This window comes from Magnolia sinica, chromosome 8, assembly GCF_029962835.1.
Source record: "Magnolia sinica isolate HGM2019 chromosome 8, MsV1, whole genome shotgun sequence".
NCBI lineage: Eukaryota > Viridiplantae > Streptophyta > Magnoliopsida > Magnoliales > Magnoliaceae > Magnolia > Magnolia sinica.
The window spans coordinates 82,112,616-82,184,704 of NC_080580.1; the positions used below are offsets into that span (position 1 = coordinate 82,112,616).

The 72,089-nt window shown below is 38.0% G+C and overlaps 2 long non-coding RNA genes across 5 annotated transcripts; both read right to left on the reverse strand.

The window, feature by feature from the left end:
* Positions 1 to 12,554: 12,554 nt before the first annotated feature.
* LOC131254091 (uncharacterized) lies at positions 12,555 to 13,488 on the reverse strand. Its single transcript, XR_009175493.1, has 3 exons — positions 13,211 to 13,488; positions 13,052 to 13,105; positions 12,555 to 12,840 (listed from the first exon to the last, which is right to left on the reverse strand). It is a non-coding gene; the product is annotated as an uncharacterized LOC131254091 (long non-coding RNA).
* A 2,447-nt stretch (positions 13,489 to 15,935) lies between these two features.
* LOC131253523 (uncharacterized) lies at positions 15,936 to 28,113 on the reverse strand. 4 transcript variants are annotated; one of them, XR_009175243.1, is made up of 6 exons: positions 27,594 to 28,113; positions 18,304 to 18,604; positions 17,846 to 17,948; positions 16,847 to 16,966; positions 16,606 to 16,704; positions 15,936 to 16,035 (listed from the first exon to the last, which is right to left on the reverse strand). It is a non-coding gene; the product is annotated as an uncharacterized LOC131253523 (long non-coding RNA). The 4 variants fall into 4 exon arrangements; XR_009175244.1 differs by lacking the exon at positions 17,846 to 17,948 and having other exon boundaries at positions 18,304 to 18,390; positions 18,548 to 18,604; positions 27,594 to 27,938; XR_009175242.1 differs by lacking the exons at positions 17,846 to 17,948; positions 27,594 to 28,113 and having other exon boundaries at positions 18,304 to 18,390; positions 18,548 to 18,862.
* Between the last annotated feature and the right edge of the window lie 43,976 nt (positions 28,114 to 72,089).

Consider the following 72,089-nt stretch of genomic DNA (forward strand, 5'->3'; position numbering starts at 1 on the left):
CACCTACATCCGCCGAGAGCACCACAGCAGCCTCCGCCACGGCGACCTCGGCGGCGACCTCGGCGGCGACCTCGGCGGCGACCCCATCGGCGGCCGCGGCCACCTCGGCCGAGACCTCGGCGCGCGAGCGGCGGTATAGGCCGCCGCGAGGCGGCAGCGGCACCGGGGACCTCGAGAGGACGAGGCACCTCCCGGCCCGGCAAGCTAGGTTCTACGCGGCTCAGCAGACCGCAATCATCCGGAGGAGTCGTCGAGGTATACTTCCCGTCTCTTCATGCATCGCCCGATTATTTGATTATGGCGCTTCTCACTCATTCATGTCAGAGGGTTTCTGCCGATCGACTGGCCGACAGAGTCTACTAGTGAAGGATTGATCGTATCGACGCCCTTGGGGAGGACCACGGTATTGCCGTTTCTGTCCATCTTGCCGGTTCTTGTCGGTGATATCTTTTTACTGGCCGATTTATTTCCGATGTCAGATTTTGGCGTTATCTTGGGCATGGATTGGCTTGCCGAGTACCACGCTATCTTGGATTGTTCTGCGAGGACAGTCACATTATGCATACCAGGCTTGCCGCAGTTCCAATTCATCGCCGAGCCCAGAGGAGAGTCGTTATCTTGTTTGATGTCCTGCGATCGAGGAGCCTATTGCTTTGTGTATTGATCGGTTGCCGGTGGTCGATTTTCCTGACGTGTTTCGGGAGATTCCGGGATTGCCTCCTCACCGTCATATCGAGTTCCGATCGACCTTGTGCACGGTACCGCGCCTATCTCGAAGGCCCCGTCGTATGGCACCGATGGAGTTGCGTGAGCTGCGGCGGCTAGTGGGACGAGTTGCGTGAGTTGGGATTTATTCGTCCGAGCGATTCACCTTGGGAGCGCCGGTACTCTTCGTCGAGGAAGAAGGATGGCTCGTTGAGGCTCTGCGTAGATTACCGCGAGCTCAACCGGGTCACGAATAAGAACAAGTACCCGCTCCCAAGGATAGGCGATTTATTTGATCAGTTCGGTGCAGTTCTTTTCGAAGATTGACTGCGTTCCAGTTATCAGATTCGAGTCGAGAGGAGGACATCCCGAAGCCAGCTTCAGGAAGCGTTATGGTCATTTTGAGTTTGAGGTCATGTAGTTTCAGGTGACCAATGCACCCGCGGTCTTCATGCGATTGATGAGCGAGGTCTTTCGTCCATATCTCGATCAAGTTTGTTGTGGTCTTCATTGATGACATTCGATATATTCGAGGACCCGTGAGGACCATATGCGGCATCTAGAGATCGCCTTGCGGACCCTCCGTGCCCACCGGCTATATGCGAAGCTGGAGAAGTGTGAGTTCTGGCGGGAGGAGGTGAGATTCCTCGGTCACGTGGTGACGAGGGAGGGTGTCGCGATGGACCCCTCGAAGGTTGAGGCGATGCGTCGGTGGGGTCAGCCCACGACTGCGTCCAGATCCGCAATTTCCTTGGTTTAGCGGGATATTATCGGCGTTTCATTGAGGGCTTCTCCGGTATTGCCCCTTTGACTATGTTGACTCGGAAGGGCGCGAGTTTATTTGGAGTGATGCCTGTGAGCGAGCATTTATGGAGTGAAAGGACGTCCGACGTCCGCTCCTGTCCTCACTCTTCCCTCGGGAGTGATGGATTCGTGGTATTTACCGATGCTTCGCGTATTGGATTGGGTGCTGTTCTGATGCAGCATGGTAGACCTGTAGCATTTGCGTCTCGTCAGCTCAAGGTCCATGAGTGAACTACCCCACGCACGATTTGGAGTTGGCAGCAGGTCTTCGCACCGAAGGTGTGGAGACACTATCTCTATGGGGTTAGGTTCGAGCTCTTCTCGACCACAAGAGCTTGAAGTACCTATTTTCTCAATCTGAGCTGAACATGAGACAGAGACGCTGGATGGAGCTTCGAAGGATTATGATTTTGACCTCCGGTACCACCCGAGGCAAGGCGAATGTGGTGGCGGATGCCCTTAGCCGTCAACCACGAGGCCCAGTGGCACATATGATGATTCGAGTGGAAGATGCTCGAGGATATAGCGAGTACGACTTTGATTTTGGTCTGCGGTCTTTTATCGTTCATTATTGAGACAGTCGATTCAACCCTCTCTTGTCGCAAGGGTGATCGAGGCTCGGCGACAGATGAGTCGTTACGAGACTACGAGCGAGATGCGGCATCGAGAGTCGAGACAGTTAGCGAGATGGAGTGCGATGGTGGACTTCGCTTTAGAGGCCGATTGTGTGTCCCGGATATTCTTGAGTTGCGCAGAGATCTTATGATCGAGGCACATCGATCGCGGTTTTCCATCCATCCTGGCTCGACGAAGATGTACCGTGATATGAGGAGGCGATATTATTGGGCGGGGATGAAGCGCCCGGATCGCAGGTTTGTGGCCGAGTGTGACACTTGCCAGTGTCAAGGCCGATCATCGAGACCCCCTGGTCTATTGCGGCCATTGAGCGTTCCGATGTGGAAGTAGGAGCACGTATCCACAGATTTTATTATGGGTTTGCCGAGGACTCGGTGCGGTCATGACACCATCTCTGGGTTGTCGTCGATCGTCTGACGAAGTCGGCACATTTTCTTGCGATTCGTGCGACTTGGCCTTTGGGACCGGCTTGCGAGGTTATTCCTTGAGGAGATTGTGAGGCGCACGGCGTACCGGTCTCGATCGTTTCGACCGAGATCCGAGATTCACGTCTCGATTTGGAGGAGCTTTGAGAGCTATGGGCGATTTGCGGCTCGATCGCGTATCATCCGCATGACCGATGGCCGGGAAAGGGTCAACCGGATCCTTGAGGATATGCTTCGAACTGCGTGATTGACTTCGGTGGTAGTGGGATGAGCATCTACGATTGGTGAGTTCGCATACAACAACGGTATCGGGCGACCATTGGCATGGCTCCTTTTGAGGCATTATATGGCGGACCGTGCAAGATCTCGAGTTGTTGGACCGAGGTTGGAGAGCGGCGTCTCCTAGGTCCCGAGCTTGTGCGGGAGACATCGAGAGGTTATTGATACCATCGGGCGGAGGATGCGCACGGCTCGAGCCGGCGAGAAGAGTGTTCTTGATCGCGGCGTCGTCCCTTGGAGTTTGATGTAGGGGACCATGTGTATCTCAAGGTCTCGCCCATGAAGGGCATAGTTAGATTTGGAGCTAAGGGCAAGCTTGTCCCGAGATTCATAGGACCTTTCGAGATCACGAGCGCATTGGCGCTGTGGCATATCGGCTTGCCTTACCATCTCGGTTGTCCTGGCGTCCACAACGTTTTCATGTCTCTATGTTGAGGAAGTGTGGGTCGAACATCATTCTATTATCGACTGGCGGCCGTTGGAGATTCGTGAGGACGCTTCTTACATCGAGCAGCCAGTACGTATCCTTGATCGGAAGGAGCAAGTCCTCCGAACCAAGGTCATTCCCTTGGTGAAGGTTCAGTGGGGCCACCATTCTGTGGATGAGGCATCTTGGGAGCGCGAGGCTGAGATTCGAGAGCGCTATCCTCATCTCTTTGATGATTGATTGTATGTTGTATGTTGTATGTTGTCTCTGATATTTATGGCAATGCCTTGCTTCCTCTTCTATTTTGATTTATGTTTTCTTGTGATAATTGTTTAAATTTCGAGGACGAAATTTTTATTTGGAGGAGAGAGCTGTAAGACCCGTGTCCTAATCCGTACAGTTTCGTTGGCTTCTACGGTCCTTCTGGTCAAGTTTCGGCAACCTTCGCACCATATCCGGCATTTGCGAGCGTTCTTAAGCCAGGTCCCGCACACCGACGTCGGCTCGATCCGAAACCTATGTCTTGGCGACCGCGTCGTCGCCGCGACTTGCGCACCGAACTGATACCCAGGCAAGAAGATGCCGATCTGCGTTTATTCCGAAGAAACACCGCGCGTTGCGGATTTCGCGGGAATCTCTACAATTAGTCCCATCAATCAACTATTAATGCAAGCCTTACCTTAAGTACAACAACCCATTTCCTCTTTTTCCAAAAGTCCACCATCTTTCCACCTCACCATTCCTCTTTTTCTCATTTTCAACCTCAACCATCCCTCTTCTCCACCAATTTCAAACTAAACCATACCCCTCATCACTCCTTTCTTACAACCATCACTCCACCCATCCCTCCACCCATTATTTCTATCTCTCCCTCTCATTCTCTAGCAACTTTTCCAAATCCCATGAGAAATTTCACTCATCCAACATCAACTTCAAGTGTGGCCCACCCTCTCATTTCTAATCTCAACCATTCATCTTTCATCAACCTCCATTAAAAGTGAAGGTAAGGAGCTAAGGAGTCCAAGGGAGCTAGGAGAAGGAAGATAAGGTGGGTGATTTTCCATTAATTTAAATTTTAGGGCCCACTTGTTGGTGGGACCCATTTGGATGTATGTGATTTAATCAAGAGGGCCCATAGTGGCGGGGTTCCTCTATCTCACCGTGTATCTCTCTCTTTATCTCTCTCTCATTCTTTCCTTGTAATGTTGTGGATCCCACCGATATGTGTTACATCTCCCCCGTCCATCTACATCAGACGGTGTGGCCCACTCTATTATAGGTGATGATCCACACCCCCTACTGTTGGGATGGGTCCAATGCATCTTTTATATATATATATATATATATATATATATATATATATATATATATATTATATATATGTATGTTATATATTATATAATATATGTATATAATATATAATATAATATGTACTTATATATATATACAATATAAGATAAATATTAAATGTATATGTATATATATATATATTGGTGGGCCACATTCACGTGGGACCCACCACATTTCGGTGAATATTTACAAACCGTCCAGCGTCCCTGGACGCTGGACGTTGCAACAATGGGCTTTAAAAAAAAAAAAAAAAAAGGGAAAGGGAGTGGTGGGCCACTCATGCATGCCCCACCTTGATGTATATGTAAGATCCAAACCGTCCATATTGTTCCTCAACTCATTTTAGGCGTTGAGCCGAAAAATGAAGTTGATCCCATTTTCTGGCGGGCGATACAGAAACAGTGTTCCTACCCTTGATTTGCTCCCTGACGCTCTGTACATCTGGAAAAGCTCAATATTGGACTCTATGGGTTGGTATCAAGCCACAAGAGACCAATGGATGAAGTGGATCTTATTGAAGTGGGCCCCGTCTATGAAAATCCGGAGAAAATCCGTTTTGTTTTAAAAAAAAAAAAACTATCGGCGGCTCACGCCAGCAGCCCGACGCGCGGCTGCTGGCTGGGCCTCGACGGGCGGACGAGGCGGGGCCTCACGGCCCAATTGCGGGCCCCACCTTGATGCATTTCGTTGATCGACAGTGCATTTGATGGTTCCCATGGACTAGCCATCCACCCCAAAATCAGCCATAAACAAAACTCAGCGGGCCATACCATCAAAAATCATATGAAGACATTCCTAAACATATAAAAACACTTGGTGGGGCCTACCTGAAATTTGGATGAATCTGAAACTTGGTCTGAACGGTCAGTTAGGTGGGACCCACATAATGGATGGGCTGGATTGTGAATCACATCTCGGTGGGCCCCAAAACAAAAAAAAAATTTAAAAAAAAAAAAATAAAAATAAAAATTTAAGCAGCAGCAGCGCTGCTGCAGTGACGGGCGGGCGGCCAAGAGGCAGGGACCCACGGCTCCATCCGTGGGCCCCACCATGATGTATATTTTGTATCCACACCGCCCATTTGGTGGGCCACTATTTGACATGGACCCCCCTCAAAAATCAGGCCAATCCAGCGCTCGGGCGGCCCACATCACAAGAAACAGTGTGAATTGAACTCTACCATTGAAACCCCTCCACAGAAGTTCCAGATCAAGCTGAAAATTGTTGTTCCCCTCCTCCCTGGCCCGTGTGACCTTATGAATAAGTTGGATTTCAAATGAACATTTCAGTGGGCCTTACCCAAGGTTCAAGTGACCTTATGAATAGGTTGGATTTCAAATAAATATTATGGTGGGCCCTAGGTCCATGTGATGGAGCCATATTGATGTATTTCTGGCCGTTGGGGAGGCCCACCTTGATATATATATAAGGCCCATGAGGTTAGGCCCATTCGACGTATTGGTGGCCCGTTGTCGAGGCCCACTCTGATATATATAAGGGCCATGTTACGAGACCCATTGTGATGTTTTCAAAGGCTCATGGAGTATGACCCATTGCAATGTACATAAGGCCCACTAATGCGGCCCACTTGATTTATATAAGGCCCATATGAGATGGCCCATTTGATGTATCTGGAGAACTATGGGTCGAGGCCCAATGAGATGTATATTAGTCCATTGCAATGTGTGATTTCCTATGGTTGTGTAATGGTACTTTATGGCGGGCTATGCCTTGGGAACAATGTTGGTTTGACGTCCACATTGTAAGGACAATGTTGGTTAAATGTCCGCATTGTCATACTCCTTAAGGCCACTGATAGGTCCATACTTATACTCTGCAGCCGTCTAGGCCCATTTCTGTGATACGCAGAGCCCATCCCTATATGCATGTTTAGTATAGATCCATGGTTCATGATCATTCGCATCATATGTATGCAGACGTGAGGAGTGACCGATCATAGCATATGCCTTTGGGCAGACTGTTTATGGGCTCCCTGATAGGCGGAGTTGCCCCATATAAGTGCATGGTACATACAGACTGTTGCATGACTGATAATGTGACTCATGCACTTGCATTTGTGTGATTATAGTTACTATATGCCCTAGCGACATAAGGGCCATAGCCTCCATAGATACACATCGTGGATGGCAGGATTGGAGACTGGAAATATTTGATTCTAGCATACGGGCACCATAGATGTCCCTGGGTGAAAATCCCTAAACCCGATGGTACCGGAGGATGACTCCAATGTCGAGACCGAGTGGATATATGAGCGCACGAGGGCCGAATACCGGAGGCCGCGTCTCCCACCGTGTCGTGGTCGGTTGGAAAGGAGTGTGGCCTTACTCGCCCGAGGGTAGGGGGCAATACTAGGTTGAGTTTGACCAACTCGCGAATGGGTCCGCTATCGACGTCTCCGGATAGGTATTGGCGGACTATTGGTCGGCGGATAGTGAGGTTTCTTACGCTCATTTGGGTGTGCGGCTAGGAGAGCGGCAGTGCCATTTGGAGTGTATTGAACCCGGTGATTATCCAAGAATGAGAACTGTCTTGATACATGTTGAGGATTGGCATGCTTGAGTTGCATCTTGCATCGCATGGCCGTGTTATGGCCGATAGCATTCATATCTTGCACCGCATAGCCTTGGTACGGCTGATTGCATTCATGTGCTCATCACCATGATTCCGCATTACTCTGACCTTGCATTTTGAGCACGCTTATATTGCGCACATACTTACACCACCCTCTAAGCTTTCTATAAGCTTATGCACGATTGATGCGTGCAGGTGACGCCAGGACGCAGTCGCAGCCTTAGTCTCGCCATAGTTGGACCGTGCAGACGAGCTTTGGAGTTTTGTTTCTTTTGTTACATTGTATTTTCTCTTTCTATCGCATTGTACTTAAAATTTTTTTATCATAGTGGATTTTGTGGTGGTGTTCTTGTGGTTATTGTTTATGGGTTATGCTTTTGTTATGCTCATTATGAATCAGACTGATGACTTGAAATCCTCCTTGTAGTATCCCAGGATCGGAACCTGGTGAATGGGTGCCGGGATCCGAAAATGGGGTTCTACGGAGGCTGTCGGCGCCGGATTCGGCGATCGGGAATTTTGTGAGCCCAGTTTCCGATTTTAACACATGACCTAAAACCTTAACCTATGACCTAAACCTAAACCTAAACCTAAACCTTAACCTAAACCTATAACCTTAACCTAAAACCTAAAACCTAAACCTAAACCTAAAACCTAAATGTATTCTCAAATTCCTAAACCTAAACCTACACCTAATCCTAATCTCAACTCCCTAACCTAAACCTAAACCTAAACTTGAAAACCCAAACATAAACCCGATCCCGAACCCGAACCCGATTTCCTAAACCTAAACCTTAACCTATAGCCTAAACCTTAACCTATAACCTATAACCTAAACCTATAACTTATAACCTAAACCTATAACCTATAACCTAAACTCAATTCCCTAAACCTTAACCTATAACCTAACCTAAACCTAAACCTATAACCTAAATCTAAACCTAAACCTAAACGAAAAACCTAAACCTAAATCTAAAACGTAAAACCTAAACCTAAACCTAAAACGTAAATGTATTCTCAAATCCCTAAACCTACAACTAGAGTCACAAACACCAACAGGGAGAATCTTTCGACGATTTCACAATCCACCTGGTGAGTACCCAAGTTTGTATTTGGGTCATGTTATTTACAACATTTGAATTTCTTCTAGCCATACTTGCAACTTGAATTATTTCATGGGTTTTGGGATCTGAAATTTAGCAAATGTCTAACCATTTTTAAAAGAACACTACCACAGAAAATTTCTATATCAGTAGTGTCTTAATGCTTGGTTTTGCCCCATTTTCATTTACATATCATTCCTGGGGCAACTAATAGAAAATTCGAACGGTTCTATACCGGCAAAGTAAGCATACTTTAAGTTTCTTCCTATCCTATGCAGGGCTTTGACAAATTGAAAGAGACAATTGAGAAGTGGGAGGGCATAACAAAGGCACCGGCACAATTTAATCTAAAGATTTTTGCTGACAAAGACACATATGAAGCCATGAATGAACTTGCAAAGTTGCATAACAAGACTGCTCACCAGCTGGCCATGGAAGTCATCCGCAATTGAAATGAAAGTGTTTCTCTTGCCTTGCTTCAATCTAAGGCAGCTCATATGAGGCCAGAGAATAGTTCTTGGTTCACCATTGTTGAATGGTCTTGTAACTCTTCACCATTAGTAATTGCTTCAATCTGAGGCAGCTCATATGTGATTGTAATTGAATGAATGAATGATTATGCAGGTAATAATTGAATGAATGAATGATTGTAATTAAATGAATGAATGATTATGCAGGTGGTAATTGAATGAATGAATGATTGTAATTGAATGAATGAATGATTATGAAGGTGGTAATTGAATAAATGAATGATTATGCTGGTGGTAATTGAATGAATGAATGAATGATTATAAATTTTTTTTTAATATAGACTATAGCTACAGATATTAACCGTAGCTATTATAAAATTCGGGATGTTGCTACGGATCCAACACTACTTTTAGCTACCAATAATATCCGTAGCAGTAGGTTTTTTTGGCTACAGAAAAATTTGCTACGGATTATATCCGTAGCTATTTTAACCTATTGCTATGGATTAGATCCGTAACCATAGGTTTTAGACCTATTGTTTCAGGACCTACGACGACGGTCGTGCCACGGACATGCTACGGATTTAATCCGTAGCTATAGGTCTATGGCTACAAATTAAATCCGTAGCCTTTGCCCATTTTTCTGGTAGTGGTTATAAGGTTATAAGTATAGGTTTAAGTTATGGGGTTAAGGTTTAGGTTTAGGTTATAAGTATATGTTTTGGGATTTGAGAATAGGTTTAGGTTAAGGTTATAAGTATAGGTTTATGTTATAGGTTAAGGTTTAAGTTTAGGTTATAAGTATAGGTTTTGGGATTTGAGAATAGGTTTAGGTTAAGGTTATAAGTATAGATTTAGGTTATAGGTTTAGGTTTAGGTTTAGGTTATAAGTATATTTTTTGGGATTTGAGAATAGGTTTAGGTTAAGGTTATAGGTTTAGAGATTTGAGAATACATTTAGGTTTTAGGTTTAGGTTTAGGTTAAGGTTATAGGTTTAGGTTTAGGTTATAGGTTATAGCTTTAGGGAATTGAGAATAGGTTAAGATTTAGGTTTAGGAAATCAGATTCGAGTTCGGGATTGGGTTTAGGTTTGGGTTTAGGTTTTAGTTTATAGGTTATAGGTTAAGGTTTAGGTTTAAGTTATACGTTATAGGTTGTAAGTATAGGTTTAGGTTTAGGTTAAGGTTTAGGTTTAGGTTATAAGTATAGGTTTTGGGAATTGAGAATAGGTTTAGGTTAAGGTTAAGGTTATAGATTTAGGTTAAGGTTATAAGTATAGGTTTAGGTTATAGGTTAAGGTTTAGGTTTAGGTTATAAGTATAGGTTTTGAGATTTGAGAATAGGTTTAGGTTAAGGTTATAAGTATAGGTTTAGATTATAAGTATAGGTTTAGGTTATAGGTTAAGGTTTAGGTTTAGGTTATAAGTATAGGTTTTGGGATTTGAGAATAGGTTTAGGTTAAGGTTATAAGTTTAGGTTAAGGTTGTAAGTATAGGTTATAGGTTTAGGTTAAGGTTTAGGTTTAGGTTATAAGTATAGGTTTTGGGATTTGAGAATAGGTTTAGGTTAAGGTTATAAGTTTAGGTTAAGGTTATAAGTATAGGTTTAGGTTATAGGTTAAGGTTTAGGTTTAGGTTATAAGTATATTTTTTGGGATTTGAGAATAGGTTTAGGTTAAGGTTATAGGTTTAGGGATTTGAGAATACATTTAGGTTTTAGGTTTAGGTTTAGGTTATAGGTTTAGGTTATAGGTTATAGCTTTAGGGAATTGAGAATTGGTTAAGGTTTAGGTTTAGGAAATCGGGTTCGGGTTCAGGATCAGGTTTAGGTTTGGGTTTAGGTTTTAGGTTTTAGGTTATAGGTTTAGGTTAGGTTTAGGTTTAGGTTATAGGTTTGGGTTTGGATTTTCAAGTTTAGGTTTAGGTTTAGGTTAGAGAGTTAAGATTAGGATTAGGTGTAGGTTTAGGTTTAGGGAATTGAGAATAGGTTAAGGTTTAGGTTTAGGAAATCGGATTCAGGTTTGGGTTTAGGTTTGGGTTTTCAAGTTTAGGTTTAGGTTGAGGAGTTGAGATTAGGATTAGGTGTAGGTTTAGGTTTAGGGATTTGAGAATACATTTAGGTTTTAGGTTTAGGTTAAGGTTATAGGTTTAGGTTTTAGGTTTAGGTTTAGGTTATAGGTTATAGCTTTAGAAAATTGAGAATAGGTTAAGGTTTAGGTTTAGGAAATCGTATTTGGGTTCGGGATCGGGTTTAGGTTTGGGTTTTACGTTTAGGTTAAGGTTACAGGTTTAGGTTATAGGTTTAAGTTTAGGTTATAAGTGTAGGTTATAAGTTTAGGTTTAGGTTAGGTTATAGGTTAAGGTTTAGGGAATTCGGGTTCATGTTCGGGTTCGGGTTCGGGTTTGAGTTATTTGTTTGGGTTAAGGTATAGGTTTAAGTTAAGTGAATTAAGTTTAGGTTATAGGTTTAGGTTTAGGTTTATGTTATAGATTTAAGTTTAGGCTAAGGGTATAGGGATTCAGATTCGGGTTCGGGATCGGGTTTAGGTTTGGGTTTTCAAGTTTAGGTTTAGGTTTAGGCTAGGGAGTTGAGATTAGGATTAGGTGTAGGTTTAGGTTTAGGGATTTAAGAATACATTTAGGTTTTAGGTTTATGTTTAGGTTTTAGGTTTAGGTTTAGGTTACAGGTTTAGGTTATAAGTGTAGGTTATAGGTTTAGGTTTTCGGGTTCGGGTTTGGGTTATATGTTTGGGTTAAGGTGTAGGTTTAAGTTAAGTGAATTAAGTTTAGGTTATAAGTTTAGGTTTAGGTTTATGTTATAGGGTTAAGTTTAGGCTAAGGGTTTAGGGATTCAGATTCGGGTTCGGGATTGGGTTTAGGTTTGGGTTTTTAATTTTAGGTTTAGGTTTAGGTTAGGGAATTGAGATTAGGATTATGTGTAGGCTTAGGTTTAGGGATTTGAGAATACATTTAGGTTTTAGGTTTAAGTTTAGATTTTAGGTTTAGGTTTAGGTTATATGTTTAGGTTTAGGTTATAAGTGTAGGTTATAGGTTTAGGTTTAGGTTACGCTATGCCAAAATCACGAATTTACAATGGACCAAATCCGTCGTAAAATAAATAAACGATGGATTTCGTCCGTCGCTGTTTACTGGGCTATTTTTTGCGATGGATAAGGTCCGTCGTATGCTAGCGACGGATAAGATCCATCTCAAAAAATAAAAATCCGTTGCAAATATTCGAAAAAACCGTCCGCATTAAAAATATTAGCGACGGGTAAAGTCCATCGCTAATATAAGGAGAGCGACGGACCCAAATTCGTCGTTGATTTTCAACTTGTTTAGCAATTAGCAACGGATTTGGTCCATTGATAAAAAATTTGTAAATTAAAAAAAATATATCGTCAAAATCTGTAAATTAAAAAAAATATCTTCAGATTTTATTTTATTTTTAATCTTACACCTGATAGTTATTCAAAAAATAATTCATACGATTGTTTAATATGAATTCTTCTATTCACAAAATAAATCCTATTCATCAAACTAAATAGTTCAATCATACTGAAAATAACAACTCCCTGCCAAAGCATTATATGATACCTCATGTGAAAAATACATGCACATAAATGGAATCCACTAAATATGATACCTCATATAACAACATATAACCATTGACTTACAAAAGCCTGCAACTCCAGTCCTAATGAAATCTAATATATACTTGCATACTTCTAGGAGACGGGAGCTTTTGATGGGACGTTTCTTTCTTCCTGGTTGAATCCATAGCTTTGTCTACCATGGGAACATATTCATCAAACTCTGAGAACCCTGCCCTTCCAAATTAGAGAAGCATATCAAAAACAACTACTAGACACATTGTCATAGTATTTCTAGAAGACGGAACATTAATTAATTAAATACAAATAGAAGAAAAGCCTCATTGAGAGTACATGAATCTTTGAAGTGGTTATTCTATCGATAAAAGACTTCACTGTCATCCACAACAGCCTAAAACCAGGGCCAACATTGATGATAAACATTCGGCACAATGTCTATACAAGAGCAAGTCCAATGTTATAGGCAAGCACTATCTAGATGCACATTCCATTAACAACTCGAATTCCTATTTAATTTCTTGTCTGAACCAAATAATGATTATAAGTGACATCAGGACTCCATACTCAATTAAGACTACAATTTCTAATACAATTATGCTTTATAAAACAATGTATATGGAAAGATGTTGAGCGAATCAAGACATACAAATTTCTTTTCTTGGCAATATCTGTTGGTGACTTCCTGAAAGTGTGCCAAGGCCTATGTAAATACAATTCTAGAAAATCAATCATGGTGGGTGTACATATCAATTCCCAAACAAGAATTAGGAACAGAGCACAACAGAGGAAATCAAGATTAGAAAACCTGAAGTCTCGTCTGTCTGAGATGTCTGAAACTGGAAGTAACTGAAATTTAGACTCCCAAGCCTTGAAGTAGACTTTGATTCTGCAACTAACATCAATAGAAGATAAAAGAATAAGAGGAAAATTTTGGATGGGATAAAGACAAATAGGAAGAAAAATCAATGAAATCAATGCATACCAGATAAGCTTTTTCTGAAGGATGGTGGGGTAGCTGAAAAAGTCAGGGTTCTCTCAAATTCCATTGTTATTTCTTGCAAGAAAGAAATACTAGATATAATAGGGAAAGCTTGGAAGTGGATAAAGACACAAAAACTTTATCCAAAATCACCCCAAGTTTCTTGGGTGGGGTTATCAAATCCAGAAGTTGCTCAGGCTTTAGATACCATGTGTGTGGGACCCACAATTAAGCGATACAAACTATTGATATGATGGGCTACTCTTTCATCCCCCATCTCCCAAAAAGTCTTCAAGATTGGAAGACCCTATCCACCCAATCTTTGGCTCCTTCTTTTCCATTGAAACTAGTCCTATATTTTTTTTCTTTACCGTCCATCTCTAGGCAATCAACTGATTTTTACTATCTTAAAAGGTGGAAGATTTTTGGGAGCATGGTCCATCCATTGCAGGCTCAACATCTCAATGGCCTAGATCACCAGACAACAGGCCCACACATAAGGAATTGAAATCCTCAGTAAAATTCACATTTCCTGAGGCTCAACATTCCATAATTCCTCACATAAAATGCCATTCTTACATCCCAAGTTAAATCTTAAAAGGATATCGAATTACCTGAGTTCAAAAAGCTATCTACAATTTTCTCCTTTGTTGTTTTCATTTACAATGGGTAGTTATTTTTCTACTGTGTTGTCTTTTTCTCAGTTCGTTTCCTTGAATATGAAGTCTCAGCTAAAAGAAATGGGTTGCAATAAATTGATATTGGGACCATCTTATTATTATTATTATTTTTTAAAGGCAACGAAACTAAAACTGCATTAAAAAGAAAGAAACTGATACAAAGACTAAAAGAAAGAAAACAAAGAAACAGAAAAACAACAAAATCAAAGGGCCCAACTGCTGAGGTAGCAGAAGACACCTAAGGACCTAAGAAGCTAAAATCCGTATGAGTTCAGTGAGTAGTTCTTGTACCATCTGTTTTGACAGAGAAATTCGGATGTCTCTATCTTTCATTGAAATACCTTATCCACCACTAAAAATCAACGCAATTTTTAAATTCTCGAATTAATAAATCATTAGGTAAACTTGCTCGAAAAATTTTCGAATGTTGGGTACTGATTTCCTTGGAAAATCAACATGAATTACGGATCTAGCAGAGGGGCATTTGGAAAATTTAGCACATTTTTGAATTGAAGAGAAAAGGCAGTTTTGCAATCTGCAAGAGTCAGCTTGGTAATTTTTGCGAAATAAGGCATGCAGTAAAAATTAAAAAAAAAAAAATTGGTAAAAGGATTTAAGAGATTTTGTTGGATTTAAAAGGTAAAGAGATGCTTATCACTTACCGGAGGAATCGAATGAATCTTCGTCGGTTTGGCTTATGGTCTTCTCTTTGGATGGAAATATTCATGGAAGAAAAGACTGCAAGCATCATGTATAAAAAAAATAATTAATTAAAAAAAAAAACCCCAGTGCTTCAAAATGAAAATCAAAGAAGCAGATGAGATTCTTCTTCCACCAACCAAGAAATGTTCCAGAAAATTGGATTCTCAGCAATTAGAATCTAAGAAAAACAAAAGCCCTCTGAAATTAGAATCTAACAAACGATAGAGGATATACCTTCCTGAAGGTCATCTCTAAAATCTCTCCTCCTTTCAATGGAGAATGAAAAGTCTAAACTTTAAATACAATTAGACACCCCAAAACTTGAAACCTGTTATTCATGCATAAAAGATTCAGAAGAAGAATTTCCAATGAAGAGATGGGAATTGGAGAACACCCAATTTGAACAAGCTACTTTTAACTGGAAAATATGGGAAAAAAGAAAGGGAATCCTTTCAGTGCCTCAAGATTACAAGCCCTGCAACCACAAGCCATTAAGAGGAAAAAAAAACCATTAAAAAAGACCAAATAAAATTATAAATGCAATAGATTTCACAGACTTCACAGCATAGACAACAACTCAAACCAATTACATAAAGTAGGAAAATGATGTGTGTGTGTGTGTGTGTGTGTGTGGTGTGTGTGTGTGTGTATTCATGAAAGAAAATCTACTTCCACCAATCATAAAATGCTCCAAACTGCTTATTTTGAAATGGATAAACAATTTTGGAAGATGTGGTTGGCTGGTTGCAGTTGGATATTTGGTGCAGATTCTGTTCAGTATTTTATGGTGCAAATGCTTTATATAAATAAACTAGTAAAATGCATGTGTTGCACATGTGAGTATATCTTCATAATTAAATGGACTAATGTTGTTGATTAGCTTAATACCGACATTTAAAAAAAATCAATTCAATGTAAAAATATGTAGAGTACTAATGGGAAGGGGAAGAGCTCGTCCACCGCTCAAGTGGTGTACATGTGCAAAAATTTAGACCTTATAATTGTTGACTGCATTTTGAATAGAGATTGCATTAACACCAATCAAATAAACTTCAGTCATAGAATTTAGACCTTTACCATTTTAACTTGAACCATTCATTGACAATGAGCACTAACTGAAAGAAATGACTAAAATTATTTAAACCAGAAATAGAACATAACGAGCCCATGGGGACATTAAATGGAAAAGGGAAAATCCCATACACGAGCCTAATTTTTCTTCATTTTTCCTCGAGACGTCGCAGCACCGACTCTGCGAAGATTTGTTGCCTGAAAATGTGAAACAATAGTGCTATGATATTGCTAATGTTTTTGTATTAGATTGTCATGTTGCTTGTATGCTAAACTCAAGAGTCAAGACCTTCCTTTTCTTCATAAGTTGTATGATAAGCTTTATATCTATCAGATTTTCCAAGGCCACAGGCATGTATAGGAGAGCCCATCTACAAGATGGGGACACATGTAAAGACTACACATGGCCGTGAACAACCAAGCTGACCATCTGGTGTGCCCCACTGCAAAACCACCATCTCCCAAAAACCAGACCGGTCCACTCATCCAGTAATAGGGTATGAAATGAATAGACAACTGAAAGAACTTGTTTTAGAAGTCCATTTTTTTTGTACACTGGCCCACCTGATGAATTCACTGGCCTCATTATTGGGCCTTGGGAATCCATGACATGGGCCTACCTGAGAGACGGGTCAGATCTTGCAGTGTTCCACCATGGGCAAGGCTATACACCACAAACCTCTATATGCAACTAAAATCAGGCAGGCCATGACTGTCCATGCCAGATCCTCTATAGGTTTTTAAGAGAAAAAGATACATCTAACATACTTCTGTTCGGTGTGCTTTGGACCAGGACGAGAGTATTTCAGATATCCATCCCAAGGAACCTTTTTAAGACCAGCTCGAATAAATATTATGTCCCTGACTCTGCAACAAGAGCCATTTTATCAGACAAAAGGTTATTCCAATTGCAAGAAAGAACCAACATAGACTTTCTTTTAGAGATTAGAACAAAGAGTGACAAATGCCCAGGATCATCTCGTAGGAATTGCAAGGCAGTAAAAAATACCTTTATGAAAATTCTATTGGCGTCTCACCAGGTTTTAGATTTTGAGGTTCCGAGTAGCACACGTCACAAACAACAACCCATGATGTCATAAGATGGAGCAAATGCATTGTAAATGATTGCCTGCAAGCAAATAGCTCAATGAAAGACCATAAGAATGCAAAATATAGATTTAACATGGACAACCTAAATAACTACTTGTTCGGCTAATTTCATTGATCCTTGTGTTTTGAAGATCCATACCTGTTTGGTTTTAAAAATCAGTTAAAGTATAGCCCGCATTGGCCACGCCCATTATGTAATGCAGCATTTAACTAGTCCATTTCAAAAACAATGGGCCCATATCAGTGCCAATACACCCACAAAGTCTCCAATTCATTTTTTTTCCAAGTTTCCTGTTGTTTTTTTATTTTTATTTTTTATTTTTCACTTGCTTCTTCATTTCAACCATGGAGGAAGTTCTAAAACTCTTTTTATATTTATATCTAGGCCTAGTTTGGGGATAAAAACACAAAATTTAAATGAGATTAATGAATCAAAGTAGAATGAACCTTTTTTTGGAAAATTTAATGGGAGAAAAAAAATTGGGTGAAATAAAAAAGTCTATCAGCTAATACAGGGGAACATAACGATTCCTATCCAATAGTCATATTTAAAAATAATAATAAGAAGAAGATAGGAAATACAGCCCCCCATATCCAAGTCAATAATCATGGCTTTCTGGAATACAAGTTCAGCAGTGAATGTGGGCCAGTTTGGATGTTTTGGCTAGAGCTTAAGGCCCATGGGCTAGGCCCACATAAGAGTTTTGAGGCCTGATAATTAATTGGACTAGAACAAAGCTGGGATAATATAGCAACGCCATAAGGTTATGCACTTGGCTATCATCCTGTCCTAGATGGTTTGACAGCAGGATCTGCCATGAAAAACAACAACAATGAGAATGACAACAACAATGATGATGATGAATGATAAGGCATAAGTAGATGCTGAAGCATGCACCTGAAAAGTGCTTTTTCGGCACCAAGGATCTGAAGTGTAGAAGCAGGGAACTTAGCTAGATTTGTAAGACTTCTAGCATGGGAAATCAAACGAGCACCAACAACTTCACCAAGAATGATATCATGTATTTTTAATTTTTTTTAAAAGATAATTAGTTCATGCATTTAGCACAAGATCTATGACAGAGGAATGCTATGAAATTTATGAAAATGCCATCGAAGATTTTTTTAATTTTTAAAAAAAAAAAAAATGAAACTATTGAAACTATAAACGATACATCAACATCACAATCTTGCTGGGTTTTAGAAAGGAAAAGGAAATAAATCTTCGTCTTTCGCAAATAAGGGAAACCATCACATCTGAGGAAATTGATTTCATTTTCTCAGTTATTTATTTCCACCAATCCAAACAGCCCCTAATGGAATGGATGTGATAGAAAGTTCAATCGGAATATGTACCTGGAACTCAATGTGCTTGGGATTTTTTATGTACTTCTCCAAATAAACTCCATTACCAAATGCAGCCGCAGCTCTGCTCTTCACTTGCTGCACAAAAAGAAAGAAAGAAAGAAAGAAAAAAAGGACAATACAGTGTGAATTTTAAAGACAAACATAAACAGAATTGTATGCCAGATCATGTCAATGTATCTTACATTTGTATCAAGCCCAAAGATGAGCAGCCAAGGTAGCTAATAATACAGACCTGAAAACATACAACACTCTTCATACAACGCAAGAATTCCCCTCCTAACTTATAGACCTACAACCAACAATTCCTCCAAATAAGCACTCTTCATCCATTCTGCAACCATCCCAACACAGAATGCAAGTCATCCAAACAGACTACACAACTCTTCCAATCTGCACCCATCACATCACAGTATCCAATTACTCTACACATGCAAACCTGCAACCAACAATTAATCCAAACAGGTACATCATAGAATCATCTATTCACCAACCATCACAGCACAATGAAACTTGTGCTACCCACCAATTAGCTGAGATGGCCCTCAAGACCAAAGGCAAGCAATCAAAGCAGATAGCCAATCAAATAGTCCAAATTGTAAGGTCGCATTTTAGATGCACCGTGAACCAAAAACTACACTTATTTAATTAGTTTATTTTGAGTTAATGCATGCCTCAATTGAAACTGATCGCCAGAAAACAAAGAGTAACTGCACATTTAACTACGTGAAAAATGGAAAAAAAAAGTACAGATTTTGAGACAGTCCAGGACTGTCTCTAAAAGTCCTTGTTTTAAAGACGGTTTAGAGACGGCCGTAAGCCGTCTCTAAAATTTTAAGCGGCTCTTGACCGTCCCTAATATTGTCTTAAAATGTTGAACGTCCACAAATCATTTAAGATGGTCGAAGACCGTCTTATATGCGGTCATCTGAGACGGTCAAAGACCGTCCGCATTAAAGATGGTCCTTGACCGTCTGATATGTGGTCATATGAGATGGTTATTGTCCATCAGAGACGATCCTTGCCGTCTTATAGCCCTGGCAAAGACCGTCTTTATTAGAGACGGTCCTAAACCGTCTCTATTAGAGACTGTTAAAGACCATTTCTATTAGAGATGGTCCTAAACCGTCTATTTAAATTTTCTTTTTCAAAATATCATTTTTCTTAAACATTGTCAAAAATTAAGAAGCTAAAAAAAATTATGAATTTAAAAAAAAAAATAGTTGAGAAGCTTAGAAAAATAATTAACAATGTTTAAGAAAAATTTAAATTTTGAAAAAAAAAGATTTTGATAAAAAAAATGATATTTTGAAAAAGAAAATTTTAAAAATTTAAAAAAAATTGTGAAAAATTTGACAAATTGGAAAAAAATATATTTTAAAAAAAAGAAAACTAGATTTTGTATTTTGACAAGAAAAATTGAAAAGTTATATAACAAAAGTGAGGTTAAAAAAATGATATTTTGAAAAAGAAAATTTAAGAAATTAAACAAAATTGTGAAAAAATTGACAAATTGTAAACAAATATATATTTTGAAAAAGAAAACTAGATTTTGTAAAAAAAAAATGTTAAATTTATTTATAATAAAAATGATATTTAGTTAAAATAGTAAAAAAATATACATTTTGAAAAAAAAAATGTTAAATTTATTTGTGAAAAATAAAATTACTAAATTATTAGGCACGTTCACTAATTGAACCTTTAATCATTTTTGAACAATCTAATCAGTTCAAATTGAAGAGTAAATAACTTTAGATGTTTAAATCAAATTTCACTGAAATTGTTGATCAATCTTGTATGCCCAATATCTTTCTCATATGTAGCCTAATTAAGGCGATTAACTAGTCAAATTGAGAGTATTGATCAGTAAAATAGAGTGAATGGACCAGACATGTAAAATGGACCAAATATTCTGGTTAAAATTGTGACCCAACTTACTGACCTTCTGAGAACCTAAGAATTGATGTTAGTAAGTTTTGTGGGCCCCATCATGATGTGTGTCGAACATCAACACTGTGGATTTGATGTGTCCCCTTTAGGTTATGAGATATCTCAAAAATCATCGATAAACGAAACTCAAGTGGGCCATACCATTTAAAACTATGTGAAGACATCTTAAAAAATATAAAAGTACTTAGTGGGGCCCACATGAGTTTTGGATGCGGTTGAAAGTTGGTCTGACTCCTCATCCAAGTGGAACACACATAATGAGTGGGTTGGATATGCGAATCACATTTAGGCAGGCCCAATATATGATTATGAATGTTTTTAGGAAACCTTTCTCAACTACATTTAAGTGAGTTACTCGTTACCTTTACTAGTGTAAACTCTGTGGGGTTCACCGTTATTTATTTATTTTATCCCCTCCATTCATCCATGTTAACAGATAATTTGAGGTCTAAAGAACAAAAAGGAAGCATATCCAAAGCTCAAGTGGACCACACCACAAGAAATAGTGTGATTGAACCTCTACCATTTAAAATTTCTTAGAGGCCATAGAAGTTTTGGATCAAGCTGATGTTTGTGTTTTCTATTCATTTATATATTTTTGATATTATGAACAACTTTTAACTATTTTTGGACAATCTAATCAGTCCGGACATGAAGAGTAAATAACTTCAAATGTTTAAATCAAAATTCACTCAAATTGTTGATCAATCTTGTTTGCCCAATATCTTTCTCATATGTAGTATGATTGAGGCGAGTAACTAGTCAAATTGAGGGTAATGATTCAGTAAAATAGGGTGAATGGACCAGACATGTAAAATGGGCCCATCATGATGTGTGTCGAGCATTAACACCATGCATTTGATGTCTCCCCTTTAGCTTATGAGATATCTCAAAAATCATCCGTATACGAAACTCAAGTGTTAATTACCTTTTAAAACTATGTGAAGACATCTAAAAAAATATAAACAGTACAATATTGGATGTCATACCATTTTAGGGCCATAAAAGTTTTGGATCAAGCTGATTTTTGTTTTTTCCCTTCATCTAGCCCTGTATGACCTAATCAACATATTGGATGTTAAATAAACAGTACAGTAAGCCTTAAGAGGATTTTAATGATGGATATCCAATTACTATTGATTTCATGTGGTGTGGTGCACCTTAGATTTATGTGGTGGGGTCCACTACAGATTTTTATCTGCCTCATTCTCTGGCTCATGATGTAAAATGATATCTCAAAATGGATAGACGGTGTGGATATAACAAATACATCATAGTGGGGCCCACAAAACTGAACCGATGTGCAAGATAAGACAATAACCATTAAGAAAGCATCTTGGACATCCTTGGGCGATCGGGACCCAAACTGAACCGATGGAAAGAGCACAAAAAATGGTGGATATTCATCAAATTTCACTTCTTTTGGACGGTGCAGTAGGGAGGAACAAACGACAGACTATTCTAAAAGGGAGAGTGGCAAATTTTTAAATAAACAAAATTTCATATGCATGGACGTAAAGGATAACATATTTAAATAAACAAAATTTCATATGCATGGACGTAAAGGATAACATAGGTTTGCTTCAACGGTGGGTAGTGCCTCATCACAAGAGGATAGTGTGGCCCACACAGTTTGGATCTACTTCATACTTTGACCCATGGGCTTACACGTTATTGAGAAAATGATGAATGGAGTAGATCCCCGAGAATATCATCAGAAGTGGGCCCTACCTATTTTTTGAAGAAAGCATCCAAACAGTTCCCTTCTGGCAAAAAAGTCCAGTGAAGGACGTGCTTACTACTGGGTTTTGACACTGGGCCCCACCATCATCACTTTTCATGATTTGGACCGTCCAATGTGTCCCATGGGGCGGCAACAACCTATGCCTAGGTGGCAGAATTGTATAAGATCGCGAAGATTGGTTTTCACCCCCCAAAAGGTTTTTAGTGGTCGACGCTTATTCAACACTATTTCCTATAAATGTGGTCTAGTTGATATTGGGATATACCTCATTTTTTGTCTCATACCATAAAATGAAATGGAAAATTAGATGGATGGCAATGATGAAACACACACATCATGGTGGGGCCCATAGAGTACGACCACGTGACCCGCTCGTGAGACTGTGAGAGAGACTTGAAGTCTCACTCTCGCTCTCGCACCCTCTCTCACTCTCTCGCTCTCTATCCTCTGTCTCTCTCGGTCCTCTCTCCACCGCGCCCTCTCTCTGTCTCTGTCTCTCTCGGTGCTCTCTTTCTCTCTCTCGCATCCTCTCTCTCTCTGTCGCTCTCGGTCCTCTCTTTCTCTCATGCATCCTCTAAAGCTCGGTTGACCGTTATCGGGGCTCCAACTCATACAAGTATCTCTCTCTCTCTCTCTCAATCTCAATACCGATTGAAACGATTTGGGAATTTAGGGATTTGGGGATTTAGGGATTTAGGGTTTAAGGTGGGCCCTACTAAGTTTACTCAGTACAATAAGGGCCTGTTTGGCTAGGCAGATTGGATGGTATTAAAGTGGATTGCACGGATCTGAAGGTAATGCTAGCTACGTTAGTTGATTGGTGCAAGATCTATGGGATTGCTATATCCCGGGGTTTGGCACGCCCGGCCAATCCCCGGATTAAGCCTTCCAATCCCTTTCAATCCCTCGAACCAAACACATCCCATGCAATTTTGCTGATAAACTTTTCCCCTTTAGGATCTTTTAATAAAATAGATTTTGCTGATTAAAAAAAAAAAAGAAAAGTAAAAAAAAAAAGAAAAGAAAGAAAGATTGTATTTTCCTTAACATTCATATTACAGGTAATTTACCATGTTTGGGCTGAAAGGGTTAGTAGCACGGTTCAGATTTTCAGTTTGCTCGACTGGAGGCTGCTAGGGCTGATGGTTTAGTGATCCAAACAGTGGTTGAATTTTCCTGGTTGTGGACAGGAAGGCTGCTAGGCCTTGCTGTGGACTTGGAAGATCCTATCTGTATTTGGCCTTTTCCTGGTTGAATTTGCACAGTTGCTGTATTTTCTTTCTTAACCGTCTGTTGAAGGGTTATCATTCTTACAATCTGTGGGAGTTTAGTGCATAAGACATCCACTATGGGACCCATAATATCGACTGTTTATAAGACTGAAAGGTGGCTACAACCTGCCCCTACTTGTGCAAACCAAAAACGCAAAGGGAACTATACATTTTTTTCAGTCCAAACATTGTATAATAACTCTTCATATTATGAGTCTGGACTTTAGATTGCTACTACGTTTCTAGTTGGGCCTGAAACTTAAAAGGAATGCAACTGTAATTTGAGGGCTAGTTCCTTGCCATGAATGCCTGGTATCATGATTATAATTTGACCATTCCATCTTGATTAGATTGAATGCTCCCAATCAAATTGGCTTGTGTGTCCAGATGCAGCCTAAGGTCAGTATTTGGAATTTGGTCCTTCACTCTCTGTTGAGCTAATAATCATAGTTGAGTTCAATAGTGCAGCTAAATGCAACCTGAGTTGTTTGTCTAACCATGGAATTTCAAGTGCGTTGCTTTGACATTGAAATCTCATATGAAGCAGTATCATTTTTGGTGTCTTCACTTTCCAGCAATATTGTCAAATGACATTAACCTAAACCTAAACCTAAACTTGAAAACCCAAAGCCAAACCCGATCCGGAACCCGAACCCGATTTCCTAAACGTAAACCTTAACCTATTCTCAACTAACTCAACCTATAGCTTATAACCTAAACCTAAACCTTAACCTAAACCGAAACCGAAACCTTAACCTAAACCTAAACTACAACCTATAACCTTAACCTAAACCAAAGCCTATGACCTAAAACCTTAACCTATAACCTATAACCTAAACTTATAACCTATAACCTAACCTTAACCTAAACCTAAAACCTTAACCTAAACCTAAAATATAAACCTTAACCTATAACCTAAAACCTAAACCTAAACCTAAAACCTAAATGTATTCTCAAATCCCTAAACCTAAACCTACACCTAATCCTAATCTTAACTCCCTAACCTAAACCTAAACCTAAACTTGAAAACCCAAAGCTAAACCCGATCCCGAACTCGAACCCGATTTCCTAAACCTAAACCTTAACCTATTCTCAATTCCCTAAACCTATAGCTTATAACCTAAACCTTAACCTATTCTCAATTTCCTAAACCTATAGCTTATAACCTAAACCTTAACCTAAACCTAAACCTAAACCTATAACTTATAACCTAAACTTGAACTTAAAACCTAAATGTATTCTCAAATCCCTAAACCTAAACCTACACCTAATCCTAATCTCAACTCCCTAACCTAAACCTAAACCTAAACTTGAAAACCCAAACCTAAACCCAATCCCGAACCCAATTTCCTAAACCTAAACCTTAACCTATTCGCAATTCCCTAAACCTATAGCTTATAATCTAAACCTAAACCTAAACCTATAGCCTTAACCTAAACCAAAACCTATGACCTAAAACCATAACCTATAACCTATAACCTAACCTTAATCTAAACCTAAAACCTAAACCTTAACCTATAACCTAAAACCTAAATGTATTCTCAAACCCCTAAACCTAAACCTATACCTAATCTTAATCTCAACTCCCTAACCTAAACCTAAACCTAAACTTGAAAACCCAAACATAAACCTGATCCCGAACTCGAACCCGATTTCCTAAACCTAAACCTTAACCTATTCTCAATTCCCTAAACCTTAACCTATAACCTAACCTAAACTTAAACCTATAACTTGCACTTGTAACCTAAACCTAAACCTAAAACCGAAATGTATTCTCAAATTCTTAAACCTAAACCTACACCTAATCATAATCTAAACTCCCTAACCTAAACTTAAACCTAAACTTGAAAACCCAAACCTAAACCCGATCCTGAACCCGAACTCGATTTCCTAAACCTAAACCTTAACCTTAACCTATTCTCAATTCCCTAAAGCTATAACTATATACTACAACCTATAACCTAGCTAAACCTAAACCTTAACCTAAACCTATAACTGAAACCTAAACCTTAGCCTAAACCTAAACCAAAACCTATAACCTAAACCTTAACCTATAACCTATAACCTAAACTTATAACCTATAACCTAACTTTAACCTAAACCTAAAACCTAAACCTAAACCTAAACCTAAACCTAAACCTAAACCTTAAACCTAAATATATTCTAAAATCCCTAAACCTAGACCTACACCTAATCCTAATCTCAACTCCCTAATCTAAACCTAAACCTAAACTTGAAAACCCAAACCTAAACCCGATCCCGAACCCAAACCCGATTGCAATAATAATGTAGCTCAATTACATGGCAACAAACAAGAATGTATCCCTTTTAACACATGCCCCTTTTTACAAAGCTTTAATTTTTGTTGTTATTTCTATTAACTTGAATTGTAGCCCAATCACATGGCAATAAACAAGAATGTATCCCTTTTAACACATGCCCCTTTTTACAAAGCTTTAATTTTTGTTGATGTTTCTATTAACTTAAATTGAAACACTTTTTTGCATTATTTGCTTGCATTAGTTTTATTTTAATGATCATTTTTATTTTAAAAAAGTGCCCAATTTTTTGGAAGAAGTTTCTGCAATTCTTCATGGTTTTGAATTATAATGTTTTAATTTGTTGGTTGAATATTTTTTTATTAGATGAAAGACACAAAGAAAATTGTTGCTGATTTTTTTCCTTTTTTTATTTATGATGTTAAACTTATATGTATTTATGCGTGGATAAATGTAATCTGGATAAGATTGTTTGTGTTTGGATGGATGTAGTTTATGTTTGGATTAATGTAGTTTATATTTGGATGGATTTACGTAGTTTGGGTTTAGATGGATGTGAATGTGAATATGATGAAATATATTATATAACAGGTGTATATCAGGAAGAATACGATGAAATATATTGTAACAGGTGTATATTGATCGTCTCAAATTTGAAAATGTCCTTTGAAGGCTCATAAGAGACGGTTCATAGCAGTCCTTTTTAAGGACGGTCCATGACCGTCCTTTTAAATGCTCATAAGAGACGGTTCATAGCAGTTCTTTTTAAGGACGGTCCATGACCATCCTTTTAAGGCTCATAAGAGACGGTTCATAGTAGTCCTTTTTAAGGAAGGTCAATGGCCGTCCTTTGAAGGCTCATAAGAGACTTTTCGTCAATAAGAATGACAGTTTTCAACCATCCTTAAGTAACATGACGCGTCAAAATTTGACGGCCCATGCGACGGTCCATGACCGTCCTTTTTTCACTGTTTTGGTGTAGTGTTTCCTATTTCCATAGAAAAATCCCTACATTGCCAAAAAACGCATTTGATTGCTCTCTCGCTATTTAAATTGCCCTTATTTTTTTCCAAACATCAAAATTCGAAAAGACAATAAGAAGAGGACAACAAGAAGAGGATAAGTCCTTGGGACAACCAGATCTTCAACATCTTGCATGCATTCATCAGAAACATTTGTATAAAATGTCTTCCTCACATTAGCTTGAGCTCCAAATTGCAATTCTGTTACTTTCAATTTGTACGTGCGCTACTCCCTTGTCAACAGTAGGAAAAAACATTTTTTTTTAACTGAATGTCTGGAATTCAATTTGCTCAGGCATCCAAACAGCCCAATTTCCAGAGCCAAATCACAAATAACAATGTTCAAGATTTCATGGTTGATGACAAGTCAGCCTCTCAAATCTATATTGGTAGAGATGTTTCTCTAACACAATAAATTGCTACTACTGAGAAGAAATAGATAAAGCCCAACATCATGCTTTTCAAAAAATAAAAAATAAAGCTCAAGATTGTCCTATTTTCTCCAAAAACTGAAGGGCCTAGGCACATGGATACCTGATTCAGTTTCTACTGAAGATAGAGCCAACATCTTGACATATTGTAACGCACACTACTACTTTTTCTCTTATGCTTTTCTCGGCTGCAAAAGAGGCAACAGGTAAATAAATACATTGAAATGCTCAAAAAAACTCAATCAGATTTTAAATCATAGTTGATGTCAAAGTGAATCGAACTGCAAATTGGGCAGTAGATCATAGATTTTTCCAGAACTCCTTAGACTAATTACAAAACCAAAAGAAAATCAAGATTGACATGTGGTAATGCACACTACAGCTATTATACAACAGATGCCATGTTCGAGGTACACTTTACAACACAAAGAAGGGTTTCAGATGTGACAAGTTTGGTCAATGGTTCAGTGAATAAGGCCATTACAAATCAAAACAGTACTAGAGATTTCATTGGCCAAAATCTACAGAAATTTGGGGGAAAACAGAAACTAAGTAAGAAAAATCAGGGAAATGTGGATTCAAACCTTATGAATGGACTGAATGCAATCCCTAAGCGTACGGACCAAATCCGAACTCCAGTCGATGCACACCTGCGAAATCCGATCGTCAGAAGCTCGATCAGATCAATGGCTCGCTGTTTCTGGTGAAGGGAGGGAGAGGGAGAGGGAGAGGGAGAGAGGGGAATAGAGAGTGAGAGAGAGAGAGAGAGATCAGGCGATCGGTAGTGAGGGAGTGGGAGACAGATGGGCAGAGGGATCGAGAGGATTGAGAGGGTTTTCATCCTTCTTGACCTTGGCCTTGTAGATGTATGACATCCTCATGCCGCAAGAGAGAAACAGGTGGAAAAAAAACACTAGAAGATGCAGACCATGAATTACCTGGTTGTGCTCATTGAGGCTCTCTTCGTCGAGCTCCGAGTTGAAGAGGAAGAGGGAGAGAGAGAGAGAGAGTGGGAGACTGATCGAGATCGAGAGAGAGATCAAGAGGGAGGGAGAGAGATTGAGGGAGAGAGGGGCTGAAATAGGGACTGGTTAGGGCCGGCGCTCAAACTAGTCCTCAACTCTTAAGAGAGGGACGCGGATTAGCTGCTGACAGGTTAAGTGGGCTCGCTGCTGAAGTGACGTCACCAAGTTATGTGGGCCCCACTATGATGTATGTTTTGTATCCACACCATCCATACATTTTGAGAGGTCATTTTAGGGTATGACACAAAGAATGAGGCAGATCCAAGGCTGGAGTGGACCCCACCACAGAAAATAGTGGAGAGAGTGACACCCATCGTTTAAACCTTAAGGTCCACCATGATGTTTATTTGAGATCCAACCTGTTCATGTGTTAAAGAAGACATGAAAGAAGGGAAAACACAAATTAATATTAGCTTGATCGAAAACTTTCGTAGCCCTTAGAACTTTTTAATGGTGGGCGTCACTCTCTCCCCACTGTTTTCTGTGGTGGGGTCCACTCGAGCTTTGGATCTAACTCATTCTTTGGATTATGCCCTAATATGATCTCTCCAAATGAATGGATGGTGTAGATACAAAACATACATCATGGTGGGGCCCACAGAAGTTGGTGACGTAACTTCAGTGGTGAGTCTCACTACTCAACCTGTCAGTATCTAATCCGCACCATTGAGAGAGGGGGTTGGGTGACCTAATCAAGTTCTGTGGGTCATATCATGAGGTATGTGTTATATCCAAACCATCCATCCATATGGTGAGCTCGTCATAAGGCTTGAGATAAAAAAATAAGACAGATCTAACTATCAACTGGACCACACGATCAAAAACATGTAGGGGATTGAACGTCTACCATTGAACCCTTTTGGGGGTCACAGAAGTTTTGGATCAATATGAAATTTGTTTTTCCTCTTCATCTAGGTCTTTGTGACCTTATGAACAGATTGGATGGAAAATATACCTTATGATGGGCCCTACAAATTTTTTAACGGTGAAAATCATCACCCATGCTGGTATTTGTGGTGTGGTCCAATTAATCTTTGGATATGATTCATTTTTTGGATAATTCTCTAAAATGATCTCGAAAAATAGATGAACGGTGTGGGTTGATCCCAAATTTTCGATAAATTCAAAGCTTAAGTGGACGATGCCACACGAAAGAGTGTGGAATAATGATTTCCACCATTGATACCTTCCTTAGGCCCACAGTAATGTTTATTTGCCATCCAACCTGTTCATAATATCAAAAAGATATGGATGAAAAGAAAACACAAACATCAACTTGATCCAAAACTGCTATGACCTTCAAGAATTTTTCAATGGTAGAGGTTCAATCACACTATTTCCTGTGGTGTGGTCCACTTGAGCTTTTGATATGCTTCCTTTTTGTACTCTAGACCTAAAATTATCTGTTAACATGGATAAAATGAGTGGATAAATTAAATAAATAATGGTGGACCCCACAGAGTTTACTCAGTATGCTAAGGGTATTAAGTTACTCACCTAAATGTAGTGGAGAGGGGTTTCCTTAAAATATTCATAATCATATATTGAGCTTGCCTAAATGTCATTCACATATCCAACCCACTCATTATGTGTGTCCCACTTGGATGAGGGGCCAGACCAAGTTTCAACTGCATCCAAAACTAATGTGGGCCCCACCAAGTGCTTTTATATTTTTTAGGATGTCTTCACATGGTTTTAAATGGTATGGCCCACCTGAGTTTCGTATATGGATGATTTTTGAGATATCTCATAACTTAAAGGGGACACATCAAATGCACGGTGTTGATGTTCGACACACATCATGATGGGGCCTAAAAAACTTACTAACATCAATTCTTAGGTTCTCGTGAGGTCAATAAGTTGGGTCACAATTTTGACCAGAATATTTGGTCCATTTTATATGTCTAGTCCATTCACTCTATTTAACTGATCAATACCCTCAATTTGACTAGTTACTCGCCCCGATCAAGCTACATATGAGAAAGATATTGGGCATACAAGATTGATCAACAATTTGAGTGAAATTTGATTTAAACATCTGAAGTTATTTACTCTCCGGTCTGAACTAATTAGATTGTCCAAAAATGGTTAAAGGTTCAAATTTACTCTCCGGTATAAATTTGATATACCTAATAATTTATTAAAAAATATTTTTTTTTCACAGATAAATTTTAATTTCCATTTTAAAATAACATTTTTTTCCAAAATGTATATTTTTGTACTCTTAATTTTTCTTTGAAAAATTTTAACAAAATATCATTTTTATTATAAAATATTTCAAAAAAATTAAAATACAAATTCTAAATTTTATTTTTAAAATCTCAAAAAAATTCTCAAATTTTATTTAGTTTTTTCCCAAAAATTCCAAAATGCTGATTTTTTTCTTCAAAAGAATCATTTTATTTTCAACATTTCAATTTTCTTTTTTAAAATGATATATTTTTTTTTTCAAAATCTCAGTGTTTTTATAAATAACTTTTTCTTTTAATTTCAAATTTTGAACATTTTCAATTATTTTTCAAAATCATAAATTTTTTCAAGTTCTTTATTTTTCGTTTCAAAATGTTTGTTTTTTGCCGAAGTATCGATTTTTTAATATCGTTTTATTTTAAAATTTTCAATTCTTTCTAACTTCTCCAATTTTTTTTTAAAGCATTTTTTTCGAACTTGTCAATTTTTATTGAACTTGTCAGTTTTATTTTATTTATCAAAATACAAATTCTCATTTTCTTTTTCAAAATATTTTCATTTTTCAACATTGTGAAAATTTTCACATTTTTAAAAATCTTTTTAATTTTCTTTTTCAGGATATTATTTTTTCTCAAAATCAAATTCTTTTTTTTTTTTTTTGAAAATTATCAACTTTATTCAATATTCTTTTTTGTTCCCACAAAATAGATTTTTATTAAATCCCGATTTTTATTTTTTGAAAATCTAATTTTTTTTCTCAAACATTGTTAAAATTTTTAAACTTCTCAATATTTTTTTTCATATGATATTACAAATCATTTAAATATTAGTTTTAAATTAAGAAATAAAAATAAAAATTCCACTCATTTGATATAAAAACAAAATAAATTTTCTTTTTGCATTCAATCAATTGTTAAAAGATAATCTTAGATACAAATATGTATAATTAAACCACTGAAATTCTATTAAAAAATAATTATTAGACTACAAAAAAACTTAAATTTCCTCCATATTCTAAAAAAAAAATGAAAAAAAATTATTGTTTTAAGGCAAAAGTCCTTTTATGACGGACCATGATCCGTCGCAAAAACAACTAAAAAGCATTGCCATTTGGTATTTTGGGTGGGAATTTGCAACTGATCATATTCCGTCGCAAAATCAAATTTAGCGACGGATTTTGGTCCATCGCAAAAGTTCGCGACGTTTGGACTACGGATTTTTGAGAAAGACGGGCTTAGCGACGGACTTTTTCCGTTAGCGACGGATTAAATCTGTCATTAAACCAAGAGATTTGTCCGTCGCAAAAATACGTCGCAAATTCGCTATTTTGGCGTAGTGTTAGGTTATAGGTTAAGGTTTAGGGAATTGAGAATAGGTTAAGGAAATCGGGTTCAGGTTCAGCTTTAGGTTTGGGTTTTCAAGTTTAGGTTTAGGTTAAGGTGTTGAGATTAGGATTAGGTGTAGGTTTAGGTTTAGGGATTTGAGAATACATTTAGGTTTTAGGTTTAGGTTAAGGTTATAGGTTTAGGTTTAGGTTATAGGTTATAGCTTTAGGAAATTGAGAATAGGTTAAGGTTTAGGTTTAGGAAATCGGGTTGGGATTCGAGATCGGGTTTAGGTTTGGGTTTTCAAGTTTAGGTTTAGGTTAAGGAGTTGAGATTAGGATTAGGTGTAGGTTTAGGTTTAAGGATTTGGGTTATATGTTTGGGTTAAGGTGTAGGTTTAAGTGAATTAAGTTTAGGTTATAGGTTTAGGTTTAGGTTCAGGTTCATGTTATAGGATTAAGTTTAGGCTAAGGGTTTAGGGATTCAGATTCGGGTTCGGGATCGGGTTTAGGTTTGGGTTTTCAAGTTTAGGTTTAGGTTTAGGTTTAGGTTATAGGTTTAGGTTATAGGTTTTACCTTTAGGTTAAGGTTACAGGTTTAGGTTTAGGTTTAGGTTATAAGTGTAGGTTATAGGTTTAGGTTTAGGTTAGGTTATAGGTTAAGGTTTAGGGAATTGAGTTTAGGTTATAGGTTATAGGTTAAGGTTTAGGTTATAGGTTAAGGTTTAGGTGTGGGTTTAGGTTATAGGTTTAGGTTATAGGTTATAGGTTTAGGGATTTGAGAATACATTTAGGTTTTAGGTTTAGGTTTACATTTTAGGTTTAGGTTAAGGTTATAGGTTTAGGTTATAGGTTTAGGTTTAGGTTTAGGTTATAGGTTTAGGTTTTAGGTTTAGGTTATAGGTTTAGGTTTAGGTCATAGGTTTAGGTTTAGGTTATAGGTTTAGGTCATATGTTTAGGTATAGGTTATAAGTTATAGGTTTAGGTTTAGGTTATAGGTTTAAGTTTAGGTTTAGGGAATCAGGTTCGGTTTCAGGTTCGGATTGGGTTTAGGTATTCTCTAGTATTATCTACTATTGAACCTAGTATTATCTGCTACATACTAGTAACATACAACCAATATTGGGGCACCATACCATAAGCTACAAGAATTTCATGTCCCCCTAAACAAGGTATCCTCCATTGATAACACACACACACACACACACACACACACACACACACACACACACACACATACACACACACACATATTATAAGTTATTTATTTTCATTTACATTCACAAATACATTCATCATCCATCCAAGAAAATTGAGACAGGTGAAAGATACACATAAAAGAGCGGACATGAAAAAGAAAATAAAATCTACCTGCACGATATAAGAGTGGAGGTAAAAACCATGAGGCATGATATTCGCACCGAGTAGACTCATGAGTGTGTATGCATTCTCCCCCTTCAAACTTGGAAGATTCCAATTCATATTAAGGGGGATTTCTGTTGACTGATAAGCACTCCAAACACGTAAAAAAGCAGTGCAAGGCCTGCTATGCTTGCAAACAGCTTTTCCATCTTGCATTTGTCCTAAAAATCAAGCACCAGTTACAACCATCTTTATATGCATATATAACTAGTTGGCATCAGTGCTAGATAAAAGAGTCAATTTCACCAAGAGGGTGATAAATAGTGGAAATAGCATAGCATCAATTGCAGAGAAAAAGACACATATGAACAGGTCCAGTCCAAAAAGAAGATTGAGCCCATATATTAAGAAACTTCCCCACAAGTTTTGTAACACACACATATATTCATAAAAATAAAAATAAAACCATAAAGACTTCAAAATTCACAATTATTTTTTCTTGAACAACAGTGCCTTTATTTTTCTAACAAGACAACAACCAAGATATATGGTAGACATGCTTAAAAAAATAAGTGTCTTCAAAGTAGGACTAGTCAATGGATCAGCAAGTTCATTGGTTTGGTCAAACCAGACCATACAAGATCACTAAAAAATGAAGTTTGCATGGATCAAAAAGTTATAGAAAGAAAAAAAAATGAGAAAGAAAAAAACAAGCTTACCATCTCTAAAGAGTTACATTCCAACAGAGAAGCACAAGGATAGAAGCAGAATTGCCAAATGAGGTAACCGTACTTGACCTGACCAATTCCAACCAGAGGGTCAGCCCAATCCAACTTACAGAGGACCTATCTGTAATTTTATATTCATGAAGTAGCAGCATACACTAGTAGTTACAAACAAGTCATCATATTTTCATTTTAGGAGGGTCTTAACAATGGATTTGACATTAAGCTTCTTGAGATGTAGCTGAATTTTATTGATTCTCCTCCAAGGTATGGAATATGGAGAATGTGCTCACCTCAAATTTGGTAGATTCGAAGAAGAGGTTTTCTTGCTATGATGCTAACGAGACTGATCCCTGCAATTCACATTTCAAATTCACAAACAAAGGTCATTTAGAAGCTTGTATTTAAAAGGCATTGGAATCCAAATCACATTTATACTGAATTAACAGTTATATGTGGTAACTTGTAATTAGAATGCATTGGAATCCAAACCTTTTATATGGCCAATATTTGGACAATTGGATCATTCTATTGATGTGATTTTAGTGTTGTAGTCGACAATTGGTTTGCTTTAGAGTATAATTAGTGTGTTACAATAACAATGGATTAGTAGCCTAGCAATGCCTTTGTTAAATGTTCAACTCTTTAGCTTTTAAAAAAAGAATAAGCTAAAAATGCATTTAACTCCAATTACTCCTTAATCATAGAAAAAAAATGTAAGATTCCAAAGCACATCAAATTAATACATTATGCCAAACCAACATATATATGGGAAAACATGTGCCCTTCTACATTTAAAAAAAAGAAGAAGCTAAAAATTCATTTAACTCCAATTACTCCTTAATCATAGAAATTACACATGTGTAAGCTACAACAAAACTTGTGTTGGCACTGACTAATATTGGCTTGGACAATTGATCAATCCTACTTGGGTTAGAATACTCTAAAACCAAAATTCTAGTTTTAATGCCTCCAACCAAAAAAAGAACATCTACATGGTCAAACCCACCTTATGGAGGTCAATGTGGGCTAGTCGCATTAAAAGAAGAGAAGCAAAAGCAAGCAGGTGCAATCTAGGCCATCCCTGCACTAGCCACAATGGCATTTCTATTGAATGATTAATAACCAACCAAAGATCAGCCAGCTTACATCCTTCAAGACCAAAATTCTATAAGTGCACCTAAATGAATCATAAGTATAGAAGACCATGGTATATAACAAAATACATTTCATTGACCATGATATAGAAGATCACATGGTATGTAACAAAATATAGAAAAAAAAAAAAAAAGGAAATGCATACAACAGATGCATTGTGCTGTTCTGTTGATTCTGTGAAGAAGCTTACCAGATCTTGGCAATCTCAATTCCTTCTGGGAAAGATCCACCACAACACCAAATTTCAGTATATCAGAAGCACACTTAAAGGGTGAATGCAAATGTGGATGCACATTAAAAAGTGAATTACCTGTTATTTTGAAGGTCCAACACAAAGGCATTGACATTATTACTTCTTAAAGTTTCAATCGCTTCCGTGACAGCTCCTATAAGAAAATTCTCTTTCAGTACATATTACATGGAAAATGGCACATCTAAATCTCATTCAAATCCACCCTATCCTGAATATGCAGGTGGTAATGCAAGTTTTAATAGGTAAAATGAAAACTAAAATGCAGTTAATTGACAATGGACTTTGTTACAACCTAGAAATTAGAAATGAATGAAGTTAGCTTGAACATTTTTCCTTTGCCACGCCTCTACTTGTAATAGATACAAAAATCTATAAACAAAGCAACCCACATTTTGACTACTAATATATTTATTTATGAACCAAATGATACTCAAAGGAGAGCTTGAATTCTCTGAGTGGATACCCAAATCATGTTAGTTTGATATATCCAATTCTAGATTTGTCCTTCCCTGAACTCTTAACCTCACATAGCCTTAACTTCACTAGGTTCAGAGAAACTCTCTCTGACTTCACCGGGTAAAGCATAGTAAGCGAAGGATCAAGGGCAAGCTTTTTATATACCCTCTCAATCACTTTAAGAAGATCTAATATATGGTATTCCAAAGTTTATTAGTGTGCCTGAAATAGCTCATTAAATCAAACCAAACCTATATACAAAATGGAAAAGTTGAACTTCTTTTGGCTAATCCAATGGGATGGTCTTGAGCTTGCAAATCCATCTGCAAGTTCCTGGTATACATAAGAGATATTGGTTTCATTTATTTTTGGCCCTGCTTTAGTTCTTATGGTAGGAACACATTCATTTCCTGCCATGTTTGAAAATTTAAGGTGGTTCTGTTTAGTGCTTAAAGATTCAAATAAAACCGAAAAACTGTGTTGATTCCAAGTTCTACTTTACAACTCAAGCAAGTCATGAAAATTTGTGTAAAAACCATTACTAATAAATTATAAAAGAAATGCCTAGGAACTTGAATTTAAATCTTAAATCTTTAGGTACATATGTTTAACTTGATTTAGTTCTAAGTGCTTACCTGCAGAGGAGAGAGTTATGTTTATGGAGAATAAGTGATGGAAAAAGAAGACTGTGAGTCATCCTCTTAAGTATTTTGAAACCAAAACTTGTGCTTTCAATTTTTAAACTTTGCTACATTCTGGAAACAAAACTACAGAGTTAACCATTGGATTATCATCAATGGAAAAAGTGGTCACATTGATTGGCTTGGGTTCTTTCCAGAAGCCTTGAAATAGTTAATCTTTTGGCACTACGATCTGGCTAAAACTGACTAATTCAGACAAGAACTAAGTAAACATGCCCAGGTTGTAAACATTGGGTTCTTTACAATTACCTGGGAAGGTGGTAAACATCTTTTTCATAAATAAGTATATGATGCATAAGATATTAACTTTATATGCATAAGAATTAGAGCTCAGATGTATTAGCACTGATCAGAGCAAGAAAATATTGACTTTACTTTTCCAACAACACTATGATTTTGGTTAGATTTTAAGCAACAGTGCATATTCAGAATATCACAAGATCTGCATTACATAACGAGCTACAACTAAATCAGGGATATTGTATTAATAACAGGGTAAATAACTAGGATTTCCTTTACATCATTTCTTAAAGGGGATATAATATGGTTCTTCTCTGCTTTGGTTGAATTGTTAATGGAAAAGAAAAATCAAGAATACCATAATTATTATTCGATTCCATAAAAAAGAGTCGGTCGTTCGGAAGTAGAATCCAGGACTGGGGGAAGACCCTCCTACAACTTTCTAAACAAACATATTTAAAAAAATAAAAAAATAAAAATAAAGGAATGGTTACCCAAGCCATGCATCCATGCTTACTGTTTTCTGTTGACCAATATAATATTCCTAACATAGAACCTTTAAAAAGATATAAAAAAAGAGATTGTGATACAAGAATTCCACAGAGAAAATATATAAAAAGATGCCAATAGACTTGATATTTGTTTTGAAATCTCAAGAGTTGTTTTGGCAAAGCGTTGTAAGGTCAGCTTCTTCTTCAAGTTCTGTTAACTCAGTAACCACTTGATGCAATCCCCATTTGTTCTCAGGTATTAATAAGGCCCCATTTGGATAACACCAAATAAGCTATTTTTTCTACTTACAGCAGTAGATAGGCAACTTTTTCTACTTATTGAGAATATTATCTTCTTCTTTCTCTGCTTCTCCTTCTTCTTCTTCTGTCTGATACAGTCCAATAGAAAGATTGAGAGTATTGGAAGTGTCCAAAAAGTATAGGGATATACCTTGCAGTGACTATCGCATCAATCGTGCTCTTCTCCTGCTGGCTGAGTTCTCTATCCTCTGAATCAATGCTTCTCCCGATCTTTATAATTCAAAAAGTATGCATCAAATTGCTGTAAAATGATACGAGGAAATAGAAATAGAGATTAGTCTTTTGACAATGACCTGCCTATCTGCAATAATAACCAACACATAATATTTCCCACCATGTTTCTCAACAATGTCGATTGAGCCTCAATTATCGGTCCAAAATAAGTGGGCCATTCAAGAAGTACAAGAGATTGGGTGACAATTATTTTAAGGAAAAAATCATGTGTAAAGGAAAGAATTAACATTATCCAATTTGTATTACATTAGAAACTTTCAAGCAATTCCCTTCATCAGCTGGGGAAAACTATATATACATGTGTATTGGAAGATATTGACAATTGTAGGTGCTAACTTAGTTGAAATGTGAAAAAATAAATCCCAAACAAATGAATTAATTTCATATATTATTGAATGCTGAGAATTTATCAAAGCCAAACAAAAGGTTTTAAAAAAAAGGGTCAGCATATTAAGAATTTAGTTAAAAACTGTCCAAGAAAATCATCTCACATGCAAATCCATACCTAGTAAAATAACATTAAGTTTCATAAGTGGGAAGTATTTTAGCATTCAATGAGTATATCCATAGGAGCTTTCCAGTTGTGCAATGAACAAAACTCATGGTCCATTGCCAACTCGACAGTAAATGTGGCTATACAGTCAGTGAATCCTGACTGTCCAAATGGTTGGCACTAGTATGGATGGCCCATGGTATAAAGGCCAATCTAACTGAAAAAATAATAGCAAGCAGTTAAAAAACTTCCCCCTTTCTAATACAGACCATTACACATTTACGCCTTCATTTTCCATCCAAAGCCCAACAAATCAACAGACAGGATTTCTCCTAATAACAAGCTACAAAGCATACATCTCCTGCTCTCTTGTAATCCTTGTAACCATCTCTGGTATAGACAAATTTGGGCAGGGTTTATTTAAGTTTCTAAACCATTCTTCATCCATGTAACCATCTCTGGTACACGGATTCCATCCTTCAAAAAAGGAAAAACACTAACCCTAGAAACAAAGGAAGGGAAAAAAAAAATCAAATACCTGTCTGTGGATTCTTTAACTTCTTCAGCAATAGAGAAATGGGGCTGGAAGTAGCGGTAGGGGTAGGCAGATTTGAGGGGGGTTTATCCTCTATGGCAGTGGTAGTGAGATCGAGTTGGGATTACGATTTGGGTAGGTGATTTGAGCAGGGGCTGGGATTTTGACAAGGGCAAGGGCTGTGATTTGGGGAGGAGCTTCACGGCTTCATTGGAGAGAGAGGAAGGAGAATGAGATGGTAGAGATGCATTGGAGAGAGAGGGATGAGAATGAGAGAGATGAAGAAGGTGAAGTAGAGAAAAAGGAGAATCGGGAGCAGAGATCGGGAGAGAGAGGGTTAGGGAACGAAGAGAGAGAGGGAGAGAGAAACTCAACAGAATTGGGGTTTTGGATGGGCGCGGCTCTGTTTTGAGCGCGCGCCCATTCTGGGCGTCGAATTTCAAGACAGCTGTGTGGACGGTCCTATCAGGTGCTCCGTGGGGCCCACCATGATGTATGTGGTTTATCTATTTCGTTCTTTAATTTTAATAATATTTTTTAGTTCATGAACCAAAAACTTAGATATATTGAAGGCCCAAGTGGACCACACCATAGGATGCACATGTGATTTAATCTCCATGTTTCCTACCATGTGGTCCACTTGAGCCTTCGAACTATCTGATTTTTGGTTTCATGCCCTAAAATGATATTTCAAGATAGATGAATGGCTTAGATATAATACATATATTTTGGCGGGCTCTATAAAGCCCCTTACACGGCCATTAATTATAAATGGTGTTGCAAGCTTTTAGCTACGGATTAAATCATTCAACATTGTTTCCTGGAATATGGTCCACTTACGATTTGGATATATCTCATTTTTGGTCTCATACCGTAAGATGATCTTTAAAAATAAATAGACAACATGGATTAAACACATACACCATGGTAGGGCTCACAGAGCACCAACCACCAGCCATTGGATGGTGTCAGGGGGAGTAGTCAATCCGTTCCTCTTATTTGTGGTGTGGTCCATTTAATCTTTGGATATGAAGATATGATTCATTTTTTGGATAATTTTCTAAAATTATCTCAAAAAATGGATGAACGGTGTGGGTTGATCCCAAATTTTCGGTAAATCCAAAACTCAAGTGTACTATGCCACGCGAAACAGTGTGGAATAATGATTTCCACCATTGGTACCTTCCTTGGGCCCACAGTAATGTTTATTTGACATCCAACATGTTCATAATATCAAAAAGATATAAATGAAGAGATATCTCATAAACTAAAGGGGACACATGAAATCCACGGTGTTGATGTTCGACACACATCATGATGGGGCCCACAAAACTTACTAGCATCAATTCTTAGGTTCTCACGAGGTCAGTAAGTTGGGTCACAATTTTGACCAGAATATTAGGCCCATTTTACATGTCTGGTCCATTCACTCTGTTTTATTGATCATTACCCTCAATTTGACTAGTTACTCGCCCCGATCATGCCACACATGAGAAAGATAATGGGCAAACAAGATTGATCAACAATTTGAGTGAATTTTGATTTAAACATCTAAAGTTATTTACTATTCAATCTGGACTGATCAGATTGTCCAAAAACGGTTAAAGGTTGTTCATAATATCAAAAATATATGAATGAATAGAAAACAAAAACATCAGCTTGATCCAAAATTTCTATGGCCTCCAAGAAATTTTAAATGGTAGAGGTTCAATCACACTATTTCTTATGGTGTGGTCCACTTGAACTTTGGATATGCTTCCCTTTTTTTCTTTAGACCTCAAATTATCTGTTAACATGGATGAATGGAGTGGATAAAATAAATAAATAACGGTGGACCCCACAGAGTTTACTCTAGAAAGGGCAACGAGTAACTCACCTAAACATAGTGGAGAAGGGCTTCCTTAAAACATTCATAATCATATATTGGGCCTGCCTAAATGTGATTCACATATCCAACCCACTCATTATGTGTGTCCCACTTGGATGAGGGGTCAGACCAAGTTTCAACCGCATCCAAAATCATGTGGGCCCCACCAAGTGCTTTTATATTTTTTAGGATGTCTTCACATAGTTTTAGGTGGTATGGCCCACTTGAGTTTCATATACAGATGATTGTTGAGAAATCTCATAACCTAAAGGGACACATCAAATCCACGGTGTTGATGTTCGACACACATCATGATAAGGCCCACAAAACTTACTAACATCAATTTTTATGTTCTCATGAGGTTAGTAAGTTGGGTCAAAATTTTGACCAGAATATTTGGCCCATTTTACATATTTGGTCCATTCACTCTATTTAACTGATTAATACTCTCAATTTGACTAGTTACTCGCCTCAATCAGGCTACATATGAGAAAGATATTAGGCATAAAAGATTGATCAACAATTTCAGTGAAATTTGATTTAAACATCTGAAGTTATTTACTCTTCAATATGAACTTATTAGATTATCCAAAAACGATTAAAGGTTCAATTAGTGGATGTGCCTAATAATTTAGTAATTTTATTTTTCACAGATAAATTTCAATTTCCATTTAAAAATAACATTTTTTTTCAAAATGTATATTTTTTTTACTATTTTAACAAAATATCATTTTTATTATTAAATATTTCAAAAAAAAATAAATACAAACATGTGATATTCTTTTCAATATTCTTTTTCATGTGATATTATAAATATTCTTATAAAATATGAGAAAAAAAAATTTCTCATATTTTAATTTTTTTTTCTCGAAATTTTCAAATTGCCGATTTTTTTCTTCAAAAGCATCATTTTGTTCTCAAAATTTTTCTCAAACATTGTTAAAATTTCTAAACTTCTTAATATTATTTTTCATGTGATATTACAAATCATTTAAATATTACCTTTTAATTACATATATATATAAAATTTTCACTCATATGATATAAAAACTATATATATATATATATATATATATATATATATATATATATATGGTAAAAGGTACTATGCGCTCGACCTCATGATAAGCTCTCATGAGGTCGAGCTGTGTGGGCCCCACCATGATGCCTGTCGACCATCAACACCGTGCATTTGATGGGTCCCCTCTAAATTATGGGATATCCCAAAAATCAACCATATACGGAACTCAGGTGGGCCATACCATCTAAAATCATGTGAAGACACTATTAAAACATATAAAAGCACTTGGTGGGGCCCACCTGAGTTTTGAATGCTGCTGAAACTTGGTCTGAACCCTCATCCAAGTGGGACACACATAATGGATGGGCTGGATTTGCAAACCACATCTCGGTGGGCCCAAAAAATGATTATGAATGTTTTAATGGTGCACGGCCCCTCCCCACTTTTGTATGTGGTGTGGTCCACACAAGTCACGGATTGACTTGATTTTTGAGACCTAGGCCCACGATGGAATGGTGCATCTGACTGATGGGGTAGATGTTCGAAACGCATCATGGTGGGGCTCACACAGCTCGACCTCATGGGACGGACTTGTGAGGTCGAGCGCATAGTACCATTTCCCTATATATATATATATATATATACACACACACACACACACACACACACACACACACACACACACACACACACACACACACACATTTTTACGGACAAAAATAAACAAAAAAGTGGCTTTTAGCAAAAGGGTGTTTTGATTTTTTGAAAAAAATAAAAAGTAGAGAAGTTTCCTTTTAGCGACGAAATAAATTTCGTAGCTAAAGGTGGCTTTTAATGACAAAAATATTCGTTGCTAAAGGGTGTTTTGATTTTTTGAAAAAAATGAAAAGTCGAGAAGTTTCCTTTTAGTGATGAAAATTTTCATCGCTACAGGTGGCTTTTAGCTACGAAATTTATTTCGTCGCTAAAAGGAAACTTCTCAACTTTTTATTTTTTTCAAAAAATCAAAACACCCTTTAGCGACGAATATTTTCGTCGCTAAAAGCCACTTTTAGCTACGAAATTTATTTCGTCGCTAAAAGGAAACTTCTTGACTTTTTATTTTTTTCAAAAAATTAAAACACGCCTTAGCGACAAATATTTTCGTCGCTAAAAGCCACCTTTAGCTACGAAATTTATTTCGTCACTAAAAGGAAACTTCTCGACTTTTTTCTTTTTTTCAAAAAATCAAAATACCCTTTAGCGACGAATATTTTCGTTGCTAAAATCCACCTTTAGCTACGAAATTAATTTCATCGCTAAAAGGAAACTTCTTGACTTTTTTATTTTTTAAAAAAATCAAAACACCCTTTAGTGAAGAATATTTTCATCGCTAAAAGCCACGTTTAGCTACGAAATTTATTTCGTCACTAAAAGGAAACTTCTCGACTTTTTGTTTTTTTCAAAAAATCAAAACACCCTTTAACGAAGAATATTTTCGTTGCTAAAAGCCACCTTTAGCTACGAAATTTATTTCGTTGCTAAAAGGAAACTTCTTGACTTTTCTGTTTTTTTCAAAAAATGAAAACACCCTTTAACGACGAATATTTTCGTCGCTAAAAGCCACCTTTAGCTACGAAATTTATTTCGTCGCTAAAAGGAAACTTCTCGACTTTTTTGTTTTTTACAAAAGGTCAAAACACCCTTTAGCGACGAAAATTTTCATCACTAAAAGCAACCTTTAGCTACGAAATTTATTTCATCGCTAAAAGGAAACTTCTCGACTTTTTGTTTTTTTCAAAAAATAAAACACCCTTTAGCGACAAAAATTTTCGTCGCTAAAGGTGGCTTTTAGCTATGAAATTTATTTCGTTGCTAAAAGGAAACTTCTCAACTTTTTTGTCTTTTCAAAAATTCAAAATACCCTTTAGCGACGAATATTTTTGTCGCTAAAAGCCACCTTTAGCTACGAAAATAATTTCGTCGCTAAAAGGAAACCTCTCGACTTTTTATTTTTTTTTCAAAAAATAAACATCCTTTAGCGACGAAAATTTTTGTCTCTAAAAGCCACCTTTAGCTACGAAATTTATTTTGTTGCTAAAAAGAAACTTCTCGACTTTTTGCTTTTACAAAAAATAAAATACCCTTTAGCGACGAAAATTTTCGTCGCTAAAGGTGGCTTTTAGCTATGAAATTTATTTCGTCGCTAAAAGGAAACTCCTCGACTTTTTTGTCTTTTCAAAAATTCAAAACACCCTTTAGCGACGAATATTTTCGTCGCTAAAAGCCACATTTAGCAACGAAAATAATTTCGTCGCTAAAAGGAAACCTCTGGACCTTTTTTTTTCAAAAAATAAAACACCCTTTAACAATGAAAATTTTCGTTGATAAAGGTGGCTTTTAGCTACAAAATTTATTTCGTCGCTAAAAGGAAACTTCTCGACTTTTTTTCTTTTCAAAAATTCAAAACACCCTTTAGCGACGAATATTTTCATCGCTAAAAGCCACCTTTAGCTTCGAAATTTATTTCGTCGCTAAAAGGAAACTTCTCGACTTTTTATTTTTTTCAAAAAATAAAACACCTTTTAGCGACAAAAATTTTCATCGCTAAAGGTGGCTTTTAGTTACGAAATTTATTTTATCGCTAAAAGGAAACTTCTTGAATTTTTTGTCTTTTCAAAAATTCAAAACACCCTTTAGCGACGAATATTTTCATCGCTAAAAGCCACCTTTAGCTACGAAAATAATTTCATCGCTAAAAGGAAACTTCTCAACTTTTTATTTTTATCAAAAAATCAAAAAACCCTTTAGCGACGAATATTTTCATCGCTAAAAGCCACCTTTAGCTACGAAATTTATTTCATCGCTAAAAGCCACCTTTAGCTACGAAATTTATTTCGTAGCTAAAAGGAAACTTCTTGACTTTTTTGTTTTTTCAAAAATTTAAAACACCCTTTTGCGACGAATATTTTCATCGCTAAAGGTGGCTTTTAGCTACGAAATTTATTTCGTCGCTAAAAGGAAACTTCTCGACTTTTTATTTTTTCAAAAAATCAAAACACCCTTTAGCAGTGAATATTTTTGTCTCTAAAAGGAAACTTCTCGACTTTTTATTTTTTTCAAAAATTCAAAACACCCTTTAGCGACAAATATTTTCGTCGCTAAAAGCCACCTTTAACTACATAAATAATTTCGTCGCTAAAAGGAAACTTCTCGACTTTTTGTTTTTTTGAAAAACGTCGGTAAAGTAAACTTTTAGTGACAAAAAAATTTTCGTTGCTAAAAGTTTTGTCGGTAAAAAACCTCTTTTTTGTAGTGCTTGTTGAAAAAGAAAATGGTCTCAAAATAAAAACCCTTAGATCTGACAGAGGTGGGGAGTACACCTCAAATGTTTTTGGAGAATATTGCAGGGAACATGGCATTAAGCAACAACACACTGCAGCGTACACGTCACAACAAAATGGAATTGCGGAGCGGAAGAACCGTACCATCCTCGACATAACGAGGACCATACTGAAGGAGAAAAGTCTGCCAAAGAATTTATGGGCAGAGGTAGTTGCATGTATTTCCTATCTACTTAATAGGTCTCCGACCAAAAATGTCAGATTCAAGACACCGCAAGAAGCATGGAATGGATACAAGCTGAGAATGGCACACCTTAAGATCTTTGGGTGTGCGCCTATGCTCAAGTTCCAGAAGCGAGAAGAAAAAAGCTTGATGATCGTGGCGAGAAGTGTATCTTCATTGGCTACAGTGAAGAGTCAAAGGCATATAAGCTCTATAACATACTAACCAATAAGCTGGTGGTGGGTAGAGATGTGGTATTTTATGAAGAAGAAGCATGGAAATGGAACGAGGGAAACTCGGCCAAAGAAAAGCAGGTCGAGGTCGAAGAATACGAAGAAGAGAGACATGAGAAGCAAGAGCAGACACCCACATCACCCCCTTCGGATAGCAGAAGTCCAGGAGTACGTTCCATCTCTCCTAGAAGTACTTCATCAAATCAGAATTCATTTAGCACATCTTCATCCAATTCTCCTTCACCCTTGGCTCCCATTAAAGTGAAAAGCCTCAACGAAATCTATGCAGTAACTAAGGAAGTAAATTTTCTCTGCCTGTATACGGACCACGAGCCTCTCACATTCGAAGAGGCTGTAAATGAAGAATGTTGGAGAAAGGTTATGGAAGAAGAGATTCAAGCCATCAAGAAGAATCGAACATGGGAGTTGACCTCACTCCCTAAAGGCCAGAAGACCATTGGTCTCAAATGGGTGTACAAAATCAAGCGGAATACCGATGGTAAGATTGAATGATATAAGGCAAGGCTCGTAGCAAAAGGTTACAAACAGAAATATGGGGTAGACTATGAAGAAGTTTTCACCCCAGTTGCTCGCCTTGACACTGTAAGAATGATTATCTCCCTTGCAGCTCATCACAGTTGGATGATCTACCAACTGGATGTGAAATCCGTATTCTTAAATAGAATACTTGAAGAAAAAGTCTACATTGACCAGCCTGAAGGCTTTGTCATGCAAGAGGAGGAACACAAGGTTTATCGGTTGAAGAAAGCCCTGTATGGGTTGAAGCAAGCTCCCTGCGCTTGAAATGCACGGATTGACGGCTATCTTCAAGAGAATGGTTTCGTCAAATGTTTGTATGAGCATGCCGTCTACACAAAGAAGAATGCCTATGGTGATATGCTTATAGCTTGTTTATATGTTGATGATCTGTTATTCACTGGGAACAGCCAGGCGATGTTTGAAGAATTCAAGCAGGCTATATTCAAAGAGTTCGAATGACTGATGGTGGATTGATGTCTTTCTTCTTGGGCATTGAGGTGAAGTAACAAGTCGGCGGCATTTACATATCCTAGAAGAAGTACACAAAGGAACTTCTTGAGAAGTTTCAGATGGTTGACTGTAAAGCTGTAAATACACCTATTACAACAGGCCTGAAGCTCACGAAAGATGGAGAAGGAAGAAACATCGACTCAACCCTATTCAATAGCCTAATCGGAAGCTTAAGGTACCTCACAATTACTAGGCCAGATATAGTCTACAATGTTGGGCTTCTAAGCCGGTATATGGAAGCCCCAAAAGAGTCATACTGGCCAGCTGTAAAATGAGTACTGAGGTATATCAAAGGGACTATTGAATTCGGTCTCTTTTATCCATGCGATGATAAAGCAATGCTCTATGGATACTCAGACAGTGATTGGGGAGGTGACCAAGATGAAAGAAAGAGCACCACTGGTTATATATTCTATCTTGGAATGACTACTTTCACATAAAATTCGAAGAAGCAAAGTGTGGTTGCCCTGTTCACATGTGAAGCAGAGTACATGGCAGCATCGTCCACCGTCTGTGAGGAAATTTGGTTGAGAAACCTACTAAAGGAGCTGAAGCATCCGTAGGAAGAATCCACAGTCATATATGTGGATAACAAGTTGGCAATCAAGCTAGCTAAAAATCCGGTGCAGCATGGAAGAAACAAACATATTGATACCTGATACCATTTTCTCAGACATCACGTGAAGCAGAAAACGATGAAATTAGAGTATTGTCATACTACGGAACAGGTGGCGGATATTTTCACAAAGACATTACCTACAGATGCATTCAAACGACTAAGAACGATGCTTGGAATGAAGCCGGTTTTGATTTGAAGGGGAGTGTTGGACACGGTGGTGGATTATGGAAATCCAAAACCGTATAAGGATCTCTTGTGCTAGCTGTTGATAACGTGTGAATGCCGTGTATGCTAGCTGCGGTGTTGAGATTTTTTTTTCTAAGTTTAGTTTGCTAGCTGGGTTAAGATAACAGTAAATATTATTCTGAATTTCTTCTATGTTTAGTTGCCCCTAGGATGTATCTAGACAGAGATAAATTAGTCATTTCACCTAAGTAGAAAAGCCTATAAAAGGCACCACTGTAATCGTTCCAATTTATTCAAATTCAATAAACAACAATTCTGTCTTCCTCTTTAAAAGTTTCAGTTTTTTTTTTTTTGTTTGGTGGCTGCAGCCACACGTCAGCAAGAAGCTAGGTTTTAGACCCAACATGATTCACTTCCATTCAATTTCCATTAAACAGATTTTGCCACACTTAATTTGTTTTGAAGGTAATATCCCAACATCTGATCTTGCTTTCACAACTAAGATAAATAGCATAAAGGGAATTGATATCTTGAACTACTTAAATTGATTTGTTCATATACTCATTTTCTGTTTTTGAAATTGAAATAGTACCTTTTTTTGTTGGGTGTCAATATAATGGAGATTGAAGAAGTAGAAGAATATGGAGTTGCAAAAAATATTAATTTTAAAATATATTTTAATAAAATATAATATATATTATATAAAAAAAAAGTTTGAAAAACACCTTTTTTGTGGGTTTGGGGAATAGTCCCACATTGGAGAAAGAGGAGAAGAAAAACTAGTTTATATGGGGGTGGTGGAGTATTATAATACTTACCCACATGGTCTAAAGGAGAATGGAACTTGTGTGTTCCGGTGCGTAGCACTGCAACACCTGCGTGCGAGCGCACGGGCTCAAGCTCAATGCGAGGGCGTGGACATGTGAGGCCATGTGGCTATAGAAGCGTTAGTGGCGTACTTTGCACTTCGCATGAGCACATCGTGTCGCAGAGGGTCGCTCTGTGGCTAAGATGAGTGGCTGATTAGAAGGGAGACTAGAGGACTGAGAGAGAGGTCCTCCAGTATATATAGAGAGCTGAAAAAAGAGCTGTTGCAGCAGATCTGTAACAGCTGTGTCATTAGTGCAGGGTCCAGCTGTAACTGCTGCATGGCTAGCCCAACAGCTAGAAAACGGCTAGCTGCTGTCTCACAACAGTCAACATGCAGCAGCTTAATGGCCCATGCACAACAGTCAGAAAATGGCCATAAAATGGCTAGTTTTCTCCAACAGCTAGAAAACGGTCATGGGATTTATTTCCCTGGACCATAACCCCCAGCCACCATAGCCTATAAAAGGAGGGTTTGGATGGGTTTTCAAACCATCTCTCAACCCACTCCATCAGACCCATACGAACTAAGTCTAAGCCACTCTTCTTATATACAACAGTGATTCCAACAGTATAGCAAGGTTCGTTTGAACCATTGTTTGAAAATTAGACCAGAGGTGTGGTCTAGAATGTTCATCTGAACCAGTAGCTGTTGAAGATCAGTAAAAACAAACCAGTGCAGTGGTTTAAGTTCTAAATATTCTTCTTCTCTCTTTTTATTCTGGGTTTTTCCTTTTTTATGTATTTCTACCAAACTGTGTAATAAAGTTCCATTAGTGGGCCTTCGTGTTTGCTGAACACAGACCCACACCAGGCTCGTCGTATCCTAGAAGTGGTTTGCTTATAACCTTTTCAGTATACTCAATTCACTTGAGTAGGGGCAAATAACGCTTTAAGGACAGCGTTCCAAACGTGCTTCAGCCTGTCCCTATTTCAGATTAATTTACATTTTTCGGATTCCATATTTTACAGAAAAAATATTATTCCATAAATTTTTCAACAATCTTAAAGCGTTATTTATGATGGAAGCCGACAGTATTTCATCCATCAAGTTGATGAATCAGGACTTGATACGTCTTGATCGGTTCAATGGAACCAATTTTACGAGATGGCAAGACAAGCTGAAATTTCTTCTGACGGCGCTGAAGATCTACTACATATTAAATCCAAATCTACAAGCACTACTTAAAGCATCCGACATAGACACACCTGAATAGGTGGTTATGTAAGCCCCGTATCCTAGACCGTACCGTTCCATAGGCTTCCGCGGTCTTTCCGGTCGAATTCCGGCAACCTTCGACCCTTAACCGGTATTTGCCCGCGACCTGGATTCTCATGCCATCAACCCGAGTCGACTCAACCCAGGACTTATACCTTAGCGACCGCGTCATCGCCGCGGTTCTGATGCCGCGACTCGCCCGCTGATGCGATGCTCTGGTCGGGAGTTGTGGGCCAGCATTCGGTGCGAGGAAACGCCGAGCATGCGAATTCTGAGGGAATCTCTACAAGGTGTCACATCAATTAATCAATCTCATCAATCCCATCATGTCAAGTACACATCACCTTTCACCCTTTCCCAAGCAAACCCCAAAGTCAAAAAGTTCTTACACCACCCATACCCTTTCTTACAACTTTTGCTAAAAAACTCAAAAATCTCTTACACTCCCATCCCTCTCTCCCATCCATCACTCCATCACCCATCACTCCCTCTCTCTCTCTCCCTTACAAGTCTCTCTCATTTTCAAACTCTCCCATAAGCAAAATCCCATACGTATGAACCTCTCCAAGCTCTCCCATGGTGAGAAAAATGCTCATGTGTGGCCCACCTTTCCATCCCTAGATCTCTCATCTCAACCATCCATTTCTCATCTTCCTCCCTCAAAGAGAAGTACAAGGAGCTAAGGAAACCAAGGGAGCAAGAAGATCAAGCGGTGGGTGTTTTGATAGGATAGTTTTTTATGCTTTTAAGATGGGCCAAGTGAGGCCAACCGATCAATGGTTCGGATCTCACTTTGGACCCTAAGATGTGGCCGATGGCCCACTTGGATCATCATGATCATTCCATGATGGGGCCATTCTCCATGGACCCCATCATGATGTATATTTCTTTGCATGCTTAGGGTCATCTAGACCGTCTATTTTAGTGGAGAAGGGATCTCCACCGTTGGATTTCGATTTCATGGACCCACATGTAATAGGACCCACTTGATGTATGATTTAGTGCAAGGGAGGGCCATAGTGCCGGGGTCCCTCCATCACGCAGGTCTCACTCTCTATCCCTCTCTCTTTTATTTTATTTTATTTTATTTTTGTGATGATAATGAGGTTATGTGGCCCACTTGAATGGACCCCACCATGAGGTAGGTATTTTATCCAAACCATTTATAAGTGGGGCCCACCTTATATGTGTAGTACCATGCCATCCATCACTTGGTGGCCCACCTAAGCAGGGCCCACCTCCAAGGAATATGGAAAGTCCAGCGTCCAGGGACGCTGGACGTTCGCTGGAAAGAAACACAAATATTAGCTTTTTCCCAAGCTTTGGGGTGGTCCACTCATGTAGGCCCCACCTTGATGCATGTATTCAATCCACGCCGTCCATTCCCTTCTTGACCCCATTTCAGGCGTTGAGCCGAAAGATGGGATCAATTAGACCTTCGGGCGGGCCATACCATACCAAATGGTGGTTTTCACCATTGAAACCTCCCCTGATTTCCTATATGCCAAAATATGTCCGATATTGGACTTATTTTGCTCGTGCTGAGCCATGAAATGCCATTGAGCGGTGTGGATTATCAAAATATGGACCCCACCTGCAAAATCCTAAGAAAAACAGAAATAAAAAAAAAAATCATCAACACTGCAGCCGCAGCCACCCACGGCTGTAGCTGTGGGCCCCACCTTGATGTTTATGTGTCATCCAATCCATTCATATGGTGGACCCTGAGGTCAGCGGACCACCCTCCAAATTTAAGGTCCATCCAAGACTCGGGTGGCCCACATCAAAGGAAACAGTGTGAATTGAACTCTACCCTTGGAACCCTTTCTGGGCCCACAGAAGTTTGGGATCAAGGTGAAATTTGTTTTCACCCTTCATCTGGGACCACGTGGCCTTATCAACGGGTTGGATGACATAGCAACATTATGGTGAGCCCCACATGGAGCCCACAAAAATGTATGTGTTCCATTTCCACCGTCCGCCTGGACGGTGGAGCCCACTGTGATGATTGTGTGGAACCCACTGTGATGATTGTGTGGAGCCCACTGTGATGCGTGCGTGTGTGTGTGTGTGTATATATATATAATATTATATTTCATATAATATTATATGTATTATGTATATATATATTATATACTATATTATATATATATATTTTTTTTACTAGTGTTGAGGCCCGTGATTGAAGCCCACCTTAATATATAGGTAAGGCCCACCTCAATTTGCTTGAGGCCCATGATTGAGGCCCACTTTGATATATAGGTAAGGCCCACCTCAGTTTGCTTGTGGCCCATGATTGAGGCCCACTTTGATATATATGTAAGGCCCATGGGTCGAGGCCCATTTAATGCATTAGGGGCCCATGGGTCGAGGCCCATTAAGATGTAATGGGGCCAATGGGTTGAGGCCCATTTGATGTACATATGGGGCCCAATTGGTGTGGCCCATTTGATACATATAAGGCCCATAAGATTAGGCCCATTTGATGCATTCTAAGGCCCACAGGTCATGGTCCATTGCAATGCACATAGGGCCCATTGGTGCTGCCTAATGATGTGGCCCACTTGATGAATATAAGGCCCATATGATATGGCCCATTTGACGTATTTAAGGCCCAATGGGATGTACCTAAGGTTCATTGCAATGTGCAGTCCCAACATGATTTATGTAATGATGTTTACGCCAGGGCTATGCCTTGGGAGCAATGGTGGTTTGACGTCCACATTGCAAGTATAGTGTGATTAAATGTCCGCATTATGACTTTCCCTAAGGCCCATTGTTAGGCTCGTACGTCTGATGTGTAGGCCGTCTAGGCCCATCTTCGTTATGCACATCATCCATCCTATATAACATGTTTAGTTCCATGATTCATGATCACATGCATCATACGTATGCTTGATATGAGAAATGACTGATCGTAGCATATGCCTTCGGGCAGATTGTTTAGGGGCTCCCGTACAGGGGGTGTTGCCCTACATGAGTGCACGATATGCGCAGGATTGCTGCATGACTGAATAGTGTGATTCATGCATTCGCATTGTGTGATATGGTTACTGTACGCCCTAGCGACATCAGGGTCGTAACCTCCACAGACGTATCGTGGTTGGCAGGATTGGATACCGAAAATACTGTTCTACATGGGGTGCGATAGATATCCCTGGGTAAAAGTCCCTAAACCCTTATGGTACCAGGAGGTTGCTCCAACGTCTAGACCGAGTGGGTGCATGAGCGCTGAGTGCCGATTACCAGACAGTTGCGCTTTCCACTGTGTCGTGGTCGGTTGGAAGGGGGTGCGGCCTTACCCGCCCGAGAGTAGGGGGCAATGCTAGGCTGAGTCTGACCAGCTCGAGGAATGGGTCCGCTATTGACGAGCCGAGCCCGATATTGGCAGGCGGATAGTGAGGTCTTTTCCACTCACCTTATTGCGCGCGATGGGGCGGCAATCTGGCTTGGAGTGTACTAGACCCCGGTGATATTCCAGATTTGAGCTGTATTGATATGTGGACTTAGATGAGGATTTGTATGCTTGAGTTGCATTTCGTATTGCATGGCCTTGGTATGGCCGACATCATTCTTTGCACCGCATGGCCTTGGTACGGCTAATGGTATTCTTGGCATTCATCAGCATGTTCCGCATTACTCTGATACTGCATAACTGCATTACCACCTTAAGCATACACTTTCACCACCCTCTAAGCTTTCTATAAGCTTATGCATGACCGTTGCGTGCAGGTGACGTTGGATCGCAGCAGCGCTGAGGCTTGGACGCGTGGCTGATCATTTTGGAGTTTTTGTTCATCATCATTGTATTTCCCTTTATGCTCATTATACTTGTAAAGTTTTTTATCATAATGGAAATGTGATGGAGTTTTTGGTTGTTGTTGTGGGTTATGCCTTTGGTTATGCTTATTATGAATCAAACTGATGTTGAAAATCCTCCTTGTAGCATCCCAGGATCGGAACTTGACGAATGGGCACTGGGGGCCGAGAATGGGGTTCTACGGAGGCTGTCGGCGCCGGATTCGGCGATCAGAAATTTTGTGAGCCCGGTTTCTGAATTTGGGGCGTGACAGGTTACCCACATCAAATGAGCTGAAGACGAACTCTTGTGTCAATGACACATAATAAACGTGCTCTCCAACTACCTGTACGATCTGTACCAACAGACGTCATCAGTAAAGGAGATCTGGGCTGGTCTGAAGTTCAAATACAATGCTGAAGAAGAAGGTACCAACAAATTCCTCATCGCCAGGTATTTTGACTTTAACATGGTAGATAACGAACCGTTGTTACCCTAAATCTAAGAACTGCAGCTAATAGTAAACAAAATCAAAGCTATCATAATTGATCTTCCTGAATCATTCCAAGTCGAGGCTATAATCGCTAAATTGTCACCGATGCGGAAAAACTATAGAAAGAAGTTGCTGCATAAAACTGAAGACTACACACTGGAACAAATTCAGAAACATCCTTAGAATTGAGGAAGAATCCCGTAACCACGACAAAAAGAGTGATAACAGGATTGTCTCGTCCAAGGTACATGCAGTAGAGAACACTAATAACAAGAATCCTGAGAAGGACGATTCCCTGAAACCCAATAAAGGAAAATTTAAGAAAAACGCCCAAAAGAAGAACGGAAAGTTCAAAGGCCCATGCCATGTCTGTGGGAAAACCGGTCACTATGATCGAGTATGGCGATATCGTAAATCTAAAAAAGAGGCAAGTGCAGTAGAAGAAGGCGATATTGTGGCTATGATTACTGAGGTGAATACCATACAAGGCAAAGTTCCAGGTTGGTGGTATGATACTTCCGCTACAGTACATGTGTGCTACGACAAATCAGCCTTCAAAACCTCTGAGGAATTGACCGATGGTCAAGAAGTCCAAATGAGTAACGAAGTCCGATCGAAAGTCGTTGGCAAAGGAACTGTCGAACTGATATTCACTTCTGGGAAGAAAGTGATTCTGACTAATATACTGCACGTCCCAGACATAAGGTAAAACTTAGTTTCTGAGGATCTTTTGGGTAAACCAGGTATAAGGGTGGTGTACGGGTCAGGAAAACTAATTCTGTCAAAGAATGAGAATTTTTTCGGAAAGGGATATGCTTGTAATGGGATGATTAAGTTGTCACTAAGTCGAGCTTTAAAGGTTTGCTAGTCGAGCTTTAAAGGTTTGGATAGTTCCAGGTTATAGACCCATAGGTTGTAAGTGGGTATTTAGGAAGAAATATCACACTGATGGAACTATCCAAACTTTTAAAGCTCGACTAGTAGATAAGGGTTTTAGACAAAAAGAAAGGATAGATTACTTTGATACATAATCTCCTGTAGCTAGGATAACATTCATTAGGATATTATTTGTGCTAGCTTTTATTCATCATCTTTACATCCACCAAATAAATGTAAAGATCGCATTCCTTAATGGTGTCCTCAATGAGGAGGTATACATGGAACAACCTGAAGGATTCGTTCTACCAGGAAATGAAAACAAAGTATGTAGATTAGTCAAATCTTTGTATGAATTAAAACAAGCTCTAAAATAATGGCATGAAAAGTTTGATTCCAAAATACTATCTCATGGTTTCATGCATAATGTAGCTGACAAATGCATATATTCTAAAGTAGATGGTAGTTGTATCATTATTATTTGTCTGTATGTTGATGACATGTTAATAATAAGTAATAAAATGGAAGGCGTGACTGAAACAAAGAAGTTTTTGTCTTCCGTATTCCAAATGAAGGATCTTGGACAAGTTGATACCATCTTAGGTATCAAAGTCAAAAAACATTATAAGGGTTATGCTTTATGTCAATCTCATTATATTGAGAAGATACTACATAAGTTTAACCATCTAAATATAAAAGAAGCAAAGACCCCATTTAATCCAAGTATCAAGCTAAAAGAGAATAACGAAAAAACAGTTGCACAATTGGAATATGCAAGTGTAATAGGGAGTCTTATGTATGTCATGCAATGCACTAGACCTGATATTGCATATGTTGTGAGTAAACTTATTAGGTTTATTAGTAACCTCAGTACTGAACACTGGAATGCAATCAGTAGAGTTCATGGTTACTTAAAAGCAACCAAAGATTTAGGACTATTTTATTTAAAATTTCTTGCCTTATTGGAAGGATATACCGTTGCGAGCTGGATATCGAGTGCAGGGGACAACAAGTCTACTACAGGGTGGGTATTCACCCTAGGAGGTGTAGCTGTATCTTAGGGATCCAAGAAATAGACTTGCATAATGCACTCAACTATGGAGTCTAAATTCATAGCCCTGACTACAACAAGCAAAGAGGCTGAGTGACTAAGGGATCTTTTATTAGAAATCTCTTTATGTGTAAAGCATATATCGGCTGTGTCACTACATTGTGATAGTAAAGCCATATTAGCTAGAGCCTATAACGGCACATATAATGGTAAGTTTAGACATATTAGTCTTCGACGTGATTATGTCAAACAATTGATTCGAGATGGAATCATTGCTATTTCCTATGTGAAATTAAGCAATAACCTGGTAGACCCTTTCACTAAATATTTACCGAGAGAGATAGTAAATGCTACATCTAGAGGGATGGGGTTGAAACTCTTCAATCAAAGTTCCACCAGTGATGGTAACCTAACTTAAAGTCAGAAAATCTCTAATTTTTGGTTTAATGGGTAAAAATAAGTCACTGATATGTGAAAAGTTTTCAGCACTAAATTATAAAACCCCATCCATAATAGATAAAGTGTTGAGCACTAAGATAGAGGGTTGAGTCTTAAAAGTCTTAATGAAATCCAGTCTAAAGGACAAGTGTCTTATAGTAACGAAGACACTGGAAGGATTTCACCTATATGAACGTAGAGATGGTGTTGTCTCTCATGAGAGTTATCAGTTCTCTCAGGATCGTTCACGAATTAAGATAAGTACATGGCCATGGGAACTCTAACAAACACATAGCGAATATGTGTGGTTTCTCCGACTCTGTTATCTAGGAATAATTGGCTCAACACTACAACTACCAGTCATTTTGACAAAGTTTTGAGATACTAATGAAAGTGCCCTAGTTTGTCAATTAGCGTGAGTGTTGAGTCAACTAGATTGCAGAGCTGCATAGGAAGATCAATTCAAAGCGTCTGCCTTAATCAGATGTGTGCAAGCTCGCCACAGGTAAATCTAAAGCCTCACATCCCATGTCCCAAAACACCAGGTATTTAAAACCCTTAAAACATGTTAGAATGTCATAGGGTTTTTAAGTTAAGAAAACTTTTTCAAAATCATAAAATTCTCTAAGTTTTATTGTTTTGTCGATTTTATCGATACACATCTCAATATGATCAACGTACGCTGTCGTGTCCTTGATGCTCCATACCAAATATGTCCAACAACCTTATACATATCTAGACGGAATTATCAATGTATCGATACACCTATCGATATCATCGATATTCAAATCTCGAGTCTATCGAAGATGACTCATTAATATCGACAGGCAAATTTCTAGCGCCCCTGTTTTTACTTAAGAAAATCACATGTGCATCGATATATCAGAGCTCTTCTCGATACCATCGATGTTCAAATCTCGATAATATCAGAAGGCTCTCGATGATATCGGTCTTAGGCATGAAGTTTCCCAGCAGATTATTTCAGGATGGCTTATCTATGATCGAGGGTCTTTCGATAGAATCGATATTCAAATGTCGAGGATATCGAGGCTGAGTCGATTGCATCGAGCATGGACATAAACTATCCAGCAAGCTCAATAAGAAATCCGTTGGATTTATCGATGCATCGACATAGCTATTGATATCATCGACATTCAAATTCCGATGATCTCGAAGGTCCCTCGATCATTCCTGTAAACCTGAAATATTTCATGTCAAGTCTCTCTCATTTTTCAAATGTCGATGGATCAAACTCTTCTCGATAATATCGGAGTTCGAAATACGATGATATCGACACCTGTTTCGATTCCATCGACCAGCTGGCAAAAGGTTTCAAAAGCGTATGACATTGAGTTTGTGTCATCGAGCCGCCAGTCGATGCAATCGAGAGATACGCTCGATGATATCGAACTCTGTCATAAATGTGACCGTTTTATATCCGTTGGAACCTTTTTGCCTATATAAAGAGGGCTTGTCTATTGTTGCTAGGAGAGAAAGAAGAGAGTGCATTTGAGTGTTTAACCTTAGATCTTATATCCAAAGCCCTTTCTCTTAGGGGAGTTCATCCTCCAATCCACCCTCACCATTGATATTAAATAGAGTGGATTGGGGAATGAACTTCCGCATTCAAGGATCCTCCAACTACTACCTTAATGGCAAATCATTAAGCTGGGATGCCTTGAATGCTTAGATGATTGAAATCGCTCTATCTTCCTTATAGGAAAATCTTTTAAGAATAGGATTTCATCATAACCTTGACCCAACCCGTCGTCATGTATTAGTATATCTTTTGAGTTGTGGATCAAGGAAGCCGAAGACTCTTCATCAACAAAGGAGGAGATCTTTGTCAACGTGCTGAATGAGACTCATCTGCTTATCTGTAAGTTATTAGAGTCCAGAGGACACTTGTGATCATTCCTTTTTAAGATTGGGTCAAAGGTGTTTCTCACCCTTGCAAGCCCTTGTAGGAGGCCTCTGGTGGGAGTGTACGTGGTGGGTGCGTTGTGTGGACCCTTGCTCTGTGGAGAGCATAAACATCTGGTTAAAGGTGAACCAGTCAAAACCTTGGGGTTAGAGGTGAACCGTGTGAAACCTCAGGGTCTTATGGAAGATCCTTAGCCAGTGTACCTAAAAGTGGGTGCGTTATGTTGACCCTTGCTCGTGAGAGCATAAACAGTTAGCCTCAGTGTAGGTTGTAAAGGTTGAAGGTGAACCTGATTTAAAACCTTAGGTTTGAGGTGAACCATTGTGAAACCTCCTTAGTGAAATCCGGTACACTCAAAGGTTGAGTGCGGTTACCGGGAGTGGAGTAGACAAGTAGCCGAACTACTATAAAAATGACTGTGTTTGAGATTGTTATTCTTTTGTGTGTGATTTACGTTAATGCTTTCATATCTGAATATATGAGATCACACCTCACACACATACGCAGTCATATCCATCATAAACTAGTTTGCATATTGTTCATTTCTCAAATAGTTTGCGATTGGATCCTCTACCAAGCTTGGAAGCCAGTAGAATTACACTTGAGTAATCCTGATATATGCTTATTGATAGGATTAGTGTAATAGGATTTTAAATAAATCATAAAAACTTTAAAAAGTCCTATTCACCCCCCTTTAGGACATATTGGCATATTCTTACTTCAACTAAAGCAGTCTTCACTGTTATTTCAACTTATACTAAGGAAAGATTAAAATCGAAAGATATATTTCTTTATGCATATAAGCTAATTATTCTGGTAGAAATATTTAATCGAAAAAAAATATATTTTTAAAAATCAATGGGGGATTATTGCAAAAAATATTGATTTTAAAATATATTTTAATAAAATATAATATATATTATATAAAAAAGTTTGAAAAAATACCTTTTTTGTGAGTTTTGGGAATAGTCCCACATTGAAAAAAGAGGGAAAGAAAAACTAGTTTATATGAGAGTGGTGGAGTATTATAATACTTACCCATATGGTCCAAAGAAGAATGGAACTTACGTGTTCTAGTGAGTAGCACTGGAACACCTGCGCGGGCGCGCTCATACTCGGGCTCGGGCTCGGGCTCAGGCACGGTCTCGGTCACGGGCACGGGCTCGGTGCGAGGATGTGGAAATGTGAGGCAGTGTGGCTATAAAGGCGCTAGTGGCACACTTTGCACTTCACACATGCACATCGTGTCGCTCCCTTCGCGAACCGGAGCGAGACGTGTGCAACTAGGTGGCTAAGGTGAGTAGCTAGTTAGAAGGGATACTAGAGGATTGAGAGAGACGTCCTCCAGTATATATAGAGAGATGAAAAAAGAGCTGTTGCAGCAGATCTGTAACAGCTGTGTCATTAGTGCAGGATCCAACTGTAATTGCTGCATGGCTAGCCCAACAGCTAGAAAATGGCTAGCTGCTGTCTCACAACGGTCAATATGCAGCAGCTTAATGGCCCATGCACAACAATAAAAAAAAAAACAGCCATAAAACGGCTAGTTTTCTCCAACAACTAAAAAACGGTCATGAGATTTATTTCCCTAAACCATAACCCCCAGCCACCAGATCTGGATGGGTTTTCAAACCATCTCTCAACCCACTCTAGCAGGCCCATACGAACTAAGCCTAAGTCACTCTTCTCATATACAACAGTGATTCCAACAGTATAGCAAGGTTCGTCTGAACCATTGCTTGAAAATTAGACTAGAGGTGTGGTCTAGAACGTTCATCTGAACTAGTAGCTGCTAAAGATCAGTAAAAACAAACCAGTGCAGTGGTTTAAGTTCTAAATATTCTTCTTCTCTCTTTTTATTCTGGGATTTTTCATTTTTTATGTATTTCTGCCAGACTGTATAATAGAGTTCCATTGGTGGGCCTTCGTGTTTGCTGAACGCAGACCTACACCAGGCTCATCATATCCTAAAAGCGGTTTGCCTGTAACCTTTTCAACATACTTAATTCACTTGAGTAGAGCAAATAACGCTTTAAGGATAGTGTTCCAAACGTGCTTCAGCCTGTCCCTATTTCAGATTAATTTACATTTTTCGGATTCCATATTTTACAGAAAAAATATTATTCCATAAATTTTCCAACATATGGTGGAGCCATCTCTCTACATTACACGCGCCAGGCTGATGTGTGAATTGGGTCCACCTAGATTCAGGGTCAGCATGGATGGTTTATCTAAAAAATCACTCAAATCTTAGCCATTATAGTGTTGAAAAATGAAATAGTTAAACTATCAAATATGAAGTGAGATGAACCGTAGAAAATGTTTTATTATTCAATCTAAGCTATCCATCCTGGTACCAATGACCTAATAGGTGCATTAACTTGCCACGTGTTATGTGGAGAGATGGCTCTACCATATTACAGTTCTTTTGGGTTGATACATTGTAGCATCCAATCCACTTGTGGTACCCCCATTCAATTCTCAAAATGGGTAACTGGTGTATGCAAATCACTAAAGTGGGTGTAAGTTGTGGCTCCTTTTTCTAACATGATATTTGACTTTTTGTTAACATTTCAGGTAAAATAGTGTCGTATTGTGCTAAGGGAGATATGATTCATATACTACAAGTCAGTAAGCGTTTTCCACCACTCAAGTTCACCTGGGATACAAGCCATTAATATGTAGTGAAAGGTATTTGCCTAGGTCCACCGTAATGTGGTGCGTTCAAGTATAAAATACGCATGTATAGGTTGCATATATGTGCAATTATATGGATAGAGATCCCCTACTTATATATTGGTCTCTTTTATGTATTCCTCACATTCTCAACAAAGTATATATGATGAAATTTTTCAAAATGTAGTCCCAACAACTGTAACATAGTACCATACTCCACGTCAGGGCCTTAGATCCAAACCGTTCCCAATTTCACCAGCGTCAATGATGAACCCCAATCATCCAAAATTTGCCATTCCAGATCTAGATCAACTCACAACTTGCACTCTTCTATTGGGAAGTGGATTGCTTGTCACCCTCAACGTTGGTAGCTAAGTGGGGCCCACTGTCACGCCCCAAAATTCGGGTACAGAGTGTGCACCCTCAAACCCGAGTTTCAGTTCGTAACTCGTACACAAAGTGTACTGATTTAATTCATTAATCAGTTTAATCAGAGATGATAATTATATTCAATATAAGGTCCATCATAATCTCAATCACACATGCATAATACTTAGCACCAATTAACTAAACATATATAAATCTTGACGACTCTTAAAATAAAATGAACCTTAAAATCATTCATTTATTATACCATTATAATATAATGATATTTATTCCATACTAACATTATTACAAAGAAATAAATCTAAATAATTGCTTAAAGTCTCAAAATAAATGTCAGTATGCATTATTCGTTAATTAAACTGTGCTAACAAAATAAAACATATAATTAAAAATTTTCTAATGCCGCCACTTCATCCTTGGATAGGTATGGTCATGTTTCAGGCAGGTCGTGTTCAGGTACAGTGGATCCTTCCGATTCTTGCGTCACATCATCTGCTAATGGCTCCTCTGTACGGTTTTTCCATTAATAAAAATGTAAGCTGGCCAGGCTTAGTGATATAACCCAGCATGGTTTATAATCATAGCAATTAAAATAATACATAAATACATGTACAATGATATGAATGCAAAATGATATATAAATGCATCAGATGGGATGATCGTTCATCTGCTTAGGTTGGAGGTCGTCAACCCGCATCCACCCATTGGGTAGGCTTCCACCTTTCGGTAGGCTTGGGCATAGCCCGCATCTGGTAACGCTCTACCAGGATCGACATTTCTTCCAGGGAGGACCCCTAGGATCGACCATGCATTATGCAATGCAATGAATGAAGGATGATATGTAAATGCATATTTTTCATATTTGGCATAGTTGTCTCGATTAAAATATTCACATATAAATTTATCGTACAATTATCATATCAAAGTATTCAAACCAGTAAATCAATCAAACAATCATAATGATTTATTTTAATTTTAATGAATTATGAGACAAGTTGGGTTACTCACCTGAGTTTGGTAATATTGACTCTGCAATGTAATTAAGTTGATTTGAATTCCGAGGTCCTATCAATTATATCAACAAATTATTATTCATTTATTTGTATTACATGGTGGGGTCCACCTTTGATTAACATTCTAAGTGGCCAAATCTAAAATAATCAAATAATTAAAATTATATGTTTATCAAAATTTAGATTTTCTTTTTAAGATCCTTAAATTGAATGTCAAATAATTAATCGAGGCGGCCCACCGGATGGTTGGATCATCCAGGTTCTTGAGGTACTATCATGTTTTGCCTCTACACATTAGATGGATGGTGTAGATCTAACCACACATACACCGATGGCCCATCTCGACCTTCTACGCCAAGTGATACCAACACTTGTGCAAAAATCTAAGATTCATTTATTAAACACTTTTAGATCTGATTAATGTGGCTTATCTAAATGTTAGATTGATCTAAAAATTATGACCCTTGTATATTTTGGCCTTAAGGATCATATGATCCGTACAGATCTATCTAAGCACAATCAGATTCCATCCATTTAATTTATTCCTAAAATATTACTAATTAGACCGAAATCATAAAAACATCACTTTATTAAAATTGCCTATACACACTTATACAATGATGGTGTGGATGATCCACGCCATCCATTGTATAGATCAAGAAGAAATTAACAACATAATAAAAATTTAAAAAGATCTAACGATTAAAACTTACCTGATCGAGCCTTCTTAGAATTTCCTCTTCCTTTTACTTTAGGGCTTCCTATCTCCTTTTTTTTAAACCCTTTTTAAAGAAAATTCTCATAAGATAGGATGAGCACATCCTCCCTTATCTTGAATTTGAATTTTTTTTATGATATTTAATAAAAAAAATTATTATTACTACTTCAGGAATCGATCCCTAAATCTCTCTCTCAATTAAGAATTTCGTTACCAACTCAACTATTGACTTGTTTTTATTTTTTATTTAAAAATAAAATCTTTAAATATTTAATTTAGTTTTTTTATAATGTACCAAAATTTAGGGTTGTTACATTCTACCCCCCTTAAAATAAAATCTCATCCTCGAGATTTAGAAACTAACATTTCAATTTTATTTTATTTATTTTATTTTGCTTTTAATGGCATTGGTCACACTTATGTAATGGATGGTTTTATACACTGGATTGGTCTTTTAGTTTTTGTAATAGTGAATTTATAAATATGTAAAATTTTGTCAAAAACTATGGTTTATAGAAGATTCAAAAATTCATACAGTGAAGGTTATCTAGAAATAAACATTTTTTTTCCAGTTAAAAATAAAATTTGGTTTTTAAAAAAAAATAAAATTTTATTTTCTTAATTATTTTCTTTTGAACTTGATTTATTAATCTACGATGTAGCCTTTGAATCACCTTAATTGGACCCGTACTTAATTAGTTATGAGTTTCTCAAATTACGTGATTTTCATTATTTAACAAAATATAAGGAGTAAATTTTTTCTTTTAAATATTATGGGGTCTTAAGTTGGGTTTTTAAGTTTCAAATATCATAACAATCAATGATCTTATGTATTGCATCATTCAAAATAACCAACAGAATATTTTAAATTTGGACTCACAGACACAATGTTATTTACAAAATTTTAACATTTGAATTAAAAGTCAAAATGACTTGAAATTTGAAAAATATGTCATTAACTATATGATAAAAAAGAAAAAAAAAATTTAAATTAAAATTATTACTTTTACTAGGGTTTTTATCGCCGCTAAGGGTGAAAAATTATGTTGTCCAACAGTTGTTTATATTATTTACAGTCTAGTGTTCAAATGTTTATAATTTCTCTACAACTTGAATCATCATAAAATTTTATGGAGTTATTTAGGGGTATTTATATGACTCAAAAAAAATTATTCAGGAATTATTTTGAACGATAATTTTATCTGGTTTGATCAGGGATACTAAACTGGTCTAGATTTTCACTCTAAAATGTTGAAATTTGTTAGAAAATTAGAAATAATTTAACCATACCTTGAAATTTAGGGAATGCATTGTCCTATACCTAAAAAAGGTTCTATTGAGTTTGATATTTTAATTTTTTTTTTCTATTTTTTTTAAAGTAAATTTTTTTTTCCACCAAATATGGACTTATGATCCTATAAGAAGGAATTTTTAAATTTTAATAGAGATTATGGTTATTTTATTTTATTTTATTTTATACTTAATATATTTTTTCTTTAAATAAAATACTTCAAATAAAAATATTTATTTAACCAAAGGTAATTATCAAAATGAAATTTTTTGTTAATTAAATCTATATAAAGCCAGTATGGGCAGATTGAATTTCGGTTTGATGACTGTTGTTTATATCATATTTTATTATAGTTTAAAATTTCAGATTAGATTTAAATTCTTTTTGGATATCTTATTATAAGTTTACTGTGTCTTTGTAAAATCTTATCTAAAAATTTCAACTATAAAAAATTTTAAAATTCCTGCAGTCAGACCTATCCAGAATTTGATGATTTATGACCTGCGTATACTAATTAACTAGATCAGTATAGTTACTATGAGACCCAAATTTTATTATTATTTTTATCTTAATTTAGACTTGTTTATCTTCGATCAGGCTTTTGAATCGCCTCAATCGGAATAGTACTTTTATAGTTATGAATTTTACAAGTTGGATAATTCTTGCTGCCCATTGCTGTCCAGCAGAATTTTGTGAATTAAAATATCTTTAAAATTCATTTTCGTTATATTAATCCATCTTAATCTAAATTATATTCAAATAAGAGTATGGGGAATCTAAATTCTTATTTTTACATTTAACAAAAATTAATAGGAACTTAGTTTTGAGTTTCTAAGTTCATCAATCTATACATCAATCAAGAGGGATATCTTAATGAAATGTTTCAAATTTCAAGGGTCTAAAATTTATTAAATTTAATGGGGTACATAACCTACATGTCACTCTAAGTTTTAGAAAAGACCTCTCTCTGATACCATTCTCTCACGCCCCGAAATCCGGGTACAGAGTGTGCACCCTCAGACCCGAGTTTCAGTTCGTAACTCATACACAAAGTGTACTAATTTAATTCATTAATCAGTTTAATCAGAAATGATAATTATATTCAATATAAGGTCCATCATAATCTCAATCACACATGCATAATACTTAGCACCAATTAACTAAACATATATAAATCTTGACGACTCTTAAAATAAAATGAACTTTAAAATCATTCATTTATTATACCATTATAATATAATGATATTTATTCCATGCTAACATTATTACAAAGAAATAAATCTAAATAATTGCTTAAAGTCTCAAAATAAATGTCAGTATGCATTATTCGTTAATTAAACTGTGCTAACAAAATAAAACATATAATTAAAAATTTTCTAATGCTGCCACTTCATCCTTGGATAGGTATGGCCATGTTTCAGGCAGGTCGTGTTCAGGTATAGTGGATCCTTTCAGTTCTTGCGTCACATCATCTGCTAATAGCTCCTCTGTACGGTTTTTCCATTAATAAAAATGTAAGCTGGCCAAGTTGAGTGATATAACCCAGCATGGTTCATAATCATAGCAATTAAAATAATACATAAATACATGTACAATGATATGAATGCAAAATGATATATGAATGCATCAGATGGGATGATCGTCCATCTGCTTAAGTTGGAGGTCGTCAACCCGCATCCACCCATTGGGTAGGCTTCCACCTTTCGGTAGGCTTGGGCATAGCCCGCATCTGGTAACGCTCTACCAGGATCGACATTTCTTCCAGGAAGGGCCCCTAGGATCGACCATGCATTATGCAATGCAATGAATGAAGGATGATATGTAAATGCATATTTTTCATATTTGGCATAGTTGTCTCGATTAAAATATTCAAACCAGTAAATCAATCAAACAATTATAATGATTTATTTTAATTTTAATGAATTATGAGACAAGTTGGGTTACTCACCTGAGTTTGGTAATATTGACTCTGCAATGTAATTAAGTTGATTTGAATTCCGAGGTCCTATCAATTATATCAATAAATTATTATTCATTTATTTGTATTACATGGTGGGGTCCACCTTTGATTAACATTCTAAGTGGCCAAATCTAAAATAATCAAATAATTAAAATTATATGTTTATCAAAATTTAGATTTTCTTTTTAAGATCCTTAAATTGAATGTCAAATAATTAATCGAGGCGGCCCACCGGATGGTTGGATCATCCAGGTTCTTGAGGTACTATCATGTTTTGCCTCTACACATTAGATGGATGGTGTGGATCTAACCACACATACACCGATGGCCCATCTCGACCTTCTACGCCAAGTGATACCAACATTTGTGCAAAAATCTAAGATTCATTTATTAAACATTTTTAAATCTGATTAATGTGGCCTATCTAAATGTTAGATTGATCTAAAAATTATGGCCCTTGTATATTTTGGCCTTAAGGATCATATGATCCGTACAGATCTATCTAAGCACAATCAGATTCCATCCATTTAATTTATTCCTAAAGTATTACTAATTAGACCGAAATCATAAAAACATCACTTTATTAAAATTGCCTATACACACCTATACAATGATGGTGTGGATGATCCACGCCATCCATTGTATAGATCAAGAAGAAATTAACAACATAATAAAAATTTAAAAAGATCTAACGATTAAAACTTACCTGATCGAGCCTTCTTAGAATTTCCTCTTCCTTTTACTTTAGGGCTTCCTATCTCCTTTTTTTTAAACCCTTTTTAAAGAAAATTCTCATAAGATAGGATGAGCACATCCTCCCTTATCTTGAATTTGAATTTTTTTTATGATATTTAATAAAAAAAATTATTATTACTACTTCAGGAATCGATCCCTAAATCTCTCTCTCAATTAAGAATTTCGTTACCAACTCAACGATTGACTTGTTTTTATTTTTTATTTAAAAATAAAATCTTTAAATATTTAATTTAATTTTTTTATAATGTACCAAAATTTAGGGTTGTTACACCCACCATGATGTTTGGATGTTTGGGAGAAATCCACTCAGTCCATATATTTTTCCACGCGACTGAAAACAATGGGGGTTGAACGTCTACTGTCGAAACAGTCACAGGCCACAAAAGTTTTGGATCAGGTAAATATTTTCATGTTTTCAGTTCATTCCAGTGGGAATGAGCTCATGAACGGTTTGGACAGCATGCAACTATCATGGTGGAATCCGGAAATATTTTTTTTTTAGGATATATTCATTCAAAGGAAAAAAGAAAAAGAAACAAAAAAAAAAACATTAGGGTCCGAAAGATTCGAGCAGACTGTCAACCAAAAACAAAAACAGGCCCGACTATCATGAGAAAAAGAACAAAAGTAAAACTAATCCTCCCTCCAACTCTCCAAACCCACTCTATCCATAAATAACGTACCTCTAATGATAGAGGACAGTTCGGACGGGAATTGAAGGAATCTAAGCGTCTGACTATCGCTACACCAGCAAGTTAGAGCGTCCGCTACCACGTTAGCATCCCTAGGGATCTGAGTTAGCTTGACCAGCTTGACCTCCATAATATCCATGAGCGACTTGATTCTGGCTTGCCAGTACCAAATGGTCCAGGAGGGAATTTGTTGGAGAGGATCCCTACCACAGACCTAGAGTCGCTCTCCTCCACCTTCACCTTGGTGAAACCCACGTCCACACATGGGGTGTTTTCTTGAATCCGGAAATGTTTGAATGTTAGGTATTATGTCCCCACTTTTTCCTACCATGTGGCTCACTTGAGTTTTGCATTTGCTTCGTTTTTGTGCTCATGTCCCTAATATATGAGAAGGAAAAATTGATCCGGCTCAGCAAAAGCAAGACATGTATTGGATGAATCCTATGGTTTGGATCCTTGTCCCGTCTTCCCTCTCTTCCTCTCGGCGGAGAATGGAGCGTGGCAGCTGCCACCTCTACGGGCCAAAGATGGAGTTCTGTTTTCATAGATGTTGCTGCCCCTGCTCGGGTCGGGCTGGTTTGTTCTCCCCTGCCTCCACCTGTTTTTCATTGCCAGTTTTGATGGCTCTCATCTTGGAGGTGTCTGCCATTTCTGCGGATCAGGTCGTCTGGGATCTTATCTCCTTAGCCTCTTCTAATTTTCTCTGTTCATTGTCCAGGCGATCCACATAATAGGCTTGGCCCAAATCCTTTTATTTGTTTGGGCCAGCCCGAATGTAAGTACATCTCAAGTTCAATGGATATAAGCCAGTTCTTCCCAAAAAAAAAAATATGAAGGAAAAATGAATGGACGAGGTGCATCACAACATCTCTTTGTTGGACCACCCTTTTTATCGAACTGCAGAGGTCAGACCTTTCTCAATCATGATCCGTCCCATGGTTCGCATAGTAAACTCTCCTGATTCAGATCCGAAGCCAATCCGGACCATCCAGAACCGATCCATGGTCCAGATTGGCCAAACATGAATAGTGGGAATCCAATTCATGCTGGCCACATAGTAGTAATCCGGACTGACAGCTCGGGCCTTGTGATTGCTGAGGTGTCAAATTTACCTAAAGTAAAGTCAAATTTACCCACCGGTCCAAAATCTCCACTTATTTGCCCGCAATGGTTTGTATCACCTTGAGGATCTCAAAAACGTGTACAAATAGCCCATGTTAGCACCAGCAAAATTTCAATTTTCACAGGCCACTACTATAAATATTGAATATTTGATTATCCAACGAGGTTTACAAAATTTCATCCACGAGGCCCAAGTATTTTAACACTCCTGTATAGAACTAAAATTTCGATGTTCCAATATACAATTCACACCCAATCAACTAGGTGCAATCATGTATATGTAATTCTTTTTTTTCTTCTTTTTTCTTGTTTCCAAATTATATCTATTCTCCATGCCTGAGGGAGAAAACTTCACAGGACTCGGACATTTCGTGCTGCCACCAGAAAAGGAAAAGTAAATCTGTGGCTACCTATCATTTCCATTTACACAGCCGTCTGGGGCAGGCCCGCCGCCTTCCCCACCCTAGATTCTTTAACGGACCCCAACCCCTCCTTATCTAAGTGCATCCATAACATCATATTACATGCTCTCACATACATTAATGTACCCAATCAACCAATGTCTCATCATACATGTGTAATGCATACTACCAAATACACCCAATAAAGCAGGGTCCAATCATCCATGGCTCTTATGTCCACATGAAATTGATATCACTGTCCCATGGATGCTAATTACATATAACCATCCAATGGTCCCGATATGTAAAGTAATGAATAGTCCAAATTCACATTTAGTACCTCGAATCACTCATAATACATATGTATGCATGTCCAAAGTGCACCCTACATGCGTGCTCATGGGACTATAAGCAAGTGTTCACATTTTTTCATCTATTCAAGTGGTCTAATATAATCACACATATACAAATAATAGCATATCCTTTTTTTTTTTTTGGGAAGGATAATCAATTAATTCTTTATCATAATTATCAAGTTCATCGATCCAGACTGCTGATATGAACACAGAATGAGTCATCTTAAGAATATTTGCAGATAAGAAGATCCCAATCTTTACATCATTGGCCTTCCAAAAAAAAAAAAATACATACATACACACTCACATTCACACTCTAACCCCACACATGCACTCACTCACACACACCTACCCTGCACACTCTGGCGCACTCGCACCACAAGGGATGTTTGAATGTGTATTGTCTCATGTAATGTTCCCTTGACCATGTATTTTCAGGCCACTTATTGAGGTGTTAGGATTATTGTGCCAGTGGAAAAGTCAAAACACTAGTGGGAGAAGATGGATAGTTATCGTAGCAGGGCTTCTTTTTTTTTTTCAAAACGATTGTATATAAAAACTGCACAGGGGCAGGGGATATACAGATATTTCGAGTGGGAATCACAAAATGATCGATGCCTCACCTATCGTGTAGAGAGGAGTTAAGTCTCCCTCAGATATCCTAATCCTACCTTATCCAAAAACAGCGGGCCTTTAGCAACGTGCGGGAGATCAGAATGTGAATTGAAGAAAACTGAAGCCTGGAGGGCTCCTAGTCACAGAATGAGGTGGATTTCTCTCGACTGAGTCGAGCTACGGACGGACTAAGTTGAGCTGACTCGCCACTCATCTCTCTCTCTCTCTCTCTCTCTCTCTCTCTCTCTCTCTCTCTCTCTCTCTCTCTCTCTCTCTCTCTCCTTTCTCTCCTTGGTGCGAATCCCAAGGTCTATAGGGCCTCTACTTATAGTGATGGGAGGGAAAGCTCCAACGGTTGGAAAAACGTCAACGGTTGTGATCGAAGACGGACATGCCTGGGGCCAATCCAATCCTAGGGGTGGATTGCTTGTGCCCTGGCCCATCAGAAAAGTAATTTTTCAGGCCCTGTGGGGCCCATCTCGTGATCCAGGTCGGATGGTTTAACGGGGAAGATGGTGTGGTCGTTAATGGTAAAACACTCCCCCATGCACTTCAACATGATCTGGTCCGTTTGAGCGGACCATATGGCGCCTGTGATCGACTTGGGGCCCTCTTTTTGGGCCCCAAACATCAGTTTCAGGTTATCCCATGAGAAAAACAAGATTTTCTTCATTTTCTCATGAGATGAGATGCTTCTCTCTTTCATCTAGAACTAATTTACAGGTAAGGATCAGGATCCCTCCACTTGGCTCAGGGAGTGGCTGAGATTAAGCCAGAACCTGTTTTCCGAGAAGGGAAAATCTCTTTTTTTGCTTTCTTTGGTGCAGGCCCTTGCTCGGCCGTTTCTGGAAATGGGAGAGTCTGGATCTCCCTAGAGATGGATGGCTTGGATGGAATGATCAAGCCGATCGTGGGCCACCCATGCAGCCACGGATCGGTCCCACATCCCAGATCCTAGCCATGTGTAGATCTTTGGACGGTTTTCTCCTAAGTTCTTCATTCCTTTACGTGGGCTTAAAATCCTATACGATTTTTCTTAGATGGGGCCCACGAGTTTAATGAACGGTTTGGATCGCTGGGAAAGTGTTCCCAGGGTGGGCCACTTTTGAGTCCAAAAATCGTTAGATTTAAACGGTCCGTTAGCGGGAGAGGAGTTTGGGTCTTTTGGTGTTTGGCACCGTCAAAGCTGGTTTGACCAGCAAGACGCGTCCAGTGCACTTCGTGCACTAGCACTAGGGTGCACGTGCACTCCGTGTGGGTGTCCGCTACGATGTTTGTGACAATCTAGACCATCCAATCGACTTGGGAGCATCCTCTAGGGGCACTGTCCCATTTTGGGGTGGGGTAGAGGCTTAGGGTGGCCATATCACACATCCACATCCTCTGTTGACCAATATACCTTGACCCAAGGGCTGGTTCGGTTTGAAATCTGGTTTCAACCGTCAATTTGGGGTCTAGGTCATGATGAGAGTTTGATTGGTCACTAACTAATTATCAAGAGTTGGTTGTAGGAGCATTGTCCCTAACATGATTCGATTAACTGACACAGAAGCTTCTATAAGTTGGAGTTTTTAGTTGATTTTACCTTCCTAACCGGCATGGAGTTCGTCTCAGCTCCTAGGGCCCCTGATGGATGGCTTTATTGGTGATTGAAAGTCCTGTCCTACATATGTTTGATTCAAGTTGATTATCAGTCGAGCTTTGATATCCACTGCTTTGGGCTTAAATGGTAACACCCGCATATCAAAAGTACAGGGTGTTACAAGATGTCAGTAACTTTTGTAAGTTCCATCATGAGGTATGTGTTATATCTTAACCGTCCATCCATTTGGTAAGCTCGTGTTAAGGCTTGAGACAAAAAATAAGACAGATCTAACTATCAAGTGGACCACGCTATAAAAATCAGTGGGGGATTGAACGTCTACCATTGAAACCCTATTGGGGGTCACAGAAGTTTTGGATCAATATGAAATTTGTTTTTCCTCTTCATCCAGGTCTTTGTGACCTTATGAATAGATTGGATGGAAAAAAAAAAAAAAAAACATTATGGTGGACCCTACGAAATTTTTAACGGTGAAAATCATCATCTTTGCTACTATTTGTGGTGTGCTCCATTTAATTTTGGGATATGACTCATTTTTTTGGATAATTCTCTAAACTGATATCGTAAACTCAGTTGGGCCCAACGTGAATGTATTTGTCTTATCCACTCCGTCCATCCATGTTTTCAAATCATTTTAGTGGTTCAGCCCAAAATGAGGTATATCTAAAGCTCAAGTGGAGCATACCACAGGAAACTGTGGAAATAATGTTTCCACCATTGAAACCTTTCTATGGCCCACGGTGATGCTTATTTGTCATCCAACTTGTTCATAATATCACAAAGACATGGATG